General features: G+C 41.6%; 1 protein-coding gene and 1 long non-coding RNA gene across 2 annotated transcripts in view; both read left to right on the top strand.

Annotated features, from left to right (window-relative positions):
• The window catches only part of LOC121861239 (nucleolin-like), a 14,815-nt gene extending 2,043 nt beyond the window's left edge, over positions 1-12,772 (top strand). The window contains exons 2-7 of the mRNA XM_042358887.1: positions 692-853; positions 3,499-3,680; positions 4,267-4,425; positions 8,729-8,842; positions 9,339-9,504; positions 12,146-12,772. Coding sequence (XP_042214821.1) covers positions 749-853; positions 3,499-3,680; positions 4,267-4,425; positions 8,729-8,842; positions 9,339-9,504; positions 12,146-12,418 — 999 coding nt within the window. The 5' untranslated portion in view covers positions 692-748 and the 3' untranslated portion in view covers positions 12,419-12,772. The remainder of the gene's footprint in view (positions 1-691; positions 854-3,498; positions 3,681-4,266; positions 4,426-8,728; positions 8,843-9,338; positions 9,505-12,145) is intronic.
• A 16,088-nt stretch (positions 12,773-28,860) lies between these two features.
• On the top strand, positions 28,861-69,842 carry LOC121861261. The gene is made up of 3 exons (XR_006087995.1): positions 28,861-29,061; positions 59,301-59,347; positions 69,189-69,842. It is a non-coding gene; the product is annotated as an uncharacterized LOC121861261 (long non-coding RNA).
• Positions 69,843-72,089: the final 2,247 nt, after the last annotated feature.

The following is a 72,089-nucleotide window of genomic DNA, read 5'->3' as shown; positions in this document are numbered from 1 at the left end:
GGCATGTAAGCAAAGCAACTGGAATCTAGGATGACTCAATATCTTATCAAGGGGTCGAGTTTGGGTTTCTTGAGAACTTGTCTCCAATTAAAAAATGCAAATCACTGTATTGTTACAGCTACCTCTCAATTTACGTGGTTGATGCGTTCTTTAAAATGGCCGCTTAACTCAAATACGCATAAATCAAACAATTTTCCCGTAAGAAATAAAAGGAAATGTTAGGTTGTGGAGTGGCCTCAAAACTCATTCTTGCAACAGAACCAAAGCCAGGCATTTTTGAGCCCTGCTGTAGCCTACCTAACATGGGGTAAATATATAGACTGTTACATAATTCATGTTCAGTAAAAAATTACTTTCCAGTCACTTAAGAAAAGTATACTTACATGTTCAACGAGTTTTTAGAAGGCAAGTTCATAAACGTCAGATTTACGGGATATAATTGTTCTGGGTAAGTTAGAGGCTAGTTAACTATTTTTGGGGTTCATGTCTAATGTTAGGTTACAAGTCTAACCCAACCAGACTGAACCCAGCCTTACTTACTGTACTGTATATACATTGTGCTACTTTGTATAACCTACCTAAATTAATCTATGTGAAGTTTACCATGTTTATTATCTGTTGAAGTTTCACTCATGAGAATTAGTATTTGTATGTTATAACTCATTTTATGTTTTTGTTTTTTTACTTTCAGATACCAAAGGGAAGTCAAATCAACAATTGCTAAGAGAAACTTAGCAAAAATACCATAATGCAGCAAGGGAAAGGAAATTTTAGGGGTAAAATGACTAGCAGTCAAGGTGGTTTGAAGAGATCAAGGAAACGGAAGAGACCTGTTGTGTGGGGAACTGAAAAGGTGAGAATATTTCTAAATGTTGCATGTTGTTTTAATGATTTTTAGGTTACCATGTTGAGGACCAAGACAACACATTGAGCTGCAACCAAGCCACAAGACCTTACATACCTGCATCACCATTTTTCTTTTTCTAATCAGTAGCCCAAATTTTTCACCTTTAAGAAGTTGTGGCCTAGAGAGATTTTACTGTATTTTCTTTCTAGCTTGTGCTTAGGTAGGAGAATATCGTAAATTTCTGTGTACACTGTATAGAAAGAGTCCTAGACTCGGTTCCTTAAGACTCATCTTTAACCCCTTTTGATGCACTGTACAACTGTAGTTGAACAAAATATATTATGTATACGGGTGGTCGTCAATAACCAACGCATATAGGGACCAGGAAATGTCGTTGGTTAGCAATTAATCCTATAAGAACATAACAAATTCAGAAGGTTAGGGACTGGCCATCCTCCAAAAACTCCCATCTTCCCTTGATATATCTTTGTCGTGCACTCTGTCAAATGAGAATAATAAAGCAAACATATAAACCAAGCATAATAAGCCTTAAATAAGCATTGCAAAGCATAAATTGAGACTTGCATGTGTTGAGAATGGTAGAGAAAGTTTAGGGTGGTAGGTTCAAGTCTACCAATCTTTGCTTATCCATCACCACTCTTATTATGCCTTATTACATCACATCAAGCTTTCCAGCACAGGAGGAACTATCATTGGAGCAATTAGGCATATTTGAGTAACACACTAATAAGAAAAAATGAAAAAGTCAAGTCTACCAATGTTTCCTAGTCCATCCCTACTCTCATTACTTCTTATTACGTCTTATCACATCAAACTACCCCCACCACAAGAGAAACTATCACTTGGGCATTTAGGCATGATTGCATAACACATGAAGTCAGAAAAACAAAACAAAACGCGAAGTCAGAGACATAGGTAAGTGTAAACAAAAGCAAAGATGGCAGAATGAGTCCAAGGCAGCAGTTTTTAGGGTATACTGTACTGTACTGTATACTACTGTATAAAGATTTTTTTTCTAATGCCAGAGTAATATGTACAGGTATATATATATTTAATTGGCAGCACTTGTTATAGATTTGACAAATTTTTATAGCATAAAACGAGAGATCCATAAATGGTTTATTAATTTTTCTTAATTTTTTTGGCAGTGCAAGAATGTGTAGCAATCATTCAAATATGGCCATTAAACCATTAAATTTGGTTCTCTGTTGCCTCCAAGTATTTTTCTTACTCGTGAAAACACAAATACAGTATAAATTGAGTACGGGGGGGGGTCCCTGGGTTACGAACGGGTTCCGTTCCTGAGGACGTTCTTAAGTGCATATGTATGCAAGTAGGAACATGTTATGTGCATACCGTACTTACAGAACAGTGTTTAAAATCCAGTTATATCATAGCCTAAGTCTTTATATACAGTACTTCTAAAATCACTTTATTTAAGACAAAAGAAGAAATAGAATGACAAAATACAGTAAATGAAAGTAAAAAATAAGTCATCAGGTAAATAAAATACTGTAAATATCAAGGTTAACCCCGTTCGTATCGGCGGGTGTTTGTAAGTCGGACATTCGTGAGTCGGGGACCCCCCTGTAATTTGCTTTGCCTGAAATCAAAGGACATGGCAAAGTATTTTTAATGTGAAATTTTACCTCAAGTTGTGCATAATAATTTTCCCTCTAATGCCCGAATAATGCTTTTAAGAACTTGACGACAATTTTTATATTACTGTACAGTATAGTATTAACTAATTTTTATAGCATAAAATGAAGAATCCTTAAATTGTTCATTTAAATTTTTTCTTCATAGTTCCTCCCTTGGTGTCTGACTTTTTAATAAGTATTAATGCTCCATATGAACACATGGATGCTTTATGGTTGTGTCTTGATAAAATAAGTAAAAAGGGAATGCGGCTTAGAGACACAATATGTGTCCAAAGGGTTAAAGGGGCTAGGACATGGTCTATTATGCTAAAGTCTGCCAAACTTGGAGTAAATGTACTTGACTTCAAGCTTTGTTTCCTTAGGAAATAGAAATGAGTCAGAGAATTGAAAGTTTTAATTTGATTGTTCACCAGACATGTTAAGAGAACTTGTTATAGAAAGGCAGAGAACCTGTTATACTAGGCTGAGGACTTGTTATTGTTAGGCAGAGTACCTCTTATAGTAGACTGAAAACTGTCATACTAAGCTGAGGACCTATTGTTATAGTAAGCTGAGAACCATTTATTGTTAGGATGAGAACAAATAGTTAAGGTGAAAACTTTTGTTGTTATAGTATGGTTGAAAGCAGAATGAATGACTTGTCTCTCCATCCATCTTCTGGGAGTACAGTATAGCATGAAAACTAGTGAAAAACTATACTGGGAATTCTGTTTTATGCTTGAGGGAAGAAGTGATTATGCAAACTTGCATGGTGGCATTTGCCTATGACTCGATGGCTTGTCTGTATGATGGGCATTGTGTGATTTAGTTATGACTGAAGGAGATTCCAATTGAGATCCCGTCAATGCTGTATGCAATTACAACAGTGTGGGGTCTGTCACATGTCGTTCATTCTCCTTTGGATGATAAAATTAAATTTCAGGATTCAATATACCCATTTTTTGACTGGTTAATTACATGCTTTTGCAGATGGAATTAAGTGCAAGGTTGTTGGCAGATCAAGAAGGGCGGGCAGGTAATAGGGACAACAGAACCCTTTATGTCCGCTTTCCAAAATCATTGAGAATCTGCAAGGATACCGAGGCAAAGAATTTGGTGAAAAATGCAGTTGATATACGCTTTCCTCGGGCAACGGCTGAAAAGTATTATACGTAAGTGAAAAACAGAGTAGGGATTCTGCCATAGTTCTTATGATGTGTAGCATGATCCAGTTTTTGTGCAAGACAAATTTGTTGAATATATCAACTGTCAAATAATTTTTTCTTTTTACAGAATACAGAAAGTATTTTTACCATAAATTAAATTTTCAGTGACCATAACTTTTTCTGTTTTGTTACATATTTTGAAGTAGACTATTGTACATTAGGGTTGTATTATAGTACGATTTTTTATAGTGCTTTTCATATGGTACAGTCAATAAATATACACCCCTCAGCAATATAGTATGGTATAGTCATTCAATAATATACTATGGTGATATCCAGTGTTGGCAACAGTGTGGAGTTGCTGTGGTGAGTGATGTGATGCTACTGCATCAGGGATGTTTGTCCCTGTCTCTATCCTTCATTTTTCCCCAATGCGGTTTTGTCAAATCACCATCCCGAAACATGACATGAAATCGCTGATACAGTACAGTTAAGTATTACAGTATTGTACTGTGTAACAATTAAGTATATGATTGAGAATAAAACTACAGGTACTTTTGCTTTTCATTAATTTTTCTATTTTTTTTTTCAGGCATTGTTTTATGGAATTTAAATCTGAGAAAGAGACAATTCACATGAAGGAAAAAATTTCCAAAATGGAAGTGGAAGGGGAGCCATTCTATGTGGACTACGTTGGAATGAAGTCTAAGAACTTCAAAAAGAAGGATGCTCAGGAAGTGAATCCTCTCAAGTGAGTAATATTCTTAGCTTATTTGTCAGACTCAGAATAAAGAAGCTTATAACTTAGAATTAAATACACTTTGAAAAAAAGTTATAGTATAGGAATTGAATAACCTCTTCACTGTGTAATACAATATTATCATCACACTGGGTAATCTCAAAATACTTCGAGTAATTGCATCCTGAAATATCCTTTTTTATGATTGACGGCTGATTATGAATGATTATAATTAGAGTGCGCATAGCCCACCCGGGTTACACTGCCAATAAGTGTAGCTGTGTGTGAGAGCATGTATATAAATCTTAGTTTGTAAAAGCTTAGCAATAAATCAAGCATCCACAGACATTCCCTTTATTTACTGTCATGAAATAACTATCACTTAGATTATTTCTACTAAGGTGATCTCTCTCTACAATAAGAACCTGGAATACTGTACTTGATTTTTCCTTGTTACTTCACGCAAACTAGCATCACCCATAAGCAGGACATCTATCTCCCAAAACTATTTTACACCACATACGGGTATCCGCCGTTTAGTGATCGTTCGCTTAAACGATTTGAAATTTCTAGCACCCTTGGTTATTTAACGATCTGCAATTGTTCGGTTTAGTAATCTTCAACACACTGGGAAAATTTCAGGAGGAAAGTTGAAAAAATGGGGATTCTGTGCTCCAGGTGGGCATCTCTACTGAGCAGGCAATGTGGTTGTATATGGGTGGGTGTAGGTGTGATGAGAACATAACAGATGGTAGCGTAAAGGTAGGGGCGGTTGGGTGGACCTTACCCGATAGCATATCTGGTATGTCAAGTGCCGACTCCTGAAACTTGCTTCGGTGAATAACATCTACATATTTGACATTAAATAGCAAAATAAGTATATAATTATGTAAATGTAAATTTTTTATGTAAGCCATGTCTGAAACTCACTATGGCATGTTTGCTGTGTAGCAGAGGTCTCTCTCTGAGTCACATTCCATTTAGAATTGCCACATGTAAGTAAATAAAAAAGGATTGTTTGAATTAAATTTTTCTCTTTACCTACCTATCCAGTATTCTGGGTCTAAAAAAAAGGAAAAAAGGTGGAAATAAAAAAAATAAAGTGGTGTAAAATAAATGCCTAGTGTGATATGTCTCCCGGCCCACTTAGATTGTGACAACGTTGGATTTTCAAGGCCAACACTAAACCACTTGGAAAGGAGACGTTGTATAAGATATTACCTATGAAGCAGCCAACCTGAATTTTAAAAAGGATTTTAGAAACTTTTACAGTATTTAGCTTTTCCAGCAAAAATCAAAATATTTTTGGGTAACCAGGGCCGGTATACACAAAACTTTTAAGTGCTCGCAAACAGTTGTTAAGGTTGACATTTTCCTGTTAAGCACTAATAGTACATACACAAAACTTTTAAGGGCCTTAATAGTTCTGGTAAGTTAAAAGACCTCAGAAGCACTTTTAAGTCCCGTTATAATCGTCTGTTTGTTGATACCCTGGCGAACCAACATCATCAGCGGTGGCAACCCATTTATCGGGAAAGGAGAGATATATTTAATGAATATAGTGATTCTGAACTAATCATGCGATACCGACTGGACCGTGCAGGTATCATGGAGGTGACTGATTTAGTGAGGGAAACACTACAAAGTATAACTGGGAGGAATAGGGCTCTAACCCCAGAGATGAAAGTGACCCTAACCTTGAGTTATGCAACTGTGTAGCTGTGATGATTTGGGAATCACTCAGCCTACTATCAGCCGTACTATAACTCAGACACTGAATGCACTAACTGAACCAAACATTTTTTGTCAGTTTGTGAAGTTCCCACTCACCCAGAGAGAAATTCAAAGAAAGCAGCTGAATTGGTGGGTTCCCGGTGTGGGTGCGATTGATGGCACACACATACATAGTTACATACATAAGGATTGTGGCTCCTCGTGTAAATGAACATTTATATGTTAACAGGAAATGCTACCATAGCATAAATGTACAAGTAGTGTTTAATGCTACATACAAAATAATGGACACTGTGGCAAGGTGGCCTGGTTCAGTGCATGATGCACGAATTTTTTTCTTTATTATTGAGGAAAGGCTTGAAGCGGCCATTCAATATTAACGTTTTTTATTTCAATGGCCCCACCAATAATAAAGTCTGGTTTGCTGTGCAGTTGGGCTAACCTTTCTATCGTGGGGTTGAGGCTTCCATTTCCATGATGTTCAACTTGTCTGCTCCTTCAATAACACGTGTGTTTACAAGCAGCACGGCAAGGCCAAGCCACCGATCACTATCCTTGGTTAATATGCCCTCCTTCAAACAGCATAGATTAGATTTTTATTTAATTTTAATGAACAAAATGTAAATATTGAAATTAATCTTCATAATTTTATTGAGGTTATTCAGCCATAAGACCATTTTATATGATGAACTCCTGCTATCCTTAGTGCTGTTTAGCGGTACTTAACAAACAAACTATATCTGCGGTAAAAGTTTGCTTGTTAAGCTTTGTGTATAACTTTTAAATTTTACTGCTAGCTAACAGAACTATTTGTTATTAGCATAAGAGTTTTGTGTATACCAGCCCAGGTTTATTAAATGAAAACCACGTATTGTAGGGGTATAATACCAGTATGCTGCCTACCAACCCAGGCCATTACCACACTAGTGTTTACCCTGACTTTGAACATTGCGACTTGTTCCGTTATATTGCCTTTTGCTGTTATTGTTGTGACTTTGGCGTGTTATTGAGTACTATACAGACTGTTCATTACCCTGCACTATTGCGTACTAAAGTGATTGCTGCTACCTCCCCCTCTGCTCTTGTTGGCTAATTGTGGACCAGGTAAGAACTGTTTGTTGTATTCCCTTCATGTTTTGGACCTTATGATATTTTTTTTCTTTGCACATTCTGTATGAATGAATGAATGAGTGTGCATGTAACAGAGTACACAAAAATTAAGAAAATTAAGTACTATATCTACCCAAAATTACAAGTTGAACAACAACATAGCTCACAGATCAGCCTCACTCATATTGAGTGCTACTGGGTGGCGAGTCGGTCAGCCGGCGACTCAGCTACACAATTACGTGCCATCTCCACAGATATTATTCCTCGTTATCCTTTATTTAAGATATTATTTCTCGTTTCTGTTTGCTCAGAGATCAAATCACTTAGCGATCTGTTTTTCAGGAACGCATCCTGATCATTAAATGACACATCCCTGTATATATTGATGGGTAAACAAATACTGCCAATGTACAATACAGAAGTCCTAGTTTAACATTGCCCCTGATAACGGTGTTTTGTTATAACGTCGCTACTCTTTAGATACCAATAATTTGGTTAACGTCCCGACGACTCAATATAATGTTGTTTTTAGCATTGTCAAGGACTACTTTTTTACTGCGCCTAACCCTCTCTCTCGTCTTGCGGAGCTACACTCACTCGTCTTGGCACGCTACCTCTCACTCGCAGAACGTCAAGGTGTCCCCAAGCACTTCCAGTCTTTGTTAGGTTTCCACAGCGTTCGTGTGTGTTTAAGTGTTTTTGCTCTTAATACTGAACTCTAACAATTCAAAATGGCTTCCAAGCACCCATCAAGTGCTATTGATGCAAGTGTTGTGAATAAGCAACGTAATACCATTAGCCTTGCTATGAAAATGGAGGTTTTAAACCATTTTGAAAAAGAGGAACGTGCGGTGGACATAGCTGCTGCTCTAGGTCTTAACCCCGACAACAGTGTGTACTATCCGGACCAAAGCCAACAAGATTAAGGTTAGTGCTGGAAGTGGTAATATATTCTTTAAAAATGCCATTGAATTTCAGTCCATGTAATGTATTTCATGGGGCAAAGGGAGGCTCAGGAACGTAACTCCCGTATTGTATCAATTTTTTATGGGAAAATTGATTCCGTTAACATTGCGGTTTTCAGGAACGGAACCACGACATTAGCGAGGACTTGCTGTACTGGTACAGTATTAAAAATTATTGTAGTTTATATTTATATGTAATGCATTAACTGCGCAGAATATACAGGTACAGTATTTACATTCTGTTTATATTGTCTTAATCGTGATGGAAATTATAGAGGTGATGGGAGGCTGGGAACATAACCTACCTATTTCTTAATTTTTTTATGGGAAAAATTTATCAACTTAATGTCGTTTCACATAACGCAGTGATTTACAGGAACATAACCATGACGTTAACAGGGGACTTACTGTATGCATCAAGGCTAAAATAATGTACCTTAGAAAGTACATCTTTGTGTGTTAAATTGGTTGATGAATAAATTAATAGTAATATCTTTTCTCCGCAGATTGTATGTTGGAAACCTTCCAGAAAGTGCCACCCGTTCTGACCTTAGGAATAGCTTCCATTCTTCAGTACGCATTGACTATACAAGGAATAGCAAGAAAAACAAAAAAAATAGGTAATATGAAAGTTTTTGTTTATTTATTCTTAGGAAAAAAGAAAACTAATCTTATTTTTGTATATATTTTTTTTTATTACTGTATTATTTTATTTATTTTGTTTTATCTCGGAAGTGGATTGAGTGACATTGGCTGCCCATTTCTCTCCACCATTGAAAGTTAACCCTTAAGCCCCAGGTTAGGGTACTTTACAAAGTTTATTGGGATTTTGTTTTTTCTGTGCAGTCAAAATCTGAATCTTCCACCCTCAAAAAAAAACCTGGATCAGCCCCTGTAAGTGGTGAACTATGTCACCCTAAAGATCTTTTGGGGGGATTTTGGTGTGACAGGGCAGAGCAACCAATTCAATCCTAGTTTGTCTTGTCTGAAAGTTAAACCCAGGTTAACAGTTCAGGAATCATGACTATTCTTCTGTGGGTACCTGGTTATGGGTTCAGTAATGAAATAGGATTTCATGGGCTCTCCTTCATTTCTGCAATTATTATTTACTTTCAGATTTGCTTTCATCACCTACCCAACTCCAGCAGAAGCATTGAGAGTATTTAACATGTCTAAAAATCGCAAAATTAATGGCGAGGACGTATTAGTAATGTTTGCAAAGTCAAGGGTGAAGGAAAATACCGAGAATGGAGGTGGAAAATCTCCCATGAAGAAATTAAAGGTAAGATACAACTAAGTTACTGGTACAGTACTTGTAATGCATTAATGTAAATAGGAGAATTTAACATATAGTTTTCATAAAAAAAAAAATTCTCAACATTATATAGTTAAAATTAAAACACAAAACAATTCCAGGATATTTTATTGAAAGAAACTTGTAGAGACTATATTCAGGATCATTACAGTACTAAATTCATCACAACCACAGTTAGAATGATTGCTATGGATAAAAGATTATAATGTACACTTTTTTGCTTGCCATAAATTTTTACACACGGCCAGATGTACAGAACAAATAAATGGAGGGGCCGGACCTGAGTGTGTTAAGAATGTATAGTGTACATGACAGATGAGTCATCTGTCTGTTGTCATGTTTAACGTGTACTTCAGAGCAAACTAAAGAACTGATTTGTTTTAATTAATATACAACTTTGTTTGCTGTGTACAGTACTTTACCAGATTTCTGTCAAACTGATACTATTTTCCCATTGTCTAATGATAAATGCATTCCTAGGGAAACAATTTCTGGTCCAAAACTTCATAATTTATTACATTTTTAAACACATTTACATAAAACAAAATTTTTAATCACGTTTAAAAATCAAATGGTACTCGAGGCAATAAACTGCAGAAATAGATCTACATCATTTTAAAAATTGTGAAGTGCTGGGAGCAATGAGCATCCCATTTCCCCCTCGTGTTGACTAGCATGAGTCGTGGCCTTGCTTCCCCTTACCAGAGTGAAATTGGCATTTGCGATATATTGTTAGATGAAAAAGTCTGATATAATTTACTAATACTGTACGTATATACCTGTATTGACTCGAGTGCGATTCAGAACTTGAAATAATATCTGAACATCAGTAAATTACTTTAGAGCAACAGTGTACGTATATTACCATTAACAGGATGCGTACTGTTGTTGCCACACACACTTTCAAATTTGTATTTTTTTTATACAGGGTATATCTGAATTTGAAAAGCTTTCACAGTTGCTTGATAACATATCATTTAAAGTACGGGGGGTGGGCTCGGGTTACGAACGGGTACTGTTCCTGAGGATGTTCTTAAGTTGGATTTGTGCGCAAGTCAGAACACATGCTACTTGCTTACCGTACTTACAGAACAATGTTTAAAATCCCACTATATAATAGCCTAAGTCTTCATATAAAACTAAAGCCACTTAATATAAGACAAAAGAAATAGAGTGACAAAATACATTAAATGGAAGTAAAAAATAAGTCATCAGGTAAATAAAATACTACGTATACAAATCGATCTTATCTAAGTTAGTTTATGGTGGCATGTCCTGTTTACTGTAGGCCTGATCCTGGAGTGACTTACTGCTGGCCAGAGGGAAGCATTTATTTGATTTACAGGGTCATGGAGTCTCCTCTCATGAACAAGAACACCTTTTCCCCTCATGTCCCTTGTTGGGTCAGATCTTTATCTCGTTTCATTACTATAGGGTGGGTCAACTTAGGTAGGTGTACACCTTCTTCATTAGTTACTGCTATGTGTGTTGTTGTTCTTCTGGACTAAGACAGCTGTGGTCTGATAGACAATCATTATAACTGTGTACTGTATCCACACTGTCCCTAATGGGCAGTCATGCTTGTGGGATCCTCTTTCACAGAGGAGAAACTGATAAAATTTATTGTACTGTAAATCTGTAATAATGAAATACAGTGGTATCTTGATACAGTAATTAATGAAATACAAATTCACATTTTTAATTTCACGGGTATCCGTATTACTACCTCTTTTTTTTAATTTAGCTGTCAAATATTCATAATTCACAGTTGAATGCTGACTGCTGCAGTGTTTGGTTACATTAGAAACCATAAAAGTTGTGGGAATATCCTTTCACTGCTTTAATTTGACTTAGAAGTAAAGAAAATATTATAAATATCACTTCATTCAGGGTGGTTGGTTGGTGGACTTCCCCCCCTCTACCCTTTCCCAAGTGTCATGCTGACACTTTGCCTCAGACCTTCTTACCACAACATTATATAATTTTACCATAATTCCCATATTATTTAGGTTCCTTTGTTACCTGGTCAATAAAACTTTATTGTAAAGTGTGGTCACAGTCAGCCTGCTGCCTATCTGTCTCCTTGTTGGTGTATTGGCATAACCCACATGAAATTATGAGAAGGAAAGGAGCTGTTTGGTGTTTATTAAAGCACTTTTGGAACAGTTTTGGGGTATTTCTTGGTCTTTGGAACCAAATTAATTATTTTAATTTAAAAAAATTTAACATTCTTGATTTAATAATTCAATATGTTGTCTGGTACTTGACCCACCAATTACGAAGACTCCACCGTATTTACACTGTACAATTAAATCTTGTAACAATACAAATTTAAGTTTCTCAGAAAGCGGAAGCATTTTGTAAATGTAATAGGTTTAAAAACTTAAGGATTTTATATATAAAGCTTCATACAGAAATAAAATATATTAGATTGTTCTGCTTAAAGGTACATACAATACTAAGTAAATCCCCTAATGAGAGCTTTGGGTTTAGCGTTATAGGTAACTGAATGGAAATTCATTGGGGGTTCAAATCTGTTCTGAAATAGAAATTTTTAGTATATATGAATGTAGGGTTTAATAACATGTAGAATATTTTCTCTATAAAGGTTAAAGAAGTAGCAAGTAAACAACAAGATTCAGAGGAGCAGGAAGAAAATGGAGGTGAAGAGGAAGATGATGATGATGATGAGGAGGTGGAGGAAAAGGAAGAAAATGGTGGTGAAGAAGACGATGATGATGAGGAAGATGAAGAGGAGGAAGGGGATGATGTTGAGGAGATTGATGTTGATGAGGAAGAGGATGATGATGAGAATGATGATGATGATGAGAATGATGATGATGGTGATGAGGATGATGGTGATGAGGATGTAGGTAAGTAACAAGCAGATAAGTATATTATGAGATTGATTAAGAGAAAGATGATGAAGATTACAGGATAGGAGACTGAAATATTGTAATATGATCTGAATGTTTGTACAAGTGCAGTAGTACTACTAGTTGTGGCGAGAGTATTTTGTCAACGACTACATATATGTGATGATCAGGTCTTTTAGAATGTATTAGAGGTTTTTGATGAAAACAAAATTCATGTTGTGGTCAATGAATTTTGTATTTAACTCAATGTTTGTTTGTATTAATAATAAGTAAAATAAATTGCTTATTTGGGGTGTTTTGTGATGTGAAGGAAATCTAAAATTTTTAATGTTAATATAAATAAAATGAAAGAATTCAAACATGTATGTATACAGTACATTTTATTAGTGAAGCTTCCAAATGTCTATTGTGACCATAGTGTTTTTACCAAGATATATATATATATATATATATATATATATATATATATATATATATATATATATATATATATATATATATATATATATACACACACATACATACATACATACATATATATACATACATACACAGTGGTCCCTCCATTAACGAACAAAACTTAAATTAACGAAAGCCTTACGAGAAACACGCTTTGTTGCGCACATCAGCTGATTGGCTATTCCGCCAATACAGTAATTGGTTCTATGTTTACTTTCGTTTCTAGTGGAGTAAATATCAAGAAAGTTTGTCTCTTGAATATTTTTGCATTTTTTATATTAAAATTATTGGTCATTCTAATGTAATTAACATATTGATAATATATACAGTACAGGGAACAGTTTTTGTGTGCCAATCAGCTGATCGAATCACCCACCAACGCTTCTCAGTTTAACTTTGTTTACAGTGGAGTGAACATCCAGTTTGTTGGTCTCTTGAATATTTTTGCATTTTTACATTAAAATTATTGGTCATTCTGAAATTTAGTTTACATGTTGATAATATACAGTGCAAAAATTCTTATGAAACATGAAGAAGGCATTAGAACCAATGCTTTCTGTAAAGAATATGGCATGTCATCATCGACTGCCTCTACAATCAGCTGTTTGATATGTAAACAAAGCTGCCGGGAACACACATCACAAAGTAAGTTAAAATATTGTATTCTATTGTTTTTTATTTATTGTTATACAGTATACTGTATAGTACAGTACTGTATTTAGTTTATGTTTAATGTTTTGTTAATTCTATTACCTGTATACAGTACTTTGAATGTACTTTTTCTGTGAATTGGAACCAATTACCCAATATCCCATTGAAATATCAGATTCAGTTAACGAACGACTCTGTGGACCCCATTGTGTTTGTTAATCGTGGGACCACTGTATTTGCAATTATATGTCACCGTTCATTGCACGGTACACAGCAGCTAATAATGTGTCAAACAAGTGCCCCATCTTGTTTTATAATGCCCCTTACCACCCACACACTATGGTTGACTGGTGTGACAACATACAAGTTATGTTTTTGCCACCAAGCACCACTGTACTGTTCCAGCCCCTTGATCAAGGCGTAATAGCCATATTCAAGGCTTACTACACACTCCTTGTGATGATGCAGCTGGTGGCAGAAACAGACTGTTGTGGATTGTCTGTACGAGACTTCTGGAAGACTTACAACATTAAGAAAGGTCTTGACAACATCACACAGTCCTGGGAGGAAATGTCACAGCTTCACCCATGCACCAGATGTCCCTGAGGTCATCAAGACAATGGACGAGTTGACGGTTCTGGGTAAACACAAGAAATACACTGCCACGTTCGGAGAGTGATACGGTATATATAGTTTGTATTAAAAGTTTGAAGTCCTGCTATAATAGTCGAGATAAGTTTATTTCTATAGAAACAGGGCCGCCATTTGCAATGATGTCACCACTTATCCTGCAGATGATGCACGGTTGGAGATACAAGTCAATTGAGAAGTAATGACAATGTCTGAACTTTGTTTTGAGAATGCCTGATGCTCAGTAAACATGACAATATAGTGCTGTTATTGTTTTGATGATTCACTAATGAACCACTGGGAATATCCTCATTTATATTAATTAATGGGTTTAATTTTACTCTAACTACCATAAGTATTTGGATGCTTAGATTCGAAACTGGGTTTTTTGAAGGCCCAGGTCTTGAAAAATAACCTCTCTCACTTTCCACATCTCAGTAAATGTGATCCATCACAAAATGTCTTACAAATAATCTCAGAACACCTCTCCAACCTCCATGATGACCTGAGCGACAGATTCATTGATCTGAAACATATCAACTTCCCTTCTTGGATTGCTCAGCCATTTCTCTTTAACTGGAAAATAATGACTGCCTGGCTAAAATGGAGTCTCATCAGATCGACGAGCTAATGGACATGCAAAATGATGACAGTATGAAACCGATTCATGCTTCATAACAACACTTCATGTGGCTGGATCCCCAAGTTGTTGCCAAATATAAAAAATTAGCTACAGAGGCTCAGCAAGTGCTTGGTTGAATGTGCCTTTAGTGCTGTTATGAATATGTTGACTAAAAAACGAGGACGTCTCATCATTTGTGAGCGTTGTGACCTTCGAGCAAAACTAACTGGATTTGTTCCTCGGTTTTCTAGTTTAGTTTCTCTGCACGCAGGCCAAAATGGGCATTAAATCAAATAGAAGTTTTATGATCCATTGAAATAAGGATTTCTTTTTTCATTTGATGGCAATTAATAAAGCAATTTAGTTTCATAAATTGTTTCAATAATTACCACTGTAAAAGTATAATGGTGAAAATATTACAAGATGACAATTCAAAATGGGGGAGGAATTGAGGAAATCCGGGATCGCAAAGGGAGGAACGTGACCTGGGACTCTGAGAACCACCGGTCTAGACAGTGCGTCGTCAACCACATTCGCTCGTCCCGGTAAGTGTTTAAAGTTGGGTTCGAATTCTTGAATGGTCAAGTACCAACGTGCAAGTCTGCCTGAGAGGTTCTTTCCATGGAATAACTCCGTTACTGCTGCATGATCCGTATAGACTGTTATTTGATAACCAAATATCACATCTCTGAATTTCTTTAATGACCAGACAACAGCTAACGCCTCTACATGAGTTACTGAATAGCGTGTTTCTGCATCATTATGTTTACGGCTTGCATAAGCAATTACTCTATTTTTCCCTCTAGTGTCTAGCTGCATGAGAATAGCTCCTAGCCCTTGTTCAGAGGTGTCGGTGCACAGGGTGAAAGGTTGAGTATAATCAGGGAATGCCAATACTGGTGCATTGGTCAATGCTTCCTTTAATGCATTGAAACTGTTTTCCTGTTCAATGTTCCAAACAAATGTTGCATCTTTTTTTTTAGTAATTTTGTCAGCGGGGCGGCTAACTTAGCATACCCGTGAATGAATGAGCAATAGTAGCCGGAAAGTCCGAGGAAACTACGCACTTTGTCTACATTTGTAGGACACGGAAATCGGTCAACTGCTTTAACCTTGCAGTCCATAGTATGGATGCTGTTTCCATAAACTACGTGTCCAAGGAATTGAACTTTAGATTTGAGAAATTCACATTTAGAGAGCTTAATTTTCAAACCTGCTTTATGAAGTCTTTTAAACACTTCGCGTAATTTGACAAGATGACTGTTTACGTCTTTGCTTACAATAATCAAATCATCTAGATAGGCATAAACTGTATTGCCAATCATTCCTGCAAACAGTGTATTAATCATTTGTTGAAATGTTAATGGAGCATTTCGTAGTCCGAATGGCATTCTTAAAAATTAAAACTGTCCCAAGGGAGTGCTGAATGCAGTCACCTCGCGGGATTTCTCGTTACGAGGAATTTGCCAATACCCGCTAAGAAGATCGAGGTTACTAAAAACTGCGTTGTCTTTTCCCAAGGATTGCAACAAATTACTCAGAACAGGCATCGGGTACTTAGCCGGTATAGTTGCTTCACTGACTCGTCTAAAGTCAATAACAGGTCGTCATCCTCCATCTTTCTTTGGAACTAGAAAAAGAGAATTCCAAGGGGATGACGAATGTGTGATTACTATCTGTTCAATCATATCTTTAACCATGTCCTCAACTATGGGCCGTTGGCTATGAGGCACTCTATAAGCTGGTATGTAGACAGGGTTAGTGTCTGGTTTTAAAGATGTGTGGTGTGAGGTTAATTTTGTTTGACCTCACGGTTCCCCAGGTAATACTACTATGTCAGGATAGTCAGCTAGTAACTAGTTCACTTTTGCCTTGGAGATGGTCAATCACCTTGACCTGTGGAGTTATTTGATCGAACTTCTCCTGCTTGGTTTGTTCTTGCGTTGGTGTAACGCTACCAATTAGTAATTGATTAGGCTGTGCAACAACATTAGTATGATATACCAGGAAACCACAAAGACAACATCTGTTTTTCAAGATTTTGGAGCTGCCAGTTCTATTAAGAACAAGGATATTTGTTAAACCACCTGGTCTTATTGTGCTCAAGGTAGACTCAAATGATAGACCTTTAATCTTGGACACTTTCGCTAAGACAGACTACGTCAGTACCAGTGTGAACATCTGGCAACCGGACAGTAGCTCTGGTTATTTCCTCATTCTGAAAATGTTGAGTACCTGTTAGGACTGCAGGTACTATGATCCAATCTTTAGCAAGTTTGGGCTCGTGGACAACCTTCCTCATACCGGTTGAGTTAGTTATCACTTTCACATTTGTGCTGAGCATTGGATGTGAATTTTGCATAGCATGGTATGTAGTGCTATTAAATGTCAACTAGGCTGGACATCTATATTATTTTGTTTTAGTGTTTGAAGACCTAATAATCCATCAGCTGGCAGAGAAAAATCTTTTACTATATAAAACTCTGCTAGAAAGGTTTCACTGGAATCACAAAAACATATAGGTATTGTAATGACTCCCATAATAACTAAATGTTGGCCTGATACTCCGGAGAGATCGACATCAGTTGGTCTTATTTGCCATTTATTGTCAGGAGAACGTCGATTCAATTCAGTAAATGCCGTTAACGAGATAACATTAGCGCACGCTCCTGTATCTATGTCTAAGGAGAGCTTGGTGTTACCTATACTTACTGGTATTGTCAATACTTCCACTTTACTTAGTGCAGCGATCAATGAAGCTGTCATGGAAGCATTGCTAGTTATATGTGATCTTATTCCAGGTCGTGTTGGACATGGCGCAAATCTTCCCCCGACGGATTTTGAATTTTAGGCCGTGGATTGCGCTCTTGATAATCCTGCCTTTGGTCTTGGTAGTCCTGCCTGTATTGACGCAGAGTTACACAATCCTCTGAACTGTGTGATCTACATTGATGTAGTAAACACCACTGGTCACTTTTGTGTTCTGCAGCATTGTATGTCCTGCTTACTGCACTTGAATTTAACTTTTGATTTTGGTTTTGATTTTTGAAGTTGCTTTTCTTGGCTTTGTAAAGCTGATAAGTATTACCGTCTTGTTTTGCATAGTAACAGTCTTCAGTCGTATGATTCTGTTTCTTGCAAATTTTACAGACAGTTTTTTGTTTAGGTTTGGTACCTGTTTCTTTCTGAACCTTAATTGGTGCTGTTGCCACCGGTGCAATGGTTCTAACAAAAGGTGTGCATGGGGCTCTCTATACTATCTTTTCTGCATAATCTGTGAGTTCGTCTGACTGGGGGTAATTTTCCTTTTGAGCTTGCTTAAACTCTACTTCTTGAAGAAGAAATATAAATTGGATATACTCGACAAGACGAAACACTTGTTCCTCACTCATTTTACGGTCCTTGTCAAACCAATCAGAGCCGGAGAAGTGTGCTTTCACAGCGTTATAAGCTTCCCCCGCTATAGACTGTGCCACAAAGATATCCTGTTTTTTGATTCGCGATGCGGTTCTGTTTACCATTCTAAAAACCCATGAAAGATGACCGTCAACTCCTCCCTGATCAAAGAAGCGTACCAAATTTCTTTTGAACACATCATATTTTGATCGAGTAAAAGCCGTAGCATTCATTAGGTAACTTGCGCGACACCTCGGTTTAATGTGACCACGGACGAATGCTTTACGATCCTCGTCATCTCGGACATTATTATGTCTCACCACATCCTCACGTGCTCAGAGAAATGCTAATACATTATAGTTAGGATCTTCCCCTGTGAAGTCTCGGTTTCGATCATGCTGTGGTAGTATTTTCCACACATTAGTTGCTTGCGTCACTGGGTTAGTCATGTTAGTGTTTAGAGGTTTACTAGTTAATTGAAATACTGGTAAATTACTAGTGCATGCATTAGAAGGTGCCAATACACTGTCAGAGGTAGGTTCACTATACAGAGGTGTAGTGTCATAAGAACGTCCTGACCTAAGTTGTGTAAATAATAATTCGTTATTTGTTTTATCTATGACTTCTATTGAAGTGTTTACTGTTAGTTCAGGTTCAATAACTTGTAATTCATGCGCACCTTCGAGTTCACATGTGTCAATGTTAACTGTGTCATGAGGTACAGTGTCACTTGAATCACTATCAAAGTTTTCATTAGGGTTTACAACTTGTTGAGCGTTAAAAATATATAAATGATCCATAAATGTTTCTTAGATTTAAATGTTTAATAACTTTGCCAATCCATTCACAGTAAGGTAATGTGACTTGTAATTTTTGTAATAATTAATTGGATAAGTTATTTTTCCATTAATTGTTACAAGGCACTTGATAAATAATAATCTATCATGATGTCTACCTTGTGAAGATATGTTTTAAATTATATATGAGATGTGTATATATAACTAGTGATTGTTTGTGAAATACCTACTACCGTAGAGTTGATTGTAGTTTCTCGGAGAAGTCCTCTTGTTTACATGTGATCAGCTGGGATGGGTGGATGACGTAGTATTCCAGATGGCATCGGTCTAGATGACATCACTGTTGGGACTCCCATACCACACACATCTGCTCTGGTAAAGGTCGATAGGTCGATGAGGTTGAGGGCGATAGGTCGAGGTCAATAGGTCGATGAGGTTGATAGGTAATTCCATGAGAAAATACCACTGGGTCTCTGCTATCGCCGCCTGTCGAGTTGTTTATGGCTCTTGTGACCTCACCATAAACTTGTCCTCAGGGTTTTCTGTTGGTTTGGCCTTGTTCTTATGTTACCACTTAAGAGTTAGTGTTACCACTTGTACTGGTACACAGTTAAGGTAACTTGTTATTTGTTACTTGTAGTAGTCACTGTTATTTTTTGTGTTATAAGTACTTTCTGGTACTTATAAAGTTTATCTCTCTCTATTCACTAGAAATCACTGTGTACGTATTTTTTTTTATAACTGGAACTCTGAAGCACTGATTAAGTTGATTGTAGGTTCATTTTCACTGCTGCCACCATTGTTTTAGCTGTGGTATGATATCGAACTATCTCACTTGTTAACACTTGCCTGAATGAGTGTAGGTTAGTTGCTGGTACCTTTGATGCAGCTGAGTGAGATATCAGGTAATCTCACGGCATGTCACCTTTGATACAGTCGTAGATTGGTTGTTAGTCGAAATCGTCACAGCTGTCCTGGGTTGTACTTGTAATTATCTTAGCTTGAAAGTCAAACAAGACACACAGGTAATGTTCTCTTCACTCGTCGTTACTTGGTTTAATGTAAACACATGTGGTGATTTTCTAGTTATATTGGGTAGTCATGTCTACAATTATTTGGTATTGACAGACTAATGAGCATGAGCTATTATCTTGTAATTAGCTGATATAATTAGACAGGTACAGCCTGGAGAGCTGGTCTCACGACACGACTTTAGAGTATCGTGTCTAGCTGTGAACTGGGGAAACTGACTGTCCTCTCTTGAGTCTGGTGCCTGGTGGTCGGAGAGTAACCGATCCTTCAACACGGACATTTATCTAAACAAGCCTACTCACACACGGAGGGTTGAGTCTGTAGATTTATGAGCTGTACGCCCGAGAAGGTGTGAAAGAACAAATGTTTATGGGCTATCCACCCTGGGAGGTGTGACAGAACAAATGCTTCTGTAGCTGTATGCTCAATAGTCTGGGTGATAGAATGTATATAATGAATATATGTCCTTAGCTCATATTTATATAATATTAATGTGACAGAGGCTAATACACACCTGCTGCTGCCACCACCACCACAGTCCTGTCACCTGAGGACTATGGCAGTCATCACAGTGCCTCAAGTGAAGAGGCAGATGATCCTGCCCCTAGCAATAAGTAAATAAGTTTTAAGTAACGGTTCCTTTGGCCACGGAGAGGAACAACCACTGCACCTGTTGCTTTCAACATGGATTTGGTGAGTACCGTAACACTATTTGTGCCGCTGTGTTTTACATGTTTTATTGTTTTTATCTACAGTACTGTATTTTGATGTGTTGCAATTATTTTGTCAGAGATTAGTACAGTACAGTATATTATTCTATCACAAAGCTTGGTACAGGAACACATCCCCTCTTTACATTAATTTATATGGGGAAAATGGTTTCCATGAACAAATCCACCTAACGAAATCATTTTAGTGGAACCTAACCCTTTCGTTCAGTGGGGACTTAATGCCGAAAAAATAGCGATCTCTGTGATTTTGTTTAAAATTTCATTACAGATACTTCTGAGCTTGTTGATTTCGAATATAGTCGACACTTTGATTGTGGGGTAATTAGTGCTCTTAATGATGCTTGGAATATTTTAATGAAATTTTTCTTGATGCTAATTACTGTACTTGCTAACTAACTATGGGTTTCTGAGGTAATTGGTTGGTGTTTTTGTGTTCTGTGTGTAATTACTGTAGTAATTAGTTAATCCCATGAAATTTCAAGTGAGAAAAGTCTTATTTGGGTGAAAGCGTCCCATTTTCTCTGATGAAAAGCTTCCCATTTTGATAACTTCCTGTGTTCTATGATGAAAATTTCCCATTTTATATGTGAAAATTTTCTGTTTTCTGTGATGAAAAATTTGTCCATGGTGAAAACTTCCCATTTTCTATGATGAAAAATTCCAGTTTTCTATTATGAAAACCTAATTTTCTATGATGAATGCTTCTCATTTCCAATTATAAAATTCCTGTTTTCTATGATGAACTTCACATTTTCAATGATGAAAACTTACTGATTGTATATGAAGAAAACTTCCTATTTTCTATGAACAATTTCTCATTCTTTGATAAAATTCCCATTTTTTTTATAAATTTCCTGTTTTCGATGAAAAAATCCTAACCCCCAAAAAAAAATGGGGGAGAGCCTGAGAAATAGGGGTTTTTGGGTGGGGGAGGAAACGAAAACGAGTCATCTGACCTAACAAAACCTAACCTAACCCCTGGCCGGGGGCGGACCCCTGGTATGCCTAGCTTAAACTAACCTAAATGTTTCACTAGTTAAAAACTTTGGGGTGCACCATGTCCGAAAGTACAATACCTTAGTTAGAAGTGAAATGACCAGAGATACCTAAGAATTGAATAGAATAATCGCCTTTCTCGTAAAACTCGGCAATAAACTTAAAATAATCGTAGGAGTACAAACGACTGCCAACCCAATTTCCACCACGGTCATTGTGAAACTGGTCAATTAAATTAAAATCATACCCAGATGAAATTAAAATCATTCCCAGGCTGCTTCTTTTGAGAAAAATCAAATGTGACTGGTTGAAAAAATCGCGTGATGAAATTGATACCTAATTGGTCACGACTGGATGGCTTCAGTCAACATTGCGCATGCGTGATGCGCAGATAATGTGGGGTGTGGGTTGTTTGGTTCACACTCAGGATGGGGTGGAGAAAGGAAACTCACAATGTGCTCTCTGTATACTTGTTGTATTGGATGTACAATGCAGCTTGGTGCTGGGAAGTGGCAGCGTGGTTACAAGCGTGATGTAGAGAGAGCTGGATGGGGAGGAGGACAGCTTGTGGGTCGCCATGCTCGCCGGTGGGAGCGAGGGCCGCCAGGCAGCGGCGAAGGAGGTGTTGCTGGCTGCGGCTGTAGCTAGAAGAGAGAGGTAGGTCACCACGAGGTCAGGTCTTAAATAGCGGAGGTAGGCGTGGCTTAGTAGTTGACCTCCGTCATGTAAGGCGGCGCTGGTTGACCTAGACCACGAGGCATTCACTGGAGAATTCGTGGGGTCGGCTACTCAGCGACAAACAGCGTTTGTAGGGGAGAAATCCACTACAATAACATCTCAGAGACAAAGACTAAACACTACTTAAAATTAACTAAATTCAATTGTATCGCTATTATTCATTTCCGCCATGTATATACGGTTTCAAAAGATCAGAATAGCGAGTTCTAAATGTTCAGTAGTTTATAACTTTCTGGGGCGCTATGTCCGAGAGTAAAATAATACCCTATTATTATTATTATTATTACTGTTTATTATTATCATTATTATTATTATTATTATTGTTTTTATTATTATTAGTATTACTGTTTATTATTATCATTATTATTGTGAGTTCTTTTCATACATCACCCTCTACTATGATCGTTTTCTGTAAGTGTAAAGTATCTTTGATTTAGAGAATGGAAATGTTTTGGGATAAACAGCGATATTTAAAAAGCTTTGCGTGCGGTTTACCTTTTTCTTCTCGAGAGAAAGGAAATGTTATTGTAACTGGTTATTGTGGTTCACCAGTACTCTCGAATATTTAGTATTCACAAAGAAGCTTATCGTCCAGTTACACATACTGTACATAGTTCGGTAACAGTTTATATACAATATTGTTGTGTATATTAAATGTGAATGTGATATACTTTAACATTAAAGTTACAGTGTATATTCTATATGAGAAAATTGGGATTGAAGCTTCTGTTGTTGTAATTTTTAAAACAAAAGCATATTTAGCATTCGCATATATTAGACTTGCAATGTAATATTCGACCTTACTTATTATTACCTATAGTAGGATGAACTTTGCCGCGTCTCAAAGATAGTTCGAAATAGTTTCAGGTGTGACTTGTCTCGAAGCGTGTTTTACGTCTATGACACGAGAGAGGAAGAATATGATTTACTCGTAATTTCAGGCAGGGTGTCTGGGGAGTAGCCAAACTTTTAAAATGAATATAAATAAACGCTCATGCATGATCCCGTATGGCAACTGATCCCCATAGTTAGATGATGTTCTCAATGTTCGGTAGCCAAATATATTTTAGTACAATAATATACAGAAGCGCTAACAGGGTATTTACAGAGGAGCATCTCGCAGTCACGCTTACCAACCTTTCCAGGACAAGGAAGTGCACTGCTAAATCTGAAAAACATTGAACCCAGGGGTGCGGGTATTTATATTTATTGTGGGTGTACATTAAAGTCAGTAGCAAATATATTATTTTAAAATAACGAAAAGAAGTAATATTTACTTATTAATACTAATAATTACTATGTAGTTTTTTTACTTTTATCCTCTTCGCCACTGATCGGCTCGTTAGCCGCTTGGGCGATCGGTCACGTCTCTGATTACTTTTCCTTTTCATTTATCCTCTTCACCAAAAGATCGGCTTGCTGAATATCGCAGATACATACACAGTAATGGAGAAAAAGACAGATTGATAAATTAAAGGAAAATCGAACGATTTTTAAATTAAATGTATCATTGTATTCTTTACTTTTAATTCTTCAGTTAATGTTCACTGTGTGGTAGATTTCAATTATATCCGTTATTAATTATTTGCAATAATAATAAAAATCATTCGGTCACCTGATGAACACTACAACAGCTGAAACTTGAGCAACTGGTCTGAAATAGCCTACACACGATCCGTTTGTCAGCACAGACTTGCTCTGTGTAAACATCGATGGTTGTGTAGCCATAGGATGGACAGCGTAGCGATCGATTGCGTAAATCCATCGATCGCGCGTAACGCGACAATCGGTTAAAGTGGATACCTGATCAGTACCGGTTTAATAATTAAAAAAATTAAGCTACAATAAAAATTAATAATTATAGCGGAAGATAATTTCGACGCGTTACTTGGAAATTACCTCTGCGCTGGAAAGGCAACAAAACTTTCCATTGATGTTATGGTCAACATTTTTCTTCCATTTTCATACAGTATACTTCTCATATGTAAGTATTTTTTCAAGTAGCAGCAGAATTAACATTAGGTTGATATACTTTTCTTGCCGGTGTTATTTTCAGTTAAATAATCGCTGTATAAGCTGTTGGCGAAAATATTTATAGCCAGGGAGAGCATTTATCATCCAATAAGTGGGTGAGGTAGGTCGTCGCGTCGCCAGTTCAGGGAAATACGGCCCTCACAATCCTTTGAGAGTGTGGGTGGTGTTGTCCTCCTGTCATTGTTGCCAACTTGGCGGAAAATCCTCTAAATCTAGCGGATTGACCTTTCAAAACGCGGATGGCTTAAACGTTTTGCGGATAGCGGATTTTCTGGTGCATTTTCACCGGATTTGGCGGAAGTTTTAGCGGATTTCGTATACATGGTGATTATTAGTAATCAAAACCTATTCTGTCCTCCCTCGGAAATTAGAAAAAAGGGAAATTTAAAGTAAATAGAATACAGAGTAATTAGCAACCCAACCCCGTCCCTCTGCTGTCCATTACACGTTCGAACTTCGTACAGGAATAGGGCCTGTCTGCCTAGGGACCCGCCGCCCACGTCCAGAGACCACTGTAGTAGCCTAGCCAGTACGCCCAGTAGCCTCCCAGACTTCACTCTATGTGGAAGTACTTTAATTAGCCAACATGGGGCCAACTTACGCTCAAGCATACCGAAAAAGCTGGGAGGTGTAGTGGAATTCTCCCCTACAAACGCTGTTTGTCGCTGCCTAGCCGACCCCACCAATTCCCCAGTGTATGCCTCGTGGTCTAGGTCAACCAGCGCCGCCATACACCACGGAGCGGGGGTCAACTGCTAAGCCACGCCTACCCCCGCTATTTAAGACCTGACCTCGTGGTGATCTGGCTCTTTCTACCTACACCAACCAGCCAGCAACACCTCCGCCTGCCTGGCGGTCCTCTCTCCCGCTGGCGAGCATGGCGACCCACAAGCTGTCCTTCTCTGAGCGTCCTCACCAACCAGCTCTCTCTACATCACGCTTGTAACCATGCTGCCTTCCCAGCACCAAGCTGCATTGTACATCCAATACAACATGTATATAGAGAGCACATTGTGAGTTTCCTTTCTCCATTCCATCCTGAGTGTGAACCAAACAATCTCATACCCCACAAATGGTGACTCCCGGAGATTCGCACTCACACAGGATGGAGGAGAAACTGATCACGCTCCCAGTCTTCAAGCAACATGGAAGACTGGCTTATCCACCCAGAAGCAGCTCTCATCGGCTCTACAACTACTGTTTCTACACCGCAGGTTAGACAACCTAGAGCAGCTCTGCTACTCTAAGCAGACACCAGCTCCTCTTCCTGCCCCAAGCACCACGTCCTACCGACCCCAGCACACCCGTCCTGCCTCAGACGCCGACCCCGGCCCAGCAGTAACCCCTGCCGCCCCTGATGCGGCCTCTGTTCCTGAGTGCGGACCCACACACCCCTCTTTTCTCCCTCAGGTACTCCCTGCTAATGTCCTGCACCCTGCTGCTGTCGTGGACCCAGCTGCTGTCACGAGCCCTCATCCGCTTCTGCTGACGCAGCCCCTGCTCCTGACCCAGGCCCACACACCCCAGCAGGCGCATCTGACGACTCTGTACCTGCCGTGAGGGAAGCACAACATTCATCGCCTCCACACACCCTTATTCTCCCTCTCTACTCCCACAGATATTGTGTATCTAGACAGTTGTCCCCAGCGACCGGCTCATCCACGCCATCGCCGTTGTCTCACATGAGGCACGCACCGCCCGTTCTGCCTCACATGTGCTATGCAACCCTGCAGACAACAAGTCTCCTACACAGCCTGGAGGGAAGGGGGAGTATTGTAGTGGAATTCTCCCCTACAAACGCTGTTTGTCGCTGCCTAGCCGACCCCACCAATTCCCCAGTGTATGCCTCGTGGTCTAGGTCAACCAGCGCCGCCATACACCACGGAGCGGGGGTCAACTGCTAAGCCACGCCTACCCCCGCTATTTAAGACCTGACCTCGTGGTGATCTGGCTCTTTCTACCTACACCAACCAGCCAGCAACACCTCCGCCTGCCTGGCGGTCCTCTCTCCCGCTGGCGAGCATGGCGACCCACAAGCTGTCCTTCTCTGAGCGTCCTCACCAACCAGCTCTCTCTACATCACGCTTGTAACCATGCTGCCTTCCCAGCACCAAGCTGCATTGTACATCCAATACAACATGTATATAGAGAGCACATTGTGAGTTTCCTTTCTCCATTCCATCCTGAGTGTGAACCAAACAATCTCATACCCCACAGAGGCTTTTCCAGATTTAAAGATAAAACTAAGTCATATTGCTTGTTCTGTAAGTGCGAGATTAATGCAAAACTTTGTGATCTGAGAAGGCATGCAGTTTCAGTAAAACATGTCAAATCATCAGATCCATTTTATAGTGCAAGGCAAATGAAGCTTCCTTTCTCTAAATTTAGTGACATCAACAACAAGCCCTAAGTGAGGCCGAGGGACTGCTGTCGATGGTAATTACTGAACTTACTGCATTTTTTTTTACTGTGGATCATGTGTCGGAAGCTTGCAAAAAGGCGTTCAGTGACAGTAATGCAGTGAAGAATATGAAATTGCATAGAACCAAGTGCAAAAACATTATAGTAAATGTGTTGGCACCACACTTTACTGGGAGTCTATGAAAAGATATTGATTGATGACTCAACTGACATAGCTCGCGTGAAGTTGCTTGGTGTTATTGTACGTTGTTTCAGCAAGGAGTTAAAGAAAATTGTGTCACGTATCTTGGACTTATTGAACTAGAAGTTGGAGCAGCTCAATCTATATTAAATGCCATCAAGAACCTGTACAGGATGTACTGTACAGATGGACTCACAGTAGTTACTAGGAGTTGGAGTTGATAATGTGAGTGTCAATACTGGTTTGAATAATGGTGTTTATGAAATACTGAAGAAAGATCTTGAGCTCCCACATTTGATAATGGTCCGTTGTGTGTCATTCGATTCAATCGGCGAGAAACTTACAACTGGTTTGGCCACTTATCGAAAAGATAGTTATTGTACAAGACTGTTTGAAACACTGAACGATGGGAAACAATCACTTCAGATTCCTAAAGTGGGCGACCTGAGGTGGATTTCCTTGGAACCTGCAGTAACCCGCATCCTAGCCCAGTGGAATGAACTTAGAATACACTTTGATATTGCGAGATCATCAGAGAAGTGTTACAGTGCTGAAGTGTTATTCAGTGTGTACAGTGATCCCATGAACAAATTTTATTTATTTATTTTTTTTTTTTGCGCCCAGTTCTGCAAGATGTTCAGCGAACTGTGAAAGCGTTTCAGGGTGAAAACACTGATCCCACTAAACTTCTGTCTGACCTCTCAAATCTCATCCTTGCAACAAGTAAGAGAGTGATTATTCCTACGGCAAGACTGGATCCTTTAACCTCTGAAATTACCTCTCACATTGACCCCAGGGCATATTTAGGATACGAATTTGAAAAGACTTGCACCAACTCAGAGATATCCGAAAAAGCACGTAATCTTCGCCAACGCTGCATATCTTGTGTTACCAGTCTCTGTAATGAGTTAAAAAGCAGACTACCTGATAACTTCAAAATCTTGAGGAAGATGTCTCCATTTAAAGCAGTGGAATGTCTCAGAGTTGTAAAGGAACCAATAGCAGAGATAGCTGAACTTTTTGGGTACCATCCAGAACAAATTGACCGAATTGACAATCAGTGGCGCAACTTAACATTTGTTAAAGGGCACGAGACCACGTCAACAGTGAAATTTTGGATTGAGGTAGACAATTACCAGGATGCTACAGGAGTAAATCCTTTTCGTGATCTCTGTGGATTAACTGTCAGTACCCTCCCTCTCCCACTCTAATGCTGAAGGCGAGACTATTGTTAAATCAATGCTCAGAAATCGGTTGAATTCAAGTTCATTTAGTGCGATTATTGCAGTGAAAAGTGGACTCAGAAGAGTTGGAAAATGTTGCCATTCATATGAACTGCCAAAACAAGTGGGAAAGCAAATAGGTACAATGATAGTGTTATCGCCACACGTATTTGTGAGCGCCGGCCACATGTTAAGTGAAGAAACTGTTTACAACTCAAAATAGTTTACTAAGCGAGATGGGGCTGATAGCAGCTGTGTGACTGCCTGAGGGACAGACTATCACTCTATCACCTTCTACAGTAAAGGCAACATCTTGATTCTCGTCAGTCAATATCTTCCTGCAGGACATTAGATTTGTTCTCGTTGGTCTAACCCTAGACCCCAAAACATGAGTGTGATTGTGAACTGTTGAATCCTCTGAGAACTCTAAATAAGTTTAATAAGTGTAATTATGTACTGTATATTGATCGTATTATTCAAAGTGTGTCCTGATGTACCAGCAGTTGTTATATGTGAATTGTATTCAACAGGTTTTGACCGAATTATACTCATCGCGTCAACGACAAGGGCCTTATTGTCCTGCACAAACCAAAATCGCTCCTATGAGCGATTATAGGTAGCATACAGTTCGTGGACATCCAAAGCACCAGAAGCTGGTCCAAGCTCCTCTTCAGTACCCATGTCTATAGATTGAAGAGGAAGAAGAGGGCGGCATAATTTTCTCGCTGAACTAAGTGGTCAGTACTTAGCTTTTGTACATTTACTTAACATTTGCATATTGTTTAGGATACGTGCATAATATTTGTGCTTAGCGGATTCTATAGGTCAATCTAGCCGTTTTTGACCAACCACAGCCAACACTGCTTCCTGTTGCTGTCACTCACCACGTGTCTGCGCCGCCAGTAACCAGATGCTGCAGCTTTCCATCCATTAATTAACTCGTCAATTAGATAATCAATTAATGTTTCCGCGCCATTAGGCTGGCGGTGGGCATCAATGGACGTCAATGGTGGGCGACGTGAGCGTCGGCTGGCGGAGACAGGAGCTGACAGCCGCTCCGACCTGACAATACCCACCACCCGCCAGCCAGGCACATCACCCACACAGCTGTAGCGGCTGAAATAACTTTCGCTACTGCCTATATGTCGCCTGTATTTCCGGTGTTGGTTAGTATTATTTACCCTCTGTATGGAACGTTAACAATGGTTTGTAGGGAGGAGATAACTCATTGTATTCCTACGGATTAATACACCACTGTTAACTCCCTAAATATCGTCTCTGTTACGAGCCTAGGTATAGCACTGTTTACCCCCGGATGGAAGGATAACAATCGTGTGTGTAGGTGGTAGATATGGCCGTCACCCATCTGCATTATGGACGAGCGCTAACTTAACTAACAATAAAACTCGACCTTGGGGCATATGGTCACAGTTTCCCTCTCTGGGATCCCAATTCGTGGAAAATAATCCCGTAGTCTCCGTGAACAAGTGGGATTTGTACGCTGTTGTTGTTATTGTGTGTAGTGTGGTCTAGTGCAGGGGGGGGGGGTGGTAGTGGACACGGAGGGATGTGGTAGTGGACAGGGAGGGATGTTGTTGTGAACAGGGAGGGATGTAGTAGTGGACACGGAGGTGTGTGGTAGTGGACAGGGAGGGATGTGGTAGTGGACAGGCAGGGATATGGTTGTGAACAGGAAGGGGGTGTGGTAGTGGACAGGGAGGGGTGTGGTAGTGGACAGGTCATATATAAGACACTGAAATACCGAGAGTGTGTAGTACTAACTTATTTCAAATACTTCATTAGATTGCAGACTTCATAATGCGACAGTTTTCTGCTAAGACGCTGTCACCAGTAGGGTTTGTGTTAGATCACCTTAAGTCCACAAGGACGAGTAGTTAGTTCCAGAGGACGTTGCCAGTAACCTTCAACATGTCATTCGTAGCGGTCATGTTTAGAACTTGGATACCTCCAAAAACAAGAGCAGTATTTACTCATAAACAATTTGGATGCTACCAGGTGATTTGTCGATGATTTGAATATGGAAGAGCTAATGGTACGTTTAGTGATGACTTATAATTATTTCTATTTCTCTTTTTTGGAAACCCGACTGGCCATAAATGATCATGCGGATCAAAAAAATACACTTAATGGATAGCGCTATGCAAAACCTAAACTAACCTCCCTAATTGTAGGAATAATTTGCTTATTTTGTGATTATAAACGGCGTCTTAAATGAAACAGGGCAAATTTAATTATATAAAAAATATTTTCATTAAGTTATAACAATAAACACAAAAACTTAGACTTATTTGGCAATAACGTCAGTTGCTTTTAAAAAGCATATTTGGACGATTATCCCGATTTAGCATGATCTTACTGAAACATTAAAATTCCTGAGAGGGATGGAAAATGTGAACCCGGGCCATTTCTTTGCGATGTCACGCACTACCAACACTGGGGTCATAACTACAAGCTCGAAAACTTTTTATTCAGAACGAACATAAATACTTTTTCACACAGAGGGTGGTAGACCCATGGAACGGTTTGCCAGCCTAAGTTGTGGAACCAGGAACATTATTGGGCTTCAAAATGGTCCTTGACAAAATTTTCAAAACAATGGAGGGATCCTATACAGGCCACTGGCTTTCTTCCCTCGGCATGACCACCTCTAGTGGGTGGCCATTAGGTAAATAAGTGGCAATAAATTATTTGTAAGGTGGAGGGAGTCTGCATGGCGACGCCAGAGGACCATCTCTGTCCTGTAACATGATCTATCGGAGCCGTCACCCACCCCACCACAAGTGTATGAGTTACCATCACTGCCCCAGTGTAGCCGCCACAGAAAACACAAGTAACTGGCGGACATATTTTCAAAGTGCATTGTCTTATGAGACTTTTATTGGTTCAGTCAGCAATAAAACACAAAAGTGTCAGAATTATTCCAGGGAGACGGGGGAGGTTAGGTTGCTATAAGGTGGGTTATGGTGGGCGTCTGGCGGGTTTTTATGTGGGGGCGTAAATCAAGAGGGTGGGCCACTGACCAAACATTGCTGGTGTTAAGTGACTCCAGTAGCCCACAGTGTCACCTACCTGAAGAACGACAACCTTAGTCGGAGAAATATCCCTACACTGCCATAGGTGTTTATTCAATTATTTCCTGTCCGCCAGGAGATAATGCTGACAACTTTATGATAATCGTATTGAGGAAGGTGAGCTGTGGCTCATCTAAAACAATGCGTGATGAACCAAGTTCTTGTATAATTGAAACAAGAAAACTGACAGGACACGATTAAACTTCACTGACTAATATTTTGTCAAACTTGGGTGAAAAAGCAGTGGCATACTGATGTACGGACGTATCCACAAATTCAATATCATTTTGCCCCAGCTGGTAGAGGCATAAAATGTAAAGATCTCTCACAAAATATTGGACTTCGATATTTAAGTAGCGTATATATCCTCATCGGTGTAAACATCAGCTTGAGTTAGTGTAGGAGCTACGTAGATGACCCACATACTTCAGAGAGTCGAGAGAAACAGAATACTGTCCGTGTTTCCTGGCTGCTAACTAGACGCCTGGCCAGTTTGTTGACGTCAACTCACACAAACACCCACACACAACATTCATAGACACACACGCACACACTGACAAGGCAGGAATACAATCCACCCTCTTGTTGTACCTCTGCCTTTCTCTCATCTGTTTTTTCCTTTTTATTTATGAATTCCTCGGTAGTCATTTCTCTCATTCCCGTCTTTCTCTTTTTGTTTCTCCCCTGTTCCCCCTTTCATCCTCAAATGGAAAATGAATCCCTTTGTTTGAAATCGTTAGGTCAGAGGTCAGGACAGTTTATAAGAACATAAGTTAATCCCCTTCTGGGAAATCATCATCATATTGGTAGAATGTGTCTTTAGTGTAACAGTGAAATATATACGGCCTACATCACACGGTTGGTGGCGATAAATACCAAGTGTGGCGCCTAGGCTCTAGAGAAACAGTCATACCGTGTGTTTAGTTCTGCACACTCGCCGTCTACCTTGTTTAAATTTAAATACACCAGACACTTTCGAGCACAGTGATAACTATATCTGACTCCTCATCACAAAGTTACTCAACATATATACTGTTTATTTCTGTCAGTCAGCTGCAGGACACCAGTATAGCCAGTGCCGTAAGACAATAATTTCAGGATAGTTAAACTTACTTCATAATATTATCTCAGAACGAGTCCACGGAATATTATGACATCGTGCCTTCGCCTTCCACTCATCCTTGGTGTGTGCGCGTAACTCGTAGACTTATTTTCTTGAAACTTGGCAGGAACATTTGTCAGTCAAGGGCTTTGACGTGCGTGATAATAAGCATAATTTTATTTTTTTATTGGAGGAGTGAAGTGTTCGGGATATTTCACATGTTCGACTACAGGAAAACTCGTATACTCGGCGTTACGTTATTTAGAATAATTTAATGCGATTTCATAATTAAGTGTGCAAATGTTTCACTCTATAACATTAGCTATATCTCAGTTGATATAAAGCTTAGAAATAAATGAAAGACGGCGATACAGAGAAGTCAAGGAGTACCTGCCTGTCCACCTGTAAGTGATAGGAATAGGCTATTATCTCCTCAAGCACATTTCTCTGGCGTCTCCTGTTCGTCCTGTTCTCATTCAGACTCTCTCTGTAATCGACAGTCATGGTGCTTTTGTCTAATTCTTTACCACCTCTCGCCTGTGGGTCGCCTGCAGGTGCTGGTGCCATTGTGCTGCTTTTTACGTCCACACCAGCGCCCGCCTACCTTCCCCCACCCCTTTCCTCTCCCTCTCCATCCCCCTCTTCCTCTCCATCCCTCCTTCCTCTCCCTTTCCACCCCCTCTTTCTCTCTCCTCGTTGCGTCATTGTTCTCTGGTATATTGAGTATCTAATGGAGGCCAATAACTTTTATGTTCTTCCTCGTCGCTACCACTTTGTCCCACACCCTCTACTGTCCCACACCCTCTACTGTCCTGTCCCACCTCTCTGTCCCACCCTCTACTGTCCCACCCTCTACTGTCCCACACCCTCTGCCCACACCCTCTACTGTCCCACACACTCTGTCCCACACCCTCTGCTGTCCCACACCTCTACTGTCCCCTGTCCACTGTGCCCACCCTCTACTGTCCCCACCCTCTGTCCCACACCCTCTACTGCCCCACACCCTCTACTGTCCCACACCCTCACTGTCCCACACCCCTACTGTCCACACCTCTACTGTCCCTGTCCCACCCTCTACTGTCCCACACCCTCTGCAGCTGTCCCACACCCTCTGCAGTTCCCACACCCTGTCCCACACCCTGTTCCCCACCCCTACTGTCCCACACCCCCTACTGTCCCACACCCTCTACTGTCCCACACCCTCTACTGTCCCACACCTCTGCAGTTCCACACCTCTACTGTACCACACCCCTCACCCTGCGTCACCCCTCACCTGCGTCACACCTCTCACCCCTGCGTCACATCCCTCACCCTGCGTCATCCCCACCCTGCGTCACCCCCACCCTGCGTCACACCCCTCACCCTGCGTCACACCCCTCACCCTGCATCACCTCACCCCTGCATCACACCCTCACCCTGCGTCACACCCTCACCTGCGTCACACCCCTCACCCTGCATCACCCCTTCACCCTCCACCCCCTCACCCTGCGTCACACCCCTTCACCCTGCATCACCCCTCTGTCCACACCCCTCACCCTGCGTCACCCCTCACCCCTGTCACACCCCTTCACCCTGCATCACACCCCTCACCCTGCGTCACCCCCTCAGCCTGTATCACACCCCTCACCTGCGTCACACCCCTCACCCTCATCCACCCTCACCCTGCGTCACACCCCTCACCCTGCTCCACCCCTTCACCCTGCGTCACACCCTCACCCTGCGTCCACACCCTGCTCCCCTCACCCTGCATCACACCCCTCACCCCCTCACCCCTCACCCTGCGTCACACCCCTCACCCTGCATCACACCCCTTCACCCTGCATCACACCCCTTCACCCTGCGTCACACCTTCATGTTTATACGGAATGTAACACAAAGCTCCTCAAATGTCAATCAACTGCTTCACTAACTTGGAAATTTAAGTTGACTTGGCATGATTAGATTAAGTATTTTCGGGGATGTGTCGCGTGTTCGATTTTTTTTTCACACTCAAACACCCGGAGTGTAATTGCATAAGATTAGTTTTGGTTAAGTTAGGTTTGCTTTGGATAGGTTTGGTTAGGTATGTTAGGTTAGATAATGTGCGCCATCACCACAATACTTCCACAACTGCCACCACCACCACCACATTAATTGTTATTCTTGACTGTGGTCGCTGTTATTCCTGTGTATACTTTGTTAAATTAGTTTCATAATCTGTTAGTTTTGTACTAACAAGGATTAGGCGCAATATCCTCACCATTTCCATTGTCATTCTAGATTAATTTGTCCTATCCTTCATTTTTTTCTTCTATTTATCATTACTAGTTATGTCAGTCAATCTAATGTTCACCTTTCCTTACAGACTGATGATGTTTCCGGGTGAGGGAGTTTTAAGTACGATTCATTATATATGTATACTATCCAGTGTTTACAGTCAGCGCGTCACTAACACAGCTATGACGAGTTTATTCAATTCAATTTCAATATTTTATTCCTTGCGAGAGGAACCGGGATCCTAGTGCTGTCACTAGGTACCCCTGTACAATGACACCAGAAGCATCTGGCAAGTGTGACAAGTATATATAAATATTATAAAGGGGCTTACTAAAGCCTAAGGAAGGAAGGAAGGATATTCCTTTAACACATCATCAATATTATTTACATAATATCTGGCCAGTATGGGGAGGATCACCGCGTCTCCGTCAGGGGGTCGTGGAGTGGTGGTCCAGCAGGCGTCACGGAAGCGTTGTGTGTGGGGACATCTTAGGAGGTAGTGAACAAGGGTGCGGCTGTCGGGTCTTCTACCTAATGCACAAGAGCGTTGCTCAGGGGAGGCGGGATACCAATCTCCCAAGCAAAGTCATACACGTTGATGATACGGGCAACAATCACGTCCCTCTTCCGCGACACTTTCCCATAGACGTACGATGACGAGTTTATTTGTTATGTTGGTAATATCAATATAATATTCATTTTCCTTGAGATTAATATATATGAATGCGTATGAAAATGTGAATGACTTTGGATAAATGAATAAGAAATGTGAATAGTTATAGGGTGCCGGTTTATAGTACACCCTTGGAGGCAAAAATGAATGAGTAAAAATGAATAGCTTTTGTATAAGGCAAAAATGAGACAAAAAATAGTAAGTGAAATGAATAACTGTTATGTGTCATCACCCGACGTACCGTGAATGAAAAAAAATATATAAAAGGAATATATACTGTATGTCTCACTACAGATGTCATATGTGAATATATAAGAATGTTACAGTGTGTATAAATGAATAACCCGTGTGTGTGTGTGTGTGTGTGTGTGTGTGTGTGTGTGTGTGTGTGTGTGTGTGTCACCACTGGAGGCACCGTGAGTAACTGCATCAACAGAGACTCGATCGCGCGGCACTTTACGTGGAGGTAAGACATCAAAGAGGCCGAAGACAACGAGTGAGTGTATTGCATGAAACACACACACACACACACACACACACACACACACACACACACACACACACACACACACACAGAGAAAGTGAATATTATCTGACACGTTGGAGAGAGAGAGAGAGAGATTGGTCTCGTAATAGACATAGTGAAAAAATTGAGATTGGCCAGGATTAAGGTAATAGTCTCTCTCTCTCTCTCTCTCTCTCTCTCTCTCTCTCTCTCTCTCTCTCTCTCTCTCTCTCTCTCTCTGTCTCTCTCTCTCTCTCTCTCTCTGAAAAATATATAAAAAGGAAAACTAATTCACTTTACGCACCGACAGGTCAACAACCCTTTGTAAAATGACGAGGAAAAAATAGATTTTTAACAGTAAAAACAACCTGGTGTATCCAGTTTCTCACGTCACACGCGCTCTAAACTGGGTTACTTGTCCTCACGCTAAAAGGTAAAAAAGAAACGTATTCATAAAACCTAGTGAATGTAGACAAAGAGTAATGGAGTATGAATATAATAAATTAGTCTTACTTTATGGACAATACACCTTTCATCTGCGTCCATAACAACGTTAGCAAACACTGCTCGTGTAATAACTCAAAAGGTGGGAGTTGGGCTTAATTTCTGTGCACAGGTGAGAATGGTTCCTGTACACACAAGTGAACGTGATCACTGTACACCGGAGAACGTGGTTATTGTATGTAGTTGAACACGTTGAGTGTACATGGGTGAGGAGTTTTTTTTAACAAGATTTTTAAAGAAAAAAAATAGTCCCATATAAGAACAAATGTGGAACTCACTAGTGCTTTTACTGTAGCGAACACGTATGTTCAGATTAATCGTTATTGAAGTAATTTGATGAGACGAACTAACAGAATACAGGCATTATGTTATTTTCCTAGAGGAGAGAATAGTGATACGGCGACTAAGTATGTACTGTACTGTACTTGGCTCTCCCCCCGTCGTTGGCTAGGTCCCGGGGCACTCTGGAACCCACTTTCATATAGAGAGTATCAGGGTAGATGAAAAAGTGGGAATGTTGTCTGGAAAAAAATGAAGAATATATGTGGACCACGACTTCAAGATAAACAATCAAGTCACACATGTTTTCCTGGGTCAGCCTACATGTACAGTTCCGTTCAGACGTTCGTGGTACACTGGCGGTGAAGGGTGCATAGCCTGTTGTACCCTTCCTGGACGACAGGCCACTGCGCCGAACCTCCTACCAACACACAGTGGAACTGGCAACAGAACAGTTTGATTCGAACGAATACTTATCAAAAGGAGATGGGAAGGATATTGATATGAATATCCTGCTGACGAGAGAAGAAAGCGTAGTGATAGGAGAATCCATTCAAATATCAAAATACAATAGGGAAATTGGTTTCGAATGAAAACTGTAAGAAGTGGGTGAACAGAGCTCATATATCAAGAGTCTTCAATGTTTTCATTATTTGAAGTTGTTCGTATAATACTCTAGCTATTATACAGCATATATATATATATATATATATATATATATATATATATATATATATATATATATATATATATATATATATATATATATATATATATATATATATATATATATATATATATATATATATATATATATATATATATATATATATATATATATATATATATATATATATATATATATATATATATATATATATATATATATATATATATATATATATATATATATATGCCTGATGGACAGGCTACTAAGACGAAACCCAACAAACTGGGCTATGGGCAACTCTCCCTCTCCCCAGTCGTTGCAACACTTGCACCACTGGATCAGGAAAAGGGAGAGCCAAGATGTGTGGTTGCAGCCTGCGCTCCTGCCTCACCACATAAATCAACTCACACACAGCCATCAACCAGCTCATCATACCTCTCATCATCAAAACCCCATATACCCCCAAAAGTCCTATGGCGACAGACGAGTGGCGACGGGGACAGGCAGATATGACTGCCGGGAGTCTCTAGTCACAACTCTGCACATGGGTGGCACAGATAAGATTGTCGTTTATGCACTGGGATCTAGGCAGCAGTGCAATCCGGTCCTGTCTGTGCGACTGAGCAGCCCTTTCGAGGAGCCACTCTGCTCACCCCACATGGGGAGGGGGCTAGAAAAGGTGCCCTAAATATAGCCTGCCTAAAAACCCAACCTGACTGGGCAACCGCATCCAGTAAGGTCATTTTATGCGGTCGAAAACACAGTCAAAATCACAGATCCAAACAAAAACAAACCATACAACCTCTTATGGTGGCTGCATGGAATGTCAGGACCCTTCTGGATACTGGCACAAATGAGCCTCCTGAAAGAAGAACTGCCCTTGTGGCAAAAGAGCTGGTTAGGTATAACATCGACATAGCAGCCATCAGTGAGTCCCGGCTCCCAGATGAGGGCCAGCTCACAGAACGGGGGTCTGGCTACAGTATACCTTCTTCTGGAAGGGTAAGCCTGCTGCGGAGAGAAAACGCATTTATAGAGTTGGCTTTGCCATCCGCCAACGCATCCTACTCAGGCTAACTGAAATACCTATTGGGATCAACAAGCGCCTCATGACGCTTCGAGTCCCACTGAATAACTCACGCCATGCCTTTTCATCAGTACATACGCCCAACATTGGATGCAGGGGATGACATCAAGGAGGCCTTTTACGCCGACCTTGACAGAGTGCTAACCTCTATCCACAGAGAAGACAAGGATGTGCTCCTTGGTGACGTCAATGCCAGAGTTGGCAGAGATGGTAACATTTGGTAGGGAACCATAGGGAGGAATGGACAAGACAAGTTTAATGTCAACGGCCTACTCCTCCTCAGCAAGTGTGTTGCGCATAGCCTCACCATCACCAATACCTGTACCATGTTTCGGCAGGCCGACAAGTTCAAGGGTTCATGGCAACACCCACGATCCAAACACTGGCATCTCATTGGCTACATCATTGTCAGAGAAAGAAATCGCCGAGATTTCATCATCACCACTGTGACACTGATCATCGACTCGTCAGAGCCACGCTCTTGCTTCACATGCAGCCCAAATACAGTACGGCGAAGGCAGCAAGCCTCCAGAAGAGGTTTTAATACTAAGCGTCTGGAGGATCCAGCAGTAGCACATGCTTTCAGAGAGCAGCTCGAACATAGGCTTATAAACAACCCAACAGCAAACATAGGATACTCTCAACACTGTTATGACAAAAACCTGCAGAGACCCTCGGCCACATCAAAAGAATACACCAGGACTGGTTTGATGAAAATGACCCGGCAATCAAAGTACTCATCGATGATAAACGTGCTGCTTTTACTGACTGACAGAACAATCCTCAGTCTCGGACCAAACCTGATACTTTCTTCAAGAAGAAAGTGGCAGCCCAGCGGGAACTTCGCATTTCTAAAGAATAACTGGCTTAAAAATAAAGCATGTGAAATACAAAAACATGCACATCAGCACAAGATGCGCGAATTTTTAAATTCCTTTAAAACACTTTATGGGCCAACCCTCCTCTGTATATATATATATATATATATATATATATATATATATATATATATATATATATATATATATATATATATATATATATATATATATATATATATATATTTCTTATAGTGTTCATTCGAAACTAATGTACCTATTGAATTGTGATATTCGAAAGGATACTCCTATCACTGTACAGTAGATTTCTGCTCTCGTATACAAGATATTAACACATCTTCATCATCCGCCAGCTGTAACGTTGGCCGATATTCACATTAATATCCTTCCAATCTCTCTTTTGATGAGTATTCGTTCGAATCACACTGCCCCGTTGCCAGATCCACTGTGTATGCTGGTGGTGGGGTCGGAGCAGTGACCTGTCGTCCAGGAAGGGTACAGTCTCACCCAAAAGCTCGTTAACTCTCCCAGCCAACTATTGCTGCACTGCCTGCTTCAGATGTTTGAAACTGTATCAGTACCAACCAGAATATGAAACCGATACGAATGAATTTAAAGGTTCGAAGTAACAGACCCAAGTTCATACATCTGAAGCAGGCAGTGCAGCAATAGTTGGCTGGGAGAGTTAACGAGCTTTTGGGTGAGACTATCCAGCCCATCAGTGTACCACGAACTTGTGAACGGAACTTTACATACTCCTATAACGAGTTTTAAATATTACTACTGCAGACAAACTTACACTCAGACGACGGCACGACGCCCAACATACACTGTCCTCCCAGAGTCTCACTGTTTGATGTCGAGACTAAAAGCTTGGAAGGGATCATACAGTAGTCGAGGTCTGGTGTAATAAGTTGCCTGCACTCTCCTTTTGTCAGTCAGTCTGGAAAAAGAGACCTTCAAAAGTAACCTAACCTAACGCCCCCCCCCCTCCCCATGAAACACTAGAGATGTGTGATCAGAGACGCTGTGTTGTGTTTTTTGCGTTTTGACTGGTTGATTGGTAACACACACACACACACACACACACAAATTCATTATACCCTATGTAGTCGGGTAATGACATTATTATACATTACCCTAGTCCAAGTTTCAATGGATACTGTATATGTTAAGTCTTACATTAGTGTGTGTGTGTGTGTGTTAGTAAGTTCATTTAAGGCCTAAACACATTAAGTAATTTATAAAAGCCTTGATGAAGGATAAAGAAAACACAGAAGGGACTCTGGCAGTGTTATCTACCCCCTTTAATGCCTACAATCACGGCTCCTCTTCCCACACGCGTCAGGTCGTCATGGCTGCTACATCTCCCAGCTTTGTAGGTCATATATTGCCAGCCTCCCAGATCACCCGGCATTATTGACTTACTGCCCCGTCAGGTGAGGTGATGTTCCTGCTGACATGGTGAGGTGATGTTCCTGCTGACATGGTGAGGTGATGTTCCTGCTGACTTGGTGAGGTGATGTTCCTGCTGACTTGGTGAGGTGATGTTCCTGCTGACTTGGTGAGGTGATGTTCCTGCTGACATGGTGAGGTGATGTTCCTGCTGACATGTGGTGATGTTCCTGCTGACTTGGTGAGGTGATGTTCCTGCTGACTTGGTGAGGTGATGTTCCTGCTGACTGGTGAGGTGATGTTCCTGCTGACTTGATGAGGTGATGTTCCTGCTGACTTGATGAGGTGATGTTCCTGTTGATTTGGTGAAGTGAGGTTACACACACACACACACACACACACACAGGTGTTACCACCCGGGAGGTGAGACAATAGATCCTGGTGACCTTCAAAGCCCTGAGGCATAACGCCACCCCCGACAGTATGTAAGGTTGCCCCCTCTCTCACCTCCACCCCTACCACGCCTCACCCCCCTGCACCGCCTCACCCCCAGCCTCGCCTCACCCCACCCCGCTCCACCCCAATCCCTCCACCCCTACCCCTACTCAGACCCACCACCCAGCCCCGCCCACCTCAACCCCCCGTGTCCCCTATAACAGGATATAGTTGGCTGGTGGTGTGGTTACCATCCACTACATATACAGCTACTGCCTGCAGCAACGCCAAGCCCTTAACTCGACTATTACAGTACTTGATCTAGTGTTGCACTCCGCACACACACACATACACCTGGTCCAGCACTGCACACAAACACCTAAACAAGACTCACGGGAGATATACACCTTGGCACGGTGGGTGGTGACGGCGGCTTACCGAGGGGACTGCGGCAGACTAAGACTCGGGGTGCGCACCAGCGAGAAGTATAAAGTTCCAGATTTACACCAGAAGTTATACAATTGAAGATGTTCAGCTCAGACCTCGATGGCGGCCACCGACTGCAACTTGCTCGCCGCGCTGTTATTCTGTTTCTCGGGGGTCGTAAATGTATTTTTACTTGTGTTACTAGGTATTTTTTTTATTATTGTTTTTGTACGTGTTTAAGGGTCCATTCGGGGACTTAAAATTGACAGGTCACTTATTTATTTTGGGATCTCGTAGACACAGGCTTCTAAACTAGTTGTATTGTTAACTTTGATCCACATGACTTGCCTCTTGGGTACCTCACATTTTGTGAATTAGTCAGGTTTAATATCTTTTTTATGTTTAACAGTGAGACGTGGTGTATAATTTGCCCATATGATTCCCCCTTTAAGGCTATCATCACCAGCTCCTCCTTTAACAATCACTATAGGAGGTAAATGGAGTCTGCTTCAGCTCCTAAGGTCCTGGAGCACGTACTCTTAAATATATCAATATTTTGCACAACTAATATTTTACTGAATGAAGCTCTTCCTTTTTAAATAGTGAAGCCCGGGTCGGTGGGTTAGGTTAGGTCGAGGTCAATATAGAGTTAGGTGACGATCACGCCACCTACAACGTGTCTTCGGGAGTATCGACACACGGGGAGGTATAAGTATGTAGCACAGGGGGAGTAATTCAGTCGGTGACAGCATAACAAAGTATTGCCGAGATGAAGATAGGGTGGGAACATCCGTCTAGCCTGCTGTACTGTACTGTATCCCTGGTCGTGTAGGGAATTGACGGGGGTGTGAGTATATAGACTCGTTAGACAGGGTTTTTCTCCATTGTGTTGACGTGGTACCAACACGTGCAACTTAAACAGGCTTAAATGTAAAACTGATTTGATGCTATTTATGTCAGTGCGTCATTAAGAGCCGCCATAATTGTTGTGTAAAAGAAAGTAATTGTAGGTTTCCAAGATTGAAAGGACAGATACAGACGAAGGCTTTGACTGGCAGCGATGATAATTAGGAAAGCTTTTGAAGTAAACTACAAAGGACCTGCCTGGGTATAACATTTCACAAGTTCACTCACATTTAATATTTTGTTGTTGTTGTCTAGATACTTAATTACTTGTTTCCTAAGGTCCTTCTACGTCATGCCATGGCGAAGTAGCTACAGGGAATGAAGTTCTGTTTTGATGTCAATTTCTTTTCTTATTAAAATAACGCGAATGCAATTACGATAAAGCTTTAAATTGTTCACAGTCTTGATGCGCGAGTTTACTAGTCGCTGTGTAATTCTAATACATCTTTTATACACTAAGAGTTCCTGTGAGATTGGTTTAATGAGCGAAGACTTTAGTACATAAGTCAAATTTTTATGCAATCTGAAATCTTATTGAAATTCATATCTTGTACAGTATAGATATATAAGGACCCAGTGATATACGTATGTTTTGCTGATATATGGCTAAGAATATCCAAACATATCATTCAAGAAATACTGCAATACTGACTTACATAGACAAGCAAAGCCTGTCTTGTTGAGACCTTAAATCTCACTGACCAGCTCTCGATAGTTGAAATACGAAATGGGCAAATGTTCCAATAATTCTCGTACAAGTAATATGATATATGAATCTTCTGGTCTGAGAGTGTTTCAGTGAGCTTTTGAGATTGAGTTTCTGAACAAGGACACAGCTGACTATAACTGTAATGACTGGAGCCTATCAAAAGTTATATAGGGTTCGCAGCACTAGGCCAAAACCGTGCCTCACCACCAACCTATAGTCGTAACCACAACACCTATGTACGTCATCAACTCCAATTAAAGCTTTCATTTAGTGTAGAAATTAATACGTCGTAATGAATGATCAAAACCTCAAACCAACGAAGCTCTCAGACACACCAAAACATTGTCCGACTCACAGGTAAATTGTGTATGTAAGGTCATTACTCATCCCTCATATGGTCGTGAAAGATCCATGACACTGTTCTCGTCACTGTTAGTTCATGAGTTAGGAAGTTAATGAAAATGACTTTTTTATGAGGTTAGTTTTCGTTGTTATTGGTCAGTCATAGTCGATTAATGTTTTATAGGTTGGGGATATCACGTACAGATTCATATGTGGTTGTGAGTAATTTTGTACGAGTTTTATAACTGATCTTTCATTACTTATTACTTGTTGTGTTTTTCATACTACAGTACATTGTATTTTAGAACATCAGAATCTAGTAAAATATCCTGTGGTGTGTTTGCACTGTTCCCGGTATTTTCGACGCTACTGACTTTCATTTGACTTTCTGAGTATTGAATAGCCAATGAGGAACAGGTGAATGGTGGAACGAGACCAGGAGTGTCTTTTATCAGGCGGTGGAAGACGGACATATACAGCAGTGTGGTAACAAGTGTCTAAGGTACATTAGATGTTTGTTTATAGTTTACTTGATGAACATACCTCACGTTAACTGTTGTTTTGGGATTCATATTTCCCGAAAAAGAGACAGGCTCGTGGCGTTCTTTGCGGAGGAATTTTGGCGGCAGCTGATTAAACCTCACAGTGTTTCTGGTGGTGTGTCGGTCACCCTGGACGCTGGTGGTATTCATTATTTCTGACCTACCCAAGCGGCAAATTTCCCTTAAATAAATAGGCGAACCAAGGCTTGAATGTCTGTCGCTACCACAAATGTGAGATTGTATCGAGGTGGCTTACATATGCTGCCCCACACACAACGATTTTATTGAAATGATTCTCACTTGTACGGAAAATTTACTAAAAAAAACTGTGCATTCTTCTTTGGGGGAAATATATGACTCTTTGGCGATCAGGTACAGAGAAAATTGCTATATACACTTGCAGCCAGCCAATATTGTCACAAATAATTAAGTCCACTGTTACAGGTTCTAGACCCCCATAACAAGACTCTTGGTGAGGATATTTGTGGCCGTTGTGGGCAGCTGAACCCCGTGACGAGTAGACAGTTCCCAGGGAGTTGGTTATTGATTCACTCGCTCTTTTCTCGGAATAAAATTAAATGTCGGCATCTTTTATGTCGCCAACCCATTACCGAGTCAACTACACCAACTGCCTTAATGAACACGAGACAATAATTGCACACATTTTGTACTTTACTGGACGTTCCATGGTATAGCGGCAGTCTCTCTCCTGGCTATGATAAGACTGACAATTAAATTTCTGGTTTTACATGTTCGCTGTTAATGAACTAATGCACAAAAAATAGGAAGTGTAATCCAGCCGCCTGTTTGAACCCTTGTGAGCACACCGCCGCTGTTCCCGGGTGTTAGCTTGATGTTAGCCAGGACCGGGACCCAGATTATCAGACAGAGGTTCTTGCCATGATTTTTCCTCGTACTGAAGATGCATGAATTGTATCAGTATTACTTTTGGTCTCAACCTTCAAAAGATATATTCACTAAACACCAATTAACTGACAAGGTTAAAGTAGATAATCCTCCAACTTAACTTTAGCTCCAGTCGTCCAGTATGGTGCGCCCTTACATCTTCATTCACTAGCAGTGTTTGATCATAAGAGTCAATCTGGACCCTGTGCCCAGGATTCTAAAAGAGTCATGTATTAAGTCTCTTCCTTCATCAGGGGAGAGTGAGGTTGTCTTTGGGTGAACTTTTAGTGTCTTTGTGTCAGCCTCAAGTGAGTGAGTTAGATCCCTTCTCACTACTCCATTTACGAGGAGAGAATTCAATTATTCTCCTTTGACAATCTGGCCCCCGCGTCCCTAATTCTTAAGAGAATCATATTTTGAAACTTTAACCAAACTGGAAATATTAGAACACTATGCCTTTTGTATGCTACGGTGCAAAGATACTTTAAAACTACACTTATAATACACATGTAATAAGGTATTATATTGCTCAAGTCACATATCCCCTCTAGCTGAACCTAAGTGACACGTCCTTACCCCCTTCCTCTCTCTCCCTTACCCCACCCACCCCCTCCCATCCAACCCACCCCCTCCCACCCAACCCACCCCTCCCACCCCCCCACCCCTCCTCGTCTTCTTCCTCCCTCGGCTCAGTAAACGCTCATAACGCTTCCCCAGGTAAGTGCAATACCTTGTAAGTCTTCCCGTTTTTTCCCATTGTATATTTCACCAACACCTGAGGCCGCTTTTTTTTTGTTCTTCTATACTACTGTGTCCCATGCACTTCCTCCTCTCCCTCTGATGCCTACTCTCTCAAAAGGCTCTGTGGGAGGGATGAGGTGGGGGGGGGAGAGGCTCATAGTGGTTTGTTTGTATGAATACTTGTCCAAATTCTCTCTCTTGATTTTCCCATCGTCTTAAATCCGACGCCGTCCACAGAGAGCGATTTAGCTCATTGTCTCTGGGGTTAGTTTGGATAGCTCTCCTGGTTCCTGTTTAATTTGCTCATTTGCTTCTAGTTATGATGGCGTCGAAGCTGCACCGAGACTGTATACTGAAACTCGGAAATAATAAATGTATTAAGACTCTTGGTGAATATAGATCCGGGGGTTTAGTTACGATGGCGGAGAAAATACACCGAGACTGTACTGGGTCCAGGCAATAACGTGAGGCTGTGTCGTGGTTGTTTAGTGAGGGATGGAGGCCCCGGCATCATCCCCCAGGGGTCGATAATTAGGTTGTAAAATGTTCAACTCTTGACGCTCCATTAACTGGTGGGGAAAAATCGACGGGTCGAAGTTACGGTTGAGAACGTCTTGTGTGTGTGTGTGTGTGTGTGTGTGTTTAATTGTATACAAATAGGTACAGTATTTGTTCGTGTTGGAATGTGTGTTAGTTTATGTACGTGTATGTGTACATCTCTGTGCACATTTAGAACTCATTTAAACATGCAAAACTATTCACACACACAGATACATACATACATACATATACGCACACACACATACACACACACACACACACACACACACACACACACACACACACACACACACACACACACACAATGCAATGTCTCCTCTGCGTCACAATAAAGAATTTCTTGGTTTCTAATTTTTAAAGATTATATAAAAAGTAATTCAGGCAGAAGGATAACACAGTTGTACACTGAGACCAATACTCTCTCTCTCTCTCTCTCCTCTCTCTCTCTCTCTCTCTCTCTCTCTCTCTCTCTCTCTCTCTCTCTCTCTCTCACCCACCTTTATTCCGTCACTGCTATCAGCCACTGTTTCATTTCTCTTGTCCATCTCGCATATATCCCCGTCACGTTCTTTTACTTTTCCTTTGCGTCTTACTTCCTTTTCCGCTATTTTATCTCACTCTTCCCCTCACTGATTTCCCTCTCTCTGTCTCTCACTATTTCTTTTGTTCTTTTATTTTTTCCCTGCCTCTTCCTACCCTCCTCTCCTTTACACTCCCTTCCTCAACTCTCTTGCTTTCCTTCCCTCCTCTCTCCCTGTTTTACAATTCCTCTATCTTTACCCTTCCTTCTCTCCCTTACTTTTCCTCCCTCCATTTTATTTGCCTCCGTTCCTTTCCTTCCCCTTACCTTCCCTCTTATCCCTAATTTCCTTCCCCCTTTCCCTCCTCCTCCCCACAAGAAGCGATTACCTCCTCGAGTCGCTCCATTGACAACCAATCACGGTATTAAACAGGTGCGGAGCCTTGTTGAACGCCCCCCTCCCCCCTCTCTCCCCTGATTTTAAATTATGCCCCCACCATGGCCCACCTACATGGGTCATCCTGTTTACCCCAGGGCCTTCCTATACGGGGGATCCTCTCTTCCCCAGGGCCCTCCTGTCTCTGGGAACCCTGGATCCACCCCCCTCCCCTCCCAGGGTCCTCTAACATTGGGGCTCCTCCCTCCCCCAGCGTCCTCCCTCCCCAGTAACCCCGTCTGCTGGGGGGGAGAGACAGAAACAAGAGGGGAAAACAATACCATCCGAAGGAAAATTCGCCCTCGAGCAATCAAGGGGATTGTGTGGGTCTTTCAAAGCCGAGTTGTGGTGAGGGAGGGCGGCAGGGGTGTAGACGGTGGCAGCGGTAGGGTGGTAGTGGGGAGGTGGAGGTAATATGAGGGGTAGTAGGAGGTTGGAGAATGTGGTAGAAGGTAGGAGGGGATATAAGGTGGGGATAATAGGAAGGTAGGGAGGTAGTAGACTATAGGGGAGGGAAATAGGAGGTAAGGAGGGGTGGTAGGAGTTAGGAGGAGGTGCAGGATATAGGAGGGGGTAATAGCGTATAGGAGAGGGTACTAGGAGGTAAGGAGGGGTGATAGCAGGTAAGGAGGGGTGTAGGATAGAGGAAGGGGTAATTGGAGGTAAGGAGAGGGTGGTGGGGGGCGGGTGGGTAGTCGGCGAGGATGGAGGAGCCTGATGGATGGTGGTGCCTGAGACGCAGGTGGCCCTACACGACACTCCCGGGCGAATTGGTGACAGGGAGGTTGGTAGGGAGGTAGATAAGAAACCAGGGAGGAAGGTAAAGAGGAAGAAAGGGAGGAGATACATCAGGAGGCAGAGAGTAATATAAGGTGGCAGGGAGGTGGATCAGTGGGCAGGAAGGTAGATCAGGAGGTAGGAAGGTGGATCAGGAGGCAGGAAGGTGGATCAGTGGGCAGGAAGGTAGATCAGGAGGCAGGGAGGTGGATCAGGAGGCAGGAAGGTAGATCAGGAGGCAGGAAGGTGGATCAGGAGGCAGGAAGGTGGATCAGGAGGCTGGGAGGTTCATAATGAGCCACCTTCCTCCTCCTCCTGGGCTGGACACAATAGGGAAGGAGAGCCGGGACCCGCACCGCCCGCCTTACTTCTTTCACTCCTGTTCACTGGGGATCTGATTCCCTACTCTCCCTTGGCCATTGTTCAACGCCTCATTGTGTCGTGTCTCGTTGAACGCTGCCTCGTTGTTCAGTGTCTCGTTTGACGCTGCCTCGTTGTTCAGTGTCTCGTCGAACGCTGCCTCGTAGTTCAGTGTCTCGTTGGACGCTGCCTCGTTGTTCAGTGTCTCGTTGGACGCTGCCTCATTGTGTATAGTGTCTCGTTGAGCAGCACGTATGTGTGTAAATAATTAACATACCGGTACGTCTTAGGGTCTTTCTTTACACACACACACACACACACACACACACACACACACACCTACCTCTTCCATCTCCTCTTCCCGCAGCTTTCCACGCTGTAATGGAACAAATATTGCGGTGGAGGATAACGCTACTAGTAGTTGTGGTAGAGGCGTGTGTGGTGGTAGTGGAGGAATGTGGTAGTAGTGGAGGGAATTGGTATAGTTATGGAGAATGTGGTAGTGATGGTGGCAGATGTGATGGAGGGGGGGAGGGCACAAGTGGTAGCTCTATAAGCCTCAAAAGATCAACAATGGCTGAGTAATTCAAGAGGAGTTATAAGTGATGATGAAAAACCTGGGTGCCGGGGATTACCAGCGTCACACACAGAGGGGGAGTGGGCGGAGGGAGACTACCGGAGCCTCAGACACTTCCTACCTTCACTTTTCCACCTCAATGGCCACGTCAACAACACGATTAAGTGGCTCAGATAAGGAAATATGTAGAGGTTATGGTTTAAGGTGGCGTCAGTATTGCACAGAGACTCGAATGGAGTTAGTTGTTGTCTTGTCCACAGTGAGGAAGAAAATGAATCACGTACGAATCATTGAGGACACTGGTGGGGGCCCAGGAGAAGGGGATAAGAGGGGACGCTGGGTAATTAAATAAGAATTAAAGGATCGATGAGAGGAACTGTAGATGGAAGTTGTGGGAGGACGAGAGTGGTGGGGGTGGCAGGAGGGGTTAACGACTCATCAAAGAAGGATAAGGAACTCTCAACACTTCCTCCCGCCCTTCACAACATTGTTACTCTTACATTAAAACGCTGCCACTGCGGACGGACAGATGGCGATAAACGATCGCCTGGCGTAGCTTCCATAAACCCCTCAGAGGGGATAGTCAGGTGGTGTGAAGCGTTCATACTGGCGGCGTTTTTTTATGGTATGAAGGCCGTGACCAGCTGCCTCACCACCTCACCTCTCTGTTGTGATCATATATATTACGCAATATTGTGACAGAAGTAATATTACTAACACTAGTACAGTGTAATAAACATTATACAAGTTACAGTTATAGTGTGTGTGTGTGTGTGTGTGTGTGTGTGTGTGTGTGTGTGTGTGTGTGTGTGTGTGTGTGTGTGTGTGTGTGTGTGTGTGTGTGTGTGTGTGTGTGTGTGTGTGTGTGTGTGTGTGTGAAAATTGATGTAGCACAAATGAGTTGACTAACTGTAAGAAATATCCCATCCCGACGTGGAAGGAGCCGTGAGTGTGTAGTGTGTTACGGCAGACCCATATACTGATCCTTCGCCTTCACCGACACTCCTTCGCGATATACCTACGACTTAATCCAAACTGATGACGTGTCCGGTATAATGTGAGTGTTTGGATAATGTCCTCTCCTGGGCTAAGCTTAAGTTCTTAACCTCTGATTTACGACTAAATTATTCAGCTCCAACACTCACTAAATAAAAACTTTGTTGAAATCCTTAAAACAGAAATGCTAATAACATGATTACTCGAGTGGGTGGGTGTGTGTATGTGGGTGTGTATGTATATGCATGTGTGTTTATGCATGGATGTGTTTGTATGCGGTTCTGTTCTGTTCTCTCTCTCTCGTGTGTGTTTGGGTGTGTGAGAGTAACCAAGAGCTCGATAGGACGTACAGTAACTACCCTCGTTCAGTTGTCATGTTCCCCATCAACTGGCCAATGATACCTTAAGCTTACTAAGAGTCAACCAGCGAGCAACCTCTATGGCTATAATTAATTGTATACTTATTTTATTATTTCTATTTATGTATGTGTTTTTATTTTGTCGATTATAAGTCATTTCACAGACTTTTTGTTTTCGTTTCGTTAAGATAAATTAGCCTCTTGTCCTTTTTTTTACAGGGGGGGAGGGGAGGGAGGTGAGACCCGTAATAATCCTTCATTTAATTTTCCGCTACATTAACGCTCATCTCCTTTTCCTGTCAGTAGAAATGTATTTAGTTTCCTTAAGGACCCATTTGATTTTGTCTCTTTTGAAATTGTGTTCTTTTTTGTCTTTGAAGTGTTAGGTTAGGTTAGGTGTTGTGCAGTGTTTCTCTCTTATGACAATGGTTTATATTGGACCTTGCGATGCTTTTAACTCCAAGGTTAGATAGAACGTTGTTAAGTAATTAAGTAGGTGTGGGAGCCCTGAGCAGGTGTGGGCGCTCTGGACAGGTTTGGAAGTTCTGATCAGGTGTGGGAATCTTGAGCAGGTGTTGAGGTTCTTAGTATGTGTGGAAATCCTGAATTGATGTGGAAGTTCTGGTCAGGTGTAGAAATCCAGAGCAGGTGTTGGAATCCTGAATATGTGTGTGTGTGTGTAAGTCCTAGGCAGGTGTGGATGAGCAGGAGGCAACAGTGAGGTAGCTTTAGCAGGTAGGGAGGAGCCGGTAGCAGGAGTGAGGGAGCTTTAGCAGGTAAGGAGGAGCCGGTAGCAGGAGTGAGGGAGCTTTAGCAGGTAAGGAGGAGCCGGTAGCAGGAGTGAGGTAGCTTTAGCAGGTAAGGAGGAGCCGGTAGCAGGAGTGAGGGAGCTTTAGCAGGTAAGGAGGAGCCGGCAGCAGGAGTGAGGTGGTTTCAGCAGGTGTGGTATGTAAGCCTCCAGGCCGCACATCTCCCCCTCCCTCCCGCCTTTTTCTCTCGCTTGTTACAAACTTTTTCCTCTTAAACCTTCACAACAACAATATATACACACATTGTTAATAATAATAATACACACACGTGTTATTTATCTTATTGTTATTTGTATTTCAATCTATTTCATCAATCAATTAACCATATACAATTACACACCGTTTAAATCAATAGAAAATGGGTAATATTTCGTAATTAAAAAAGAAACGGGAATACGGATATAATATTATTTATGGTGTTTTTTTTTCTGTACACAAACCAAAAGGACTGGTAGTCTCAACACAGTGTGGAGGACATCTCGATCACCGTCTGTGTGTTTGTTGTTGTGCCACGGTGGGGGCGGGGGGTGTTTACGTTTCCAGATAGGAAAATATTCATCGTACTATCTTTTAAAAATCAGGACTGAAGATTGTGTTACCGGGTATTTACGGTTTGTGTGTGGTTGTTTTTGAGTGTGTGTGGTTGATTTTGAGTGTGTGTGTGTGTGTTTTCCGTGCGTGCGCCTCTGTCTGTGTGTGTGTTTTGTGTTTGTGGGTATGTGTTTGTGCGTATGTGGCGGGAGAGAGAGTGAGAGAGAGAGAGAGAGAGAGAGAGAGAGAATGTCTAATATTTGGAGTAATAGGAAAGGATTTGGACTCTCGGGGGAAATATAAGTTCCGTTCAACTTTAAAACTTTAAATTAGAAATCTAAAAGTCACCACTAGACTTGCGTGCTGCTCAGTTTGTCTTTCTCCATCTCTCACCTTGACTCTCTCCTCCACGTGAGGCGGCAGGGAGGGAGAGAGAAGGGGGAGAGAAGAGTGGGAGAGAGGTGAAGAGAAGGGAGTGAGGAAAGGAAAGGGAGAGTGAAAGGGTGGTAGAGAAAGAGTGTGTGACGTATTTGGGAGGGACGAAGGAGAGAGAGAGAGAGAGAGAGAGAGAGAGAGAGAGGGGTACACTAATAAAAGGACCTCGTGACTCACCTGTTTGCTAAGTTAATAAGGAACTCGGTCCCAAAATATAACTCCTGCTATATAAACAACCTGGAGGCATCACACTGCAGGGGTTAAAATAAAGAAAGACCAGACGATGAAATAAACTTTAAACAAAACTGTACTGAGAGTTGTGTGTACGTTAGTGAAAGATTATGCTTAAAAGTCCATTCTGCACCTCTGCCTCCTGCCCACCTCACACCCCTCCCCCCCCCTGCCCCAGTTCTGTAGCCTCATGAGCATAGAAGCCCATCCTGTAGCCCCAAGTAAAGCTCTCTCTCTCCACACACACACAAAACAAGCGTAGTATAAAGTTACATGAGAAGGTTAAGACAACAAGGACAGATACTTTAACCACACACACACACACACACACACGTAAATCAGCACACATGTAAATACTTGTGCATCTCACTAACTTGCTCCGTCACTTCGTCCCTGAATATATCTCGTTCTGTTTGTTGCATCCAAGTTTCAAGTCTCTCTCGCGTCTCATTACAACATGAAAGCAGACTTACCATAAATCCCGCCTGGAGCAGTGTGCAGATTATCCCGGGATGAGCCACTCACAGTCACCCGGATCACCGCTGTTGTAGGTACACACTAGCACCTCTCCTTTCCATACCTTACAACATCCACTCATCTTGCACCTACGCCCTCTGAACATATCATCAACCACATCCCTCACCTTCCCACACACCTTCTGTAACATCCCTGTCCTCCCTTCCAATTCTTCCTCACATTGTCACCCATCCTAATCTGTACTACAAGTAATCTAGTCCCCTCCCTTCTTCCCTCCCTTCCCCTCTTCCCCCTCCCATCCCCCTTCCCCTCTCATAACTATCATGCTCCCTTCCACACTAGCGACACATCCATGTATATAGTGCAGTAAGGTGTAACGTGTGACCTCCGCTGCATGATGACTTTCCTCGGCACCTCAATGCTGGAAAGTGAGGACCAGGTGGACTAGAGATGCCGTCCCATCCATCAGTACCCCAGTGAAGGCTCCTGTCACGCCTCGTCATCCCCGCGATCCATCTTCACCTTCATCTTATCACCATAGCCATCTCTAGGAGGGTTGCAAGTCAAGTGGTTCTCAACTCTACTAGATCCCCCCCTCCTCCCACTCTGCCCCAACCTAACATTAACCATTAGGATGTAAACCCATAAAGTCTAAGAGCTGGAGGCTTAACAGGAGCTTCATAGATAGATAGAAGTCGTGAGGTAGTCGCTGGTAATGGCTCACCTCGAGGCTCTAATGCGAGTCACAGCATAAAACTGAACTCTGGAAATATAGTTTGAGTGTTTAATGGAACACAAACTCGACTGAAGTTATATTTTAATAGTCCATTTTAGGTGATCCCGTTATTTTGGTTTTGTTGTTTGTTTAGATAAACTTCAGAAATATGTAGCTGTGGTGATACGCTTATAAAAGATCTCGTATTTCTGATTGTTATTACTACATACACAACAAGACTACACCACTGTACAGATTCTCTTAAGATACACAAATTATATACAGACTCGGACTATAAAGAAATTTACATAGGGTAAACAAACGTACAGACGAACACAGAGTCTCTCCCACTGAGAAGCATAAACAGTACCAGCTCAGAATCCGACCCACATTGTATATTAGCCGTAACACCGGCGGGGCACCACTGAGGCGGGTTAAAAGTGGGAGATACATTACATTAGTTTCCCCCACAGGCGGGACCTTCTCCCTACCCGGCCGCCACGCGTCTTAATGCCCTCACCAACTACAGTACTCTACTTGGGGTGAGCCACGCAGCTAATACGCAAAATCCACTCGCACGTGGGCATGATGTACGCTGATTGGTCCTCGTCCGTCATGAAGTCACTTGGTAACATGTCCATTCCGTCCGTAAGGTAAGGTTAGGTTAGGATATTTCAGTACTGGTAACTATTGTTTGGTTTTGTTTCAAGTGGGTTAGGGTAACTGAGATTTGCATGGGGGAGTCGGTACTCTAGCGGGCGGAACGAAGGGTAAGGACCATTCAGCACATCTCAAGCCCGCGTACGCGTTGATTCTGCTCAACTGCGGGCAGGGACTCCCCAACAGCCCTCTGGCACATTATACCGTGTTTGCATCCGAGACTTGAGTGCTTAATTAAACTAGATGGCCGGTAAATGGAGGCGTACTGGGGAGCTCTTTCGTCCAGAGTTTAAAGTTCAATTTCTTTCTTCGTGCTTGAAAACTGCCTATAACTTGTAAAGCGAGTGAGTTTACTTGCTGGGCGCTGAGCAAAGTTTTCAGATTCAGGGAAACTACGAAGCTGGCGTTGCTGGGGAGCGTTTGGCAAATTCTACACGGAGCCGCATTTTTCCTTCGGAGTTATACGTGATGCTATAAGTTGTGTTTGGCAATTTTTCACTGTGTGTGTTTAGGAGTTTTTGAAAATTATGGACCTTGTGTTTGAGGTTTTTTGAAATTCTTGGTAGGTGCACTTTGATTTTTTTGTTTTAATTCTGAACTGTTTTCAAACATTTTAAAATTTTAGGCTGAGTTTTTAGAGTTAATTTTTTTTTATATACTTTGCTTCGATTTTTTTGTAAATTCTGGAGATAGCCATACAGTCTTCTTGAGTTTATGGCGACAAATATGTGATTCTTGGGGACCGTGGCCATTGTGATTCTTAACAGCTTTGCCTTCTACAGTAGTACCACGTCCTCAGTGCCAAGGGCCATTTCTGAGAAGAAGTTAGACCGTAAGTATGGCTCGGGAGAGTGTCACCTGTGTGGTGGTCTGGTGGCAACTATGGGTCGACCACAACAACTTGACACTGTTGGCACTTGCTAGAAGGGGTGTCAGTTGTGGGCAGTGAGGTGTTGGCAACGTGTCAGCCTCCTCACTGACATCACAACCCGTTACTGTTGGTACTTGTGTTACACCGCCACCTAAGCCTCGGACACAGGGGTGAATGTGTGTGTGTGTGTGCGTAACATGCTTTTTTGGCCGTGACTGACGTGTCTTTGTTGACGTAGTGTGACAGTGTTGACTATTTTGCTGGCTATAGTTAAAGACCGTGAACCACACACACACACACACACACACACACACGCACGCACACGCACACACGCGCGCGCTACTCTTTATACCGCTTGTGTATTAAGTGTATTTAATCTAAGATCCAATATGTGTGTGTGTGTGTGAAACCGACGAGTTATTACCCCGAAAGGCCAGTACAGGTGAAGCTTACACCCTCGTCACCACACTGTATAAACACGTAGAAACATCCCCTGAGTTCACTGCTCTCTCTCTCTCGTTTTTTCTTTCTGATATCTTCCTTTTCAAATATTTTTCCTTTTCTCTGTATTTTTCTCTTCACTACTTTTCGTACACTACATAACACACTACACACAACACAACACACCATACTGCACAACATACCACACAACACAAATACACAACATAAATACAAATATACTACACAGCTATAAATATAATTACACAACATAACAGTAACACACACACATATACAAATACAATGCAACATACCACACTACACTACACACACAACATACTACACACACTACATGACAATACACATACCATACCACACACACTACACACTCACATACTATATTAAATACAGTATATATACTACACATACACAACACACCACACAACACACAACATAACGCAACACACCATACCACACCACACAACACACCACACAACACAACACAACACAACACACAACACAACACACAACACACCACACCACACAGCACACCACACCACACCACACTACACCACGCAACACCACACACCACGCCACACAACACCTCCGCCATACAGTTCCGGTGGTATTAAAAGCCAATGTATTTTATCTTAATCCCAGGTTGAGGTCGTAATTCAGGGGGTTGGGAAGCTGTTTGACAAATGAGCGGTTTGTTGGAGTCTTTGTGTTGGTTCACCAGCCAATTGTAAGCCTTGGTTGCCATTAACAAGGGCGAAGGAGTGTGGCCTGCCTTGTGGTCGGGGTGGTGGTGTGTGTTGGGGGGGAGAGGGAGAGTAGGAGGGGAGGTAAGAGTGGGGAAAGGGAGGGGAGGGGAGAAAGGAGGGAAGGTTAGAGTAGGGGAAGGAAACGAAAGGAGGGGGGGGATAGGCTAGGGTTTGGAAAGAATGGAGGAAGAAAGGAGGGAAGGAGGAGAAAAGGGAGTGAAAGAGCAGAAGGAATGGAGGTGGAGGAATATCGTAATTACCTCAACACTTACAAAGGGAATCTGAATTATTACGAATAGTGTCTCCATTAATTACACTATTGAACCATTCGTACAATTAAATAAACTTAAAATATATTCTATTACCTTAACGCTTTTGTATATTGATAACCAAATCATTTTACTAATATTAATAATAACTTTAACTTCTCTTTATAATTCACCAAACTCTATGAATCCATCGGTAAGAGATCCACACTGTGGGTTGTTAGGGATCCGTGTAATGATATGTCACCTTTAGACTCATCCATACATCACCATCTTTAATAGTCTCATATCTCCTGAGTCCTTCCTCTTATAACATGGGGAACATTATTGTTTTTTTTTGGTCTTGGTCTCGTTTTTTATGTGTTTTTTTATATAAGAGTATGTGTTTGGGTGTGTGTGTGTGTGTGTGTGTGTGTGTGTGTGTGTGTGTGTGTGTGTGTGTGTGTGTGTTAGTAAGCAGAAGAGGTCAACTATAGAGTGAAGGACCTTATGGTGTGGGTGGGTGGAGGACCTGGGGACATTCATAGAGCTGTCTGGCGCAATTCTCAAATAAACGCTCTTGAAAAACAAAACATAAACAGTATATTCATGTGTTGTATTTTCTTCATTGAGACGACGATTTAGGTCTCTTAATTCACCTGTTCGTGTCATTGCAATATTCGTGACGGCATGCCAGGTCAACATTCCCAAAAATTCGTAAATTAATCGTTTTTTTGTGTGTTCCTTTAGTCAGAGATGAAAAAAAAAAACAACCATTAGATGTAATAGTGTGTCAGTGTAATTTCGACGTCATGTTTGTTCTCCGTGACGATAGTGGACGGTGCTGGAGGTAGGCACTTGGCAGTCAGGTGCTAATGATAATCACGTACAGTACACACATCTAATGTAGGAAAGCTATGAATAAATTAAAGTAAAAAATAGTTTAATATAAAGGCATGTCTATACAATAACAAAATTATTACTATATTTACACTTTTAATATATAATGAAATATTTATTTTTTATTGGATAAGTGAAGAAACAATTAAAAAAAAAAGAATAAAGGGAATTGAGTTTCAGTGGCATGTAAATGAATAGAATAATAGAGAGGGAGGGAGGGAGGGAGGGAGGGAGGCAGGTAGGTGTGTGAGAGAGGCACTATGGCTGGTGCTCGGTGGGGGGTAAATATCAATGAGACGTGGCGAGATGTACCAAATCCCCGGGTGAGGCTCCGACACCCCGTCTCCCCGGTAATCGCTCCCCTGAGACGTGGCGGCCCCGAACAGGTGGTAATGGCTGTAGGGGAAAACAAATGACGGTGTACTGAGGGCATGAGTGAGTTTCGGGAGCCATTCTGGAGCCTAGTTCACCGTGGTCTCCCGCACCCATCCCGGAAATTTGGGTATAGGATCATCGTGGGGAGAGGAAGGAGAGGGGAGGGTGACAAAAACCCAATAAGTGGAAGAACACGAGTGTGCCGGGGAGAGTCTTCTCTATTGGTAATTGAGGGGATCCAATACCATAAAGACAGCGCGGAAACAAATGACTGTCAGTGAAGAAACGTGAAGACGGTTCAGGATGGTCGTGTTGTAGGATTTAGTGGCTCGACGCTGCTCTGTGGAGGTCCTGTTGGTGTATCGTGGTGAGTGTACTTTGTATAGGGTGTGTCGTTGTAGGGTGTAGCTGTGTGTATAGTACAATACAGTGTACTCTCTGGGCATTCTCATATATCCATGCGCTTATATTAACTCTTTAACTGGTGGTGGGTGGGTGGAGGGAACACATTTAATATCGAATCTAAGTTTACTTTCAACACCAAGTTCTTCTCCAGCTTTGTTCACGAACTTAAGTAAGGCACTTGGACGTTTTCTTTCATCATAAGTTACGGGTAAAAATTCAACTTACGATCTCTTGACAATCCGTTTTCGTGTCTTAGCTTAAAGTGAGCCAGTTGAATCCTTTTGTCACATTCCCAGTTATATGGAAGACTTTTCGTACGAGCTATTGAGAATCCATCTTCGTGTCGTAGCTTAAAGTGAGCCAGTTAGATGCGATCTCACATCTCCAGCTAAGGAAAAATGTTGAAGCATGTTCCTCCCCCTCCCCTTCCCCCCCCCCTCCCCCCTCCCCCATATATTGTGTTGTTGTCAAGTCCTCGATTTTACGACTATCTGGTATTATTTAAGCTACGACACCAAGACGGATTCTTTGTAGTGTGTGTGTGTGTGTGTGTGTGTGTGTGTGTGTGTGTGTGTGTGTGTGTGTGTTAATTTTTTTATCCCCTAACTGTTGATGTGTGTCGGTGTATGTTGCAATCATAGTCTGTCTGTCGTGTTATTCCTTCTCACATCTCGACTCACTTCCCTCTCTCTCCGTCTTCTCTCACACACACTTCCCTCTCCTCACACACCTTACCCTCACACCTCACCTCACTCTTCCCCTCACTTCACTCTGTCCCCCCTCTCCCCTCTCCCTAGTTCCCTCTTACCATAGTATTCTGTATAGTGCAAGAGGGTCATAAACGCCATCAATGGGCCGGAGTCTTAGGAGAGAAAATATGTTAGTATTTATTTTATTGAATTCCTTTGTCCTTAATTATTCCCCTCGCCCCCCTACCCCCAGAAATTACCTCACACCCCGGATACTGTTGCACACCTGGATATTCTCAAGCTCCCTCCCTGGATATTACTTCACCGCGGATATTCTCAAGCCTCCCCCCCCCCTTCCCCTGGATATTACCACACCCCGAGTATTCCCATGTCCTTGAAATATTCTGTCCTAAATTTTCTTCTCTATTATCCACAGATACTTCACGTGGAACCTAGATCCCAGGGGAATCAAAAATACTTCAGGTGAGTCAAGAGATACCCTATTTGAGTCGAGAGATACTTTAGGTGAGTCAAGAGATACCCTATTTGAGTCGAGAGATACTTCAGGTGAGTCAAGAGATACCCCAGGTGAGTCACAGATACCTCAGGTGAGTCAAAGATACCTCGGGTGAGTCAAGAGATACTTCAGGTGAGTCAAGAGATACCCCAGGTGAATCAGGAGATATTCCAGATGAATCATAAAGGTCCTAGGTGAGTCACTAAGATCCCAGAGGAGTCATAAAGGTATCAGGTGAGTCACTAAGATCCCAGGTGAGCCAAGAGATACACCAGGTGAGTCAGAGATGCCCCAGGTGAGTCATGGAGGGTAGACTCAAAGAAACAGGCCGGGGACAGGCGGTAAATACGAGGTGGTGGAGGTAATGTTAGTTTGGGGTGAGAGTTAGGAGTCTTATCTACAGGGGATTATGGTGAGGCTCATGGCTCTAGGAGGAAGAGGAAAAAGTAAGGAGGAGGAGGAGATAGAAGAAGACGTAAGGATAAAGAGAAAGTAAGGATGGGGAGGAGGAAGAAGGGGAGGTGGCGGTAAATTAGAGGGGGATGGAAAAGGAGGAATGAAAAGAGTAGGAAGAGGAAGTGATGGAAAAGTAGCAAGAAGGAGAGCCGGAAGTAGAGGATTAGGAGGGTAAGGTAGAAGAGTAAGGAGAAGAAATGGAAGAGGAGGAAGGTGGTGGGGGGGGAGGGGCAACCTACAAGAAATTAGTGAAATAAAGATGCAATAGAAGACACACACACACACACACACACACACACACACACACACACACACACACACACACGCACACAGAGGAAGGAACAGGACGGACCACTGTGAAAAATATCCAGTGAGGGTCAAGAAAGAAGTTTAAGGTTGAAGTTTGCGAGAATAAGTTAGAGAGGTTGATAAATAGGAGATGGCCAAGTTGTAGGAGACCATGACGTACGGAGCAGATTTTTTGGAGAGGAAATTTTTGAGGTATTGGAGGTGAAGGGTCGTAGGAGGCCATGACCTACGGAGATTTATTTTTTCTTTGAGGGGGAGTTGGAGGTAGTGGGAGGTTTTCTGAGGCTATGATGTATGGATTAATTTTTTTTAATATTGGAGGTGGTGATTTTTTTTGAGGCTCTAACATACATTAGATATATTTTGGAGGATTTTATTTAATTTTTTTTTTGAGAGAGAGAGAGAGAATTAGGGTAAAGATTTCTGTTTTCTAGGATGGGTCAATATATAATAATTAGTTCCGTGGAATATGAAATTGAATTTAGGCAGTTTGGTTTGGTGTTGAATATTTTAAAGGAAGGTGTGAGTTTTTAATGAAGTTAGAGGAGTGTGTTGTAAAGTTATAATGGAGGGAGAGAGAGAGAGAGAGAGAGAGAGAGAGAGAGAGAGAGAGAGAGAGAGAGACGTGTGTGGGAGAAATAGAAACACACACATTCTTCTCTCTCTCTCTCTCTCTCTCACACACACACACACACACACACACACACACACACACACACACCTCCCCCAACCGTGTTGTGTCACAGACCATGGCACGACACACAGCAATAGAGTCCCGGTGAAGAGAAGAGAGTAACTCCCCAAATTGGAAATGAATAAAGAGGAGTGAACGTCCCTCTGAAAAATGCACGCGAGTCCTTTGAGAGCTTCTGCTGGAATGAAGTCATGAGGGCACGACGGGTCACGCTCCATGACCTAGCAGGGAAGAGGGGGGGAGGGAGGGAGTGAGGCGTGAGGGATATGACATGTGAGGGAATGTGGTGCTGAGTGGAATAGTGCCAAGGTCTGTGTTGTGTTGAGCCGTGCCTGCTGGTGTAGACTGGGGCCACGGAGGCTGGTGGTGGTGTTGAAATACCTGGTATCACATAAACTTGGTATCAAGAAATTAGGTTAAAAAGTATATCAGGTAAAGTAATAGTAAGGGAGAGAAGTAACAAAGAAGAATAGAGAGAGGCGGAGAGACGGGCAGAGAATACGTGTCATTTTTATTAAATGAGTAAAAAAAAAAGTTTGACTGCTACACACAGGTAAGGCCGTGAGAGGGAGGCTGAACCTCCGCAGCGGTACATTTAATACAACTTTACGTCGCGATAAAAAAAACAAGTTGAGAATTCCTGCTGCAGAAACTTGGCTTCTGTGTTCACTGAACTTGAGTCAACTTGAGACCAATTCTTAAAAAAAAAAAAAAAAAAAAATGTGTATAAGAGCTAGACTTGCCCAGGATAAGACGCCTCGTGAGCGACTTGGAACTTCACATTACTGCTGTTACATTGTGGACGCTAAGTTGTTTGTTTCAGTGTAATTTTCCAGCCATTGTTAATCTACCGGTAGTAAGAGTGATCCTCATACAACAATGAAAATATTGGTCCTTATATTAGCACAGTTGTTGACGCCATTATGAGGGTATATGGCACTTATTAGGGAATTGTAGTGTTTAAGTGTTGAGGGGAGGAGGATCGTACCCTTCGCGTTCGTTCTGGTTACAACGCCAAATATTCCGCGAAACTCCACTTTAACCCTTCACTACGGGGAACGCCAAATTTTATATTTTATTTACCTAACGCCTGACGATTTTGTTCAGCAGATAGAGGAACCTTTACACTGGTTAACGATACTTAACCACAATGATCAAGGGTCACCAGGGTATCTACCACTGAGCCAAGATAGAGGGTAAACTGTCTTATATACGTCATGGTTAGGTAGTACATGGCGAGCACAGTGGGAAAAACTGGGACAAAAGTTAATCCACACAGTTCATAATAAGAGACAGGTACTGTACTATATAAAGACCACGTTAAAACATCCTCCTGTAAAGTTCCTCATACAGAAAATACACAGAATAACTCAATCCCCGGTGAGTCGTATCTTTTCCAGAAAGTTGTTGCTGGCTGTATTAAAGCCAATTAGCCGGGCGAGAGGAAGAGCTCATTAGATTTGCACCAAAATATACAGACTGTCGACTTATGCAGTTAATACTATTAGAAATCCTCTCACTGATGATTACTAGTTGTGTATAAATAGAACTTAAATAGCTGTATATTATTTGAGATGATACTATTGGAGTTAGCTCAATTTAACTAGCAAATTAATAGGCATCGGAAAACTGAAATATAAACCTGTAAAACCATATTTGAACCTAAACCATCTTCACCTGTACTAAGTAAACCTATCCATACTAAACCTTATTTAACTTTAATAAACATGTGGATAATGTTTATATATATTTTCTAATGATTGAATGTTTATGTCCTGTTATTTGCATAGTTGAGCGTCACACAAATATTCCAGCTTTATAACAACTCTCAGGGGAGGAGGAAGGAGGGGCAGGTTAAGAGTACCTTTTAGTAGTGTTATCAGTGACCCCTTGAAGATGGTGGTGACTGCTCCTCCTGTTCAAAGGGTTACAGCATCAGGGAGGTACTACCGCCTGGGAAGATATTGGAAGCATAATGTGTTGTCTATGGTAGATCTTGCTGCCACATGGCATCACGAAAATTGTGACCAAGTCCCAGGTTGCTGATCTGTCTTTCTGCCTCATTTACACACAATTGCAGGGTCTCAATTGTTTCTGTTACTATTGACAACACAACATACATATATTGTTCCTCACTTTTGATTTTTTTTCATTTTGTATTTCTTTGTGGTTCTTTATTATTATTGTTATTATTATTAAAATTATTATTATTATTATTATTATTATTATTATTATTATTATTATTATTATTATTATTATTATTATTATTATTATTATTATTATTATTATTATTATTATTATTATTATTATTATTGTTACATTTTCGCCCCCCGGGCCCCGTTGTGGGTCGGTGACCTGTGCCTGGGTGGGCTGATTCCCGTAAAAAAAATAAGTAAGGGATTAAGTTACCACATACAGTACACTGAAGGGGCGAAATTGTCGAACTCTTACTATTAGGTTATTTTACTCAAGGGATTATGATAGTAAGTTGTCTTACGTTAGGGATTAAGTTGTCTTACTCCAGGGCTTAAGATATCTTACTCAAGGAATAAACCTGCTTACTCTAGAGATTAAGACATCTTATTCTAGGGATTAAAAAATTCTACTCAAGAGATTTAGATAACTTACTCTAGGGATTAAGTTATCATACTCTAAGGATTACTTTTTTGTTTTCGGGGAAGTGACAGCATACTCAAGGAATCTCATCATCATAATCAAAGGTTAAATCTGCAGATGACACAACGTCTCGTCTTGAACGCGAGAGCAGGACAGAACAGTACCTCGGGAGGTCTATCTGGCACCGTGCCCAGCTCTCTCTAGTGTTTGACATATAGCTAATGAGATTCACACGCTGGCGTTGTGTTGGTGGGTGATGTGATGCGTCTAGTGCGGCAGCGTTAAGTTAGTGTTAAGGTGAATGTTCTGCTCGCTACTCTTACGCTCTCAACTCCTGCCGCCGGCTACGTTAGGTTAGGTCAGGTCAGGTCAAAGGGGAGAGCCGAGTGTGTAAGTCTCTCCCCTCACCAAGACCCTTCAGTGCCTCCTCGTGGCAACGCACAGTAACTGGGTGTCGGCGACGCCAGGCAGATTCCGTAAGTGATATCGGATTAGCAATGGGCCTCAGAGGTATGGTGTGCAGGCCCGTTTCTCTCCTCTTCCATCCCTTTATCATCTCCTATTCCTTCTTGGTGTCTCTTCTTTTATTTCGTCTCTGTCTCGTCTCCATTTATCATCTCTCTCTCTCTCTCTCTCTCGCCCGTATTATTAAACATCTTCCCTTGAACAGGGTCGTCGTGTTTCAACCCGTGTTTTAAACTAAATGAGTCCTGAGGGACCCCGCAGTACAGTACTTAACGGGGTGTGGCGGTAAATTAACTAATTCCAATATTATAAATTAATTTTATTGGAATTAGTTTCGCCACACCCCGTTAAACACTGTACTGCGGTGTCCCTCAGGACTGATTTAGTTTAAAACACGGGTTGGAACACGACGACCCTCATCAAGGGAAGATGTTTAATAATACGGGCGTCTCTCTCTTTACTGTGTCCTATTTATTTCCCTTGTGTCTATTCCTAATATATATGTTATTGTTTACTTTATTTCCCAGCCGGTGTGTATCATTGTCTGCTTTGTTTATACAGTACAGTATTTAATATATCTCCCTTTGTTTACTTCTTTTATCGTTTGTTGTTTATACGTATCTCCCACCACCTGTGTTTATACCTTGTTTATTTGTTTACTCTATTTCTCTCTCCCTCTATTGTGTTTACTCCTTGTTTTAGTGTTTACTTTTTGTCTCTCTCTCTCCCTCCCCTTGTGTGTAATCTCTCTCTCTCACATTGTTTATACTTTCCTCCCTCCCCTTGTCTCTCTCCCCCTCCCCTTGTCTCTCTCCTCCCTCCCCTTGTCTCTCTCCCCGTGTGTATGTCTCTCCCTGTTATCACCTTACGAGAGGAAGTGAGGGAAATGGAATATGAAGAAGATAAAACATGCAGGGGGGGAAAATGTTAACGTAGATAGAAAGAAGAGGAAGTAGGGGAAAGGGAGATAAAAGAGGGAAGAGATGAGAATTAAAGAGAGAAGGGGAATGAGAGTATAGGAGGAAGAGAAAGATGGATGGAAGACTAGGAGGAGAAAGAGAAGGAGGGGAAGGAAGGAAGGAATCAAGGAAGACTAGGAATAGAAAGAAGGAAGAAAGGAGAAAGAAAGAAGGAAGGATGATTAGGAGGAAGCAGAAGTAGGAATAGAAGGGGAAGAAAGAAAAAATGCAATGAATAAAAGAACGAAGGGAAACACTAAGAAAGAAGGAAGGTAATAAGAGAGAACGCGAGAAAGTGTGCCACTGTTGACCTAAGTAATAATGCCACACGTCCCTGGGCTAGTTGGCTGGCTAGGTCGTGACGTCGCCATCGCCAAGGAGACCCGCCTTACGTCATCACTTACGTCACAAATATGCACATAAATCATTGGCTGTCAAGGTTTATTTGCTCTCGTGATTGTGTGACGTCATCTGTGTTGCTATTGGTTGTACCCTGAGAATTGGACCAATGATAGGATTATACCTTTAAAATCCACTATCACAGGGCCCGACACGTATATATTCCACATTAATCTCACAAAGGAGTTGTTTATCAATACTTGGCTACTTGTTTACAATAAATTACATCGTATCCAGGGATCTTATGACTGACAGAGTGATTTGTTTTGATAGTGAGATGAAATGAGAAGCTTCAGTCCTATCAAACTTGACTGGCGGAAAAAAGAACCAGAAAATTAGGTCTCCATCTTATTACACCTGAAGATTAACCACACTTGCGCTAACCTAACCTAACAAAAATTCAATCCAATTAATATGCTTCAGACATCTACATAATGTTTCAACTGATTTGCATACAACTTTTACCCGAGGAATTCAACTGGTACGCTGTTTCCTGTATCTATTAAGGACATTCTGGAGAATCATTTTGCTTACCTGGAAATGGTGTCAACGATGTATGGGTTGTGGAGAGAGCCGCATGGGTAGCTGATTACTGGAGGTGTGAGAACGACTTAGTGACTATCAGAGGTGTGAGGACAACTTAGTGGCTATCAGAGGTGTGAGGACAACTTAGTGACTATCAGAGGTGTGAGGACAACTTAGTGATTATCAGAGGTGTGAGGACAACTTAGTGGCTATCAGAGGTGTGAGGACAACTTAGTGACTATCAGAGGTGTGAGGACAACTTAGTGACTATCAGAGTTGTGAGGACAACTTAGTGGCTATCAGAGGTGAGAGGACAACTTAGTGGCTATCAGAGGTGTGAGGACAACTTAGTGACTATCAGAGGTGTGAGGACAACTTAGTGACTATCAGAGGTGTGAGGACAACTTAGTGGCTATCAGAGGTGTGAGGACAACTTAGTGGCTATCAGAGGTGTGAGGACAACTTAGTGGCTATCAGAGGTGTGAGGACAACTTAGTGACTATCAGAGGTGTGAGGACAACTTAGTGACTATCAGAGGTGTGAGGACAACTTAGTGACTATCAGAGGTGTGAGGACAACTTACTACGTAATACTGTACTGCACTAAGCCAGGGTCGTACCAAAGGCTAACTCATACAGTATATATATATATATATTCCATCTCTGGCTAAATAAACTGTACACAATTACACAGTACCACATCAGCACTACAATTTCCTGCATGATTCGTTCTATGTTCCGATTCATGTTCCATTTACAGCTCAAAACTTATTTATGGACAGATATAAAAAAAATATTGGGTTACCCGGGCGCCTCTTCAATCACCAGGTAGCTGTCAGTGTATAAGCGTAATGATAAAAGAACAACGGGGAGGGGTGGGGGGTAGTTTTTCCACGATGTAACGCGGGCCAATTTATTTCGTAAAAATTTCGTCGAAGCGATAACCCCGTGTCAGAGGTATTGGCTGCCGCTGTACAAACATTGTCGCCTCACTCTCCTTCACCACCACCACCACTAGTCCACCAGCACCACCACTACTCCACCACCACCACTACTCCACCAGCACCACCACTCTACCACAACCAGCTGAGCCTCCCTTGTACTACCTCAACGATGTGCTATTGGAGATGTATACAGTATGTGTGTGTGTGTGTGTGTGTGTCGTAGAGATGTGTACAAGAGTGATAGAGTGTAACAACTAACAACCACATTAATTACCTAAGTATTTCATAATATTAACCTGTGATTGGTGTTGTACTTAGGTCAAATAATTAGGTCATTGTCTCATTAATCATATTCACGAACATGCCACAGTGCTAATGTGTTATTAATTTGAGTTTAAGTTTAGCTAAGTTTTAAAAGTTTCATTCACGTTAAATTTGGTTTCGTTTTGTATTGATTTACACGTTATTGTACTTTTAACATGGAGATTTTTTCATACATATCGAACCAGCTTCATTTAACTGTATTTGTACTGGTGAGTGAGTGAGTGAGTGAGTGAGTGAGTGAGGATTCGGTGAGTACTATGAATAAATTACACGAGTGAGTGAAGGAATGTTGGGTAATAGTGAATAAGTTATGCAATAAGCCGTGAGGCCATGTATTTGATTTACACACACACACACACACACACATACATTATCACGTTGTAAAGATGCAAATCCAGTGCGTGTTTACTAAATTCTGGAGTTTCCATTTCCAAATTCCACAGTTTATTGAGAAATGTCTTGACTGTGTTTTCGCCTCCTTGATTCAGATCTCTCTCTCTCTCTCTCTCTCTCTCTCTGTGCAGCTTGAGATGATAAGCTCCTTCTTCCTCCCTTCCCCCTCACTACCGTCTACACTACAGGTCATTACTTTGTCAAGCCGTTCCTCTCTCTCCTCTCTTCCTGTAACTCCTTGCATTGATTACGATCCTCCTCCTCCTCCTCCTCCTCTTCCTCCTCCTCCTCCTCCTCCTCCTCTCCTCCTCCTCCTCCTCCTCCTTCCTCCTCTTCCTCCTCCTTTTCCTCTTCCTGTAACTGCTGGCGATAAACACCCTCCTCTTCCTCTTCGTACAGATGAAGTTGATAAGTATCTTTCCTCCTCCTCCTCCTCCTCTCTCCTCTTTTCTTTCCTCTCTTCTCTTTTTCTTTCATTCGTTACGTCCTGCCGCGTTGTTACTTCGTCAGGCAGTTCTTCCCTCTCTCTCCACTCTGCTTGTAGCTCCTGGCGATGAGGACGCCTCCTTCTCATCTTCCTCCTCCTTCTCATCTTCCTCCTCCTTCTCATCTTCCTCCTCCTTCTCCTCCTCCTCGTGCAATGGAGGTAATAATCATTTTCCTTCTTCTCCTCCTCCTCTCTCTCCTCACTACCGTCTGCAACGTCGTTACTTCGTCAGGCAGTTCCTCTCCACTTCCCGTCGTGTCTTCATCGCCCCACATATTTCTCTCCCTGTCTCCTCCTCCCTTCCCATATTACCCAGGATTTCTGTTTACTTACCGCCTTCCCTCTCACTTATTGTTTCTTTCCTTAGTTTCATTTCTCTATATTTTTCGTTATGGGATTTTTTTTTTTATATTTGCTTCTTATTATGACTTATTATTTTTCTTTAGTGTATTTTTAATTATGCTCGTTCTCTATTATTTGTCGTAAATGGTAAAGTCTCTCTTTTTTCGCCTTTTTCTTTATTTTTCGTAATAATCTGTTCTCTCTCTTGATTTTTTTTATGCTGTTGATTTTCTTAATGGTAAATCTTTCTCAGCATTCCCACAATTATTGAAAATTCTGAAAAAAGTCCTGGAAATATCATGGTAATTTTTTAAAAAGTTTTACCAATCATAGAAAAATCACAGAAAAGTATACAAAATTAACTCTATTGTGTATACTTTGCCTTCATAAATATTTTCCTCCAGGACTCAACCTAATCTTTTTCGATGACGGGATTCTTATGCGACAGTATTTTTAGTTACATGATTACCATCTGTTCCAGCTCAAACTATACATAATGTAATACCTTTCTTTAGCAATATTTACTCTAGGAATTTACTCAACATTTATGCTACATAATTATAATCGCATTAAAGGAATGTATGTAGACTTATGAATTACGCTTCTTGCTGTCACACACCCATCCAGTGATACAGCTCGTTTCGTGGGCCTCAGCAGCTTATCACAACTAAAAATTTTCTACACCATTGACTTCAACATAAGTGACAAAAATATATACAGCCGAGTAACATTTGGTTTAGTGTCGTCTTAAGTTTATGCCAAGTGAATCTGTTAGGCCGGGTATGGGAGCCTGCCACAGGGAAGTTGTTATTGTTTTAAGAGAGATTGTTTTAGGTTCACTACGTATAGTTCACGAGCATATAAATTCTGTATCTAATATGACTTTGTTTTACAGAGTGAGAAGTCATTACCAGTGAAGAAGTATTAAGCGGCCACAGTATAAGGAACAAAAGCGGCCACCAAACACCGAGATACTTCCTTGTCCACGACCCACAGAGAGAGGGTTAAGTTAAGTGCAAGTTTACCAGTTTAGAAGCTTAACTGATTAACGTAACATTACAGCGTGTTTACGGTTTTAAGATTTTTTAATAAAAAATTAAAGGTAATTAAATTTTTCGTTTGAGATAATATTAAAATTGAATTAATATAAAGTATTGCTGGTCCATGAACCACAGATTTGTGATTTGTTGACCCGTGAGCCTTGGTGTGTCAGGGGAGACTATTAGATGTACTCTGTCTGCAATACTGTACTGTACTAACACCTGCCCCGCCAGTGCTGGAAACGTATAACGGTGCCAACTTCAGGTAGTGAGACACACCGAGGCTTGTTAATTATTCGGCTCTAGGGTCCAGTTCTACTAACACACATTTACAGGGTAGGTCCTAATGTCTGTGTTGTGTTGTAGTTAGCACAGATGAGTAGTACTTTTATGTCTCTTCACCTCAAGATGCAAAGAAGACAAAGTGAAGAAACAGGAAGAAAGTAAGATGGTGGGAAGAAAAATGCCTGAAGCAGTACTGAGAATATTACCACCGCCACCTAACACACATAAGGTAAACTATTACATTCTTTGTTATTTGTTTACATAGCAGAAGGTTGAGGCATACAGTATGTTTACTTATAACTTGACCCGGAACAGTTAAAGGTGTCAACTACCTCCATACTTCTCACTTTAAGTCTCATACAATGTTACCAATCTCTCAGTGAAAATTATATAAATATTGTACAGTCCCGCTATAGCCATCTCGTTCTTTTGGCTGCGTTGGTGTGGTAACAGTGTAAAATTCAGCCTCTGGTGGTGGTGTGAACGCCTACGCCAGGACAAACCTTGTAGGCATTGTTTTTGTTTTGTCTTAATTTTCTGTGTATTTCTTCCATGTTTTATTTCTTATTTTTTCCTTCACTTTCCTGTGTATATTTTCCTGTGGTCTTCATCCCGGCTCCAGGTGACGCTAAGACTTAACAATATATAAGATTTATTTGCCAGAACTGGTCACGTGTATTGTCACTTAGTTCTCAGATTACAGTGTAGATGGTTGTTTGGAGGAGATGAAGGTTACACTGTTATCATTATGGTGTGTGTGTGTGTGTGTGTGTTGTGTGTGTGTGTGTGGTTTGTGTGTGTGTGTGTGTTGGTTCAAGAAATAAACAGACAGTGGATAAGAGAATGAGAGAGACAAAAAAGTAATGATTCAGAAAGACAGGGAATAAAAATAGATAGAAAAAGAGTGTTGGATAAATAAAAGGAAATAAAATAGGGTTGGGTCAGTAGAGAGAGAGAGAGAGAGAGTGAGTAAAAGTAAGACCAGGAAAAAAAGGATTTGTTCAGAACAGACAAGGGGGGGGGTGGAGGGGATAGTGGAGGAAGGGAATAGTGGACGAGGGGAAGATTGGAGGATGTAGGGGATAGCGGAGGGAGGGGGTGGTGGAAGAGGGAGGGGGAGGGATAGTGGTAGCGGGTGCACCGGTTCCCACACAGCGCCAGTCATCACCTCACCACACCCGTGAAATCTAAACCCAACTTATTGGAAAGAAAATGCGTGAAATCCCACCACACGCGGTATGGAAAGACTTCTTCCTGCCGAGAGCTGCCTGACGGAGGCGAGATGCAGAAGAAGCATCTCAAAAAATCGGGCTGTGGTGGACTATGAAGCCTCTCAAAGACTCGGGCTTGGTGGACTGTATAAGCTTCAGTACTTTTCTGCAAGAGACTGATGAAGCCTCAAGACCCCCCATATAAAGTAGTGCTTCAGCTTCATGATTCCCGTATAAGGGATGGTGAAGCCTCTAGATAGTGGTGCAGCAAGAAGACCACCATAAAGTAGCAGAAGGAACAGCATGGGGTAACAAGAGGAGTACCATGAAGTAGCAGGATGAGCACCATAACACAGTGGCGTAGTGAGAACTTCCGTAAAATAATGGTGTAATCTAAGCACCATAAAATAGTAGGAACACCAAAAAGTAGCAGAAAGAACACCATAGGGTAGTGGTGTATGGAGGAGCAGCCTGAAGGAGTAGGGGGAGGAGGAGTAAGGAAGGTGTGTGGCGCGTGGCAGTAATAGACAATAGTGAGCGCCACGTGTGCTGGGCTGGAGCGCATCTATATGGTAATGTGGATGGCGGTGAGGGGACCCGCGCCCTACGGTCACCATTCACTCCAGGCCTTATAAAGTTCATTCCTATAGAGCTTACATCCAGTCGTATACACCACACCAGGGATTATAAGCTCTCGTGTACATGATGATCAAATTGCAGGATTATTAATATCAGTTGTAGTATTGTTATTATTATTATTTATATTATTATACACCATTATTATTGTTAACGTAAATTGACTCACAAGAACCAGTGTACTGTACTCATATATAACAAGGTAGTCGGGAGGACAAGATCTTGTTAGACGTGAGATGAACAGAAAGTCCTCGTCGTGTTATCTAGCTGTGTGTGTGTGTGTGTGTGTGCTTACAAACTCACTCCTTACCTCCCTCCCGACCATGGTGAAAAAGAGTTACCTTCCTCTTCCCGTCAAGTGCAGTTTGGGATATATTCGTCTCCGTCTTTGAAGTTAACATTGCAGGTATTGCTTCACCTCCTCAAAATTCTCGCCGTGTTGCTGGTCTGGAATATACACGCCTGCACCTTCACCCGCCTCGCTCACACATTCTCCAGCTCACTTAAGTTATCCCTTCCTCCCGCGCCAGCTTATTCACACCCACCACACTTGTGTATCCTTGGCCAGCCTCGTGTATACTTGTGTAAAGGTGTTTGGCCAGTTTTGGTGTCTTCTTGTATAGG

This window comes from Homarus americanus, unplaced genomic scaffold, assembly GCF_018991925.1.
Source record: "Homarus americanus isolate GMGI-L3 unplaced genomic scaffold, GMGI_Hamer_2.0 scaffold21314, whole genome shotgun sequence".
Classification (NCBI taxonomy): domain Eukaryota; kingdom Metazoa; phylum Arthropoda; class Malacostraca; order Decapoda; family Nephropidae; genus Homarus; species Homarus americanus.
The sequence above is the reverse complement of the archived record's forward strand: the minus strand, read 5'-3'. Positions and strand labels throughout refer to the sequence as shown.